General features: G+C 45.5%; 1 protein-coding gene across 2 annotated transcripts; it reads right to left on the bottom strand.

Annotated features, from left to right (window-relative positions):
* Window positions 1-20,613: 20,613 nt before the first annotated feature.
* Window positions 20,614-56,925, bottom strand: LOC142585008 (uncharacterized). Of its 2 annotated transcripts, none has more exons than XM_075695428.1 (3): window positions 56,725-56,925; window positions 36,561-36,932; window positions 20,614-20,953 (listed from the first exon to the last, which is right to left on the bottom strand). In XM_075695428.1, the coding sequence occupies exons 1-3, from the start codon at window positions 56,788-56,790 to the stop codon at window positions 20,852-20,854; spliced, it is 540 nt and encodes a 179-aa protein (XP_075551543.1). In that variant the 5' UTR covers window positions 56,791-56,925; the 3' UTR covers window positions 20,614-20,851. The 2 variants fall into 2 exon arrangements, with proteins under 2 accessions (XP_075551543.1, XP_075551544.1); XM_075695429.1 differs by lacking the exon at window positions 56,725-56,925 and adding an exon at window positions 54,960-55,036 and having other exon boundaries at window positions 36,561-36,909.
* Between the last annotated feature and the right edge of the window lie 1,222 nt (window positions 56,926-58,147).

Consider the following 58,147-nt stretch of genomic DNA (forward strand, 5'->3'; position numbering starts at 1 on the left):
TGTGGAAATATTAATGCTTTCGTCAGGTTCTGTCGCCGACGACCTCCTGCCCTTCGGTTTGTCTTCTCTTCCTCCTTCCTTTTGTGTCAGCTCGGAGAATAAAAGGTGTTACGCTGTTTCGGAGAAGAGGGCAATTATGTCGACATGGGAACGCCCGTTTGAATGCTTCTCACACTTGACAGGTCCATCATACGGGAGCCAAGACGGCCTTTATTAACTCCTTGCGGTCTTGTGATCATCGCTGTTTTCGTGGGGAGCCTGTCGAAGTATTATTGCTTTCGTCAGGTTCTGTCGTCGACGACCTCCTGCCCTTCGGTTTGTCTTCTCTTCGTCCTTCCCTTTGTGTCAGCTCAGGAAATAAAAGGGGCGACACCATTTCGAAGAAGGCAATTATGTCGACATGAGGACGCCCGCTTGACCGCTTGTCACACTTGACAGGTCGATGTCCAGGCATATCGTAACAGCCTTTTCAGGAACGAGGCAAATCATCTTGTCGTGGGAACGTACGTCTCAATGTCTCTCACACTTGACAAGTCGATCGTAACAGCACCCAGTGCACAGTATGCGATATTTTTAGCATCCTGCCTCCGTCGGAATGCGGCCGGTAGGGCTAGGATTGAATCCGCACCCTTGTGCTCAGTATAGTGCGCGAGGTAACGCCACAGCCACTAAACTACAGCGGCATGTAATAGCTGGATGCCAGGCCAAGGCCGCGAGCTTTGAACTCCAGAGTTTTTACGCACTTGATCTGATGGGTGCACAGTATGCACCTCTCGCCTTTGCATGCCCTCTTAGTGTCGAAAAGTATATACCTTGCGGTTGTAACAATTACTAGTGCAGGGTGACTCCTACAGAAATTTACGCATCAGGTCATTGAGCTGCAAACATTCCGTCAAGTGACTGCAATTGTACAGCAATGGTCTCACGATAATTTTTCTGACTTCGTATCATTACAGTTATTCAGTTTCCAGGAAGACCGGGTAAACCATATCATATGGTATCATATAAGGTAGCCTACGGTTCTGCAGTCCACATGAAGAGCGTACCCTGCGGTCGCTCTTAAACAAGCACAATTATTACAATGTCTTTCTCGTTCAAGAAAGCACACTGACACGAAATCATTACGCCCGCTTCCTTACACGGCCCTTCCGACTCTACAAGAGAAGACGAAGTATAACGCAATGTCGCACAAAACAAGCTTCTTATGTTTCCTTATATCTGTGCAAAACAAGCAAGCTCTAGAGATTTTGTACGCGGTCACCACGTCTGCAACTGAAGCTGCTATTGTGATGACGATGCGCTAATAGGAAGACATGCCCTATCGATTTTTTTTTTTTATGGGCCCAACGCCTGAGATGGACTTGTGGCACTACCGGATAGTTAGCACCAGGGGTAAACTTCATATTGAACAGCAGATAAGTCTCACGTTTTTTTTTTCCGGTGCCCAAAGGGACTGACGACTAGGAGAAAACACTTTGGACATCTACGAACCGTGCGGCCGCTTGCACCAACAGCCAGTACCCGCATGCTGCCCCCGATCTGCCGTCCCTCTCGCCGAGACAAACCGTCGTCAGAACAAATAGAAGTCGCGGGAAACGTCACTTCCTGAAGCTTATGCTCAGTGACCGGCGGAGCGGTAGACTTTTGCTTCCTCCTTTTCTTTTTTTTTTTTTTTTTTGTACATATATATACGCGCGTATTTCGTTCCGGGGGCAGCCTCCCTGCACGCGTGACAGAACGACGGGCGATGGAAAGCCGCCATCGCCATCCTCGAAGCGAAAGTTGAACGCCAACTATTCGTGCCGTCCATATAGCGCGCGCGAAAAAGAAGAGCGTGATGGTCGAGACAATGTATGGCCACGGAGGAAGCTCGGCGATTGTACCAGAGTGCGTAAGGGGAACAAGACAACGGAGTGAAAGAAAAGAATTCTCGAACGGGCCGAGAGTTGCACGGGGGCTGGCAGGCAGCAGACAGGGGTCGCCCCGCTGGCCTCCCCGTGCGCCGGCGGCTTCTAAACGATGCGACAGGCTGCAGCTACTCCCGCAGCCCGAGGACGACCCTCCGTGCATCGCCGTCCATTGTCGGAAGCGGCGCGTAGACGCGCGAGTCGTTAGCGGATGCCTGCACTGCTGGCGTCGCTCAAAGGCGCCTATGATGACGCCTAGCTCGACTGTATATACGATGGGGCGAAAAGGCTTGCGCGAGCGAGCAGAGGTGAGCCGCGCGGGTCATGCGGGCTACCTGCCGGCCACGCGAGAGACCCGGCACACATCGGTCGGAAATCGTGGCGCCGAAGACCGAGCGAGTAAACGAATGTATCGCAGGGGGCCACGGGCCTGGCGAAACGCCCGCGACGGCCGCGGGGACTCCAAAAGCAGCTCGGCCACGGGTCGCGTGCCTGCGCAGCAGCGCAGCGATCCGCAGTGAATGGCATCTTTCCGGATCATTTATCTTTCTGAAAGCATGCACCTATACCGGTCGCGTAACATTGTTCGAGTCCAGAAAGAGCCCACGGTAAAGGCGACGCTCGAGCTTTCGGAACAGCTGATGCCTAGAACAACGGAAGCCTTTCGAGTGACGCTTCAAACCTTTGCTAATTTGTGCAGTTGTCCGAGGGCTGACTCATGACCGCTGTGGCGTGCAACGAACTCGATAGGCGCCTACTACACTGTCAATCGTTACGTACACATTTATACGCTAACTCGGCCGGCAATGTATAACATTGCTAAGTTCTCGCGCAGCGAGGCTTGTTATTTCTTCTAACTTTGTTGTGTTGCTTTGAGAACGCCCATCTAGCGACCCTAACTGCATTCAAATCCAACTTTACGAAGTTCCTTTGTTCCAAGAAAAGAGGGAGATGTATCTCGGGGATATAGGCGTACTCATGTTTTCAGCATTTCCACTGCGTCATCGAAATTGTCAAACCAAGGCAAATATCCCGTTTCTGGGACTTGATTGTCGTAGCCTGCTTCATCCTATAAAGCCACTTTGCCTGGCTAAACGAAGCCTACGCGAACGGGACCTTTTCGATGCCCGATAACCCCTATACTGTTGCGATCCCAACTTGTGTTGCGCAACACCTTGTCCATAGGGTGCCAATAATTAACAGTGTGTGTGCGGGCCGCCAAGTCGTGCTTCTCGGAAGTGCTCACTGTCTAGAGATGGTATCACAGAGTACAAATAAAAAATAAAAAGTCCGAATAACAATTTCACGCCGGTGAAGGCTTTCAAAACCAGGACTCCTGGCCGTAAGCCATATGGTGTAGCCCACAAAGCGGGGAACGAAGACCGCAGTCCTCAACTGCTGGAAACAGGCGGATTTCTTGAGGATGCCGCCACCGAAAATAAATATATATATCCCACTCCTTCCGAAATTTCTATTACACACATCGTGGCCTCACTTAACGTCAAGCCTCTGTCTATGAAAGCACGTAAAAAAATGAACTTAGTCCAGGCGCTTACAACTCAGTAAAATGGTAAAAGCAGACACGTTATAAAGGAATCGATTAGTGCAAAGTAAATAGCACACGCAAGTCAGGGGTGGCCGGGCAGCTCCGTAGATAAAAGGAAACCGAGTAGCACACAAGCATTCTACACCGTAGGCTTTTTTTGCTTCTGCAGGGCTAACAGCTGTGTTACTTCTTCCTTTATTTCACTCATTGTCGGCGTATCTTGCTTTTTTTCGTTCATCATTCTGTCTTCCTATACTACCAGCCGATTCTTGACCTACCCTTATACCTGGTGAGTTTACGCCATTTTCGGAGGACATCATTGCCACCACCATAAACATTCGCTGAGACAACTTTGTATTTTCTTCTCATTCCTGTTCCGATAGAAGGCGAGCGATCAGACTTTCAAGTGCAGTGCGACGTCAATTCACATGAGCCGCAAAACTGCAAAAGTGTCTCGAACGGCCAGTCGCGTGGGAATTTTGCGTCAATTCGCGGGATTCTTTTATCTAGCACGATAAAACACTTTTATCTAGCACGCATGGAACAACAGAAAGCTGCATCGGGAGTTTTTCATGTCGCTGTACAATTTTGCTCATTGACGCTTTTCATCAAATTATAATAACTGAAAAGTTGATTAATTAATTAGGACTATTTATCTAATTAGGCGCAATGCAAAAAATATTCTGCGTATCTCCATGCGACGGCAAACAATAATACCTTGGTTAGGTCTAGCTACATGGCATTTGCATTTATTTATTGTTTGGTTTAAGTTACGGGAAACACCCTGTATGTATTTGTTGTGACAGGAGAGCTGAGAGGTTAGCCTGAATCATAATTCTGACCAGCTACTAAGTACCGCGGAATGGGGAATGGATTTAAAGATTGAAACGGAGCAGCTTTGGTGATGAAGTCGAGAGTGGTAGTGAAAGTGATGAAGTGAAAGTGGGAGCATGAACATCAAAGACTATTCAAAGGATCAAATCAAGACTACACTCGTTCAAGAAATTGACGATGTAGCCTTCAAAAGATCACGCCGACGAAGAGGAACCAGCCCAGGTGCCAAGAGAATCTTTCTCTAATATAATAATATTTGGGGTTTAACGTGCCAAAACCACTTTCTGATTATGAGGCAAGCCGGAGTGGAGGACTCCGGAAATTTTGACCACCTGGGGTTCTTTAACGTGCACCTAAATCTAAGCACACGGGTGTTTTCGCATTTCGCCCCCATCGAAATGCGGCCGCCGTGGCCGGGATTCGATCCCGCGACCTCGTGCTCAGCAGCCCAACACCATAGCCACTCAGCAACCACGGCGGGTAGAATCTTTCTCTGACCAAGGTTTATTGATGAACATCGACGAAACCTGTGCCAATTCCTGTCTTTCCACACCGCGGACAGATGCGCAACGTATTATTCTGCTGTCTAATGTATATGGCACTCACTGCTGTTTGGAATGTCAGTACGGCCGATAAGCCGAGGTAGCGCCGAGTGAACGCAACACCTATAGTTGATAACCTGTGTAGCAAGCTTGCATGGCTTCTCTCGGTGGTGGGCGGTAACTTCAGTTGAAGATCTAGGTCGAGTCCATGAAGAACGTGACGCCCAGTATACGTCAGAGTAGTTTCGCGCAATGATGTATATGAACTTGAGAATTGACGTCTCGTGAAAAGAACGGGGTGGACGCTTCCGTGGCATTATAGTGTGGGCCTTGCTTGCCTCCTCGTCGGCGAGCTCATTTCCGTCCAAAGCCGCAGTGCCCTGGAATCCGTTGAACTGTGATGCGATGGCTATTTCTCGCGGCGAAATCGTGTAATAAATGGTTAGAGACGTCGGACATCCTGCGTAAGTGTTTTTGGCATCGATGATGCTGCATATAAGAAAAAGAGGGCAAAATTATGACAGTTCTGCTTCTTGCTATATACCAGGGGCGCTCAATAATGTATGTACCTCCGTAGTAAGGACACAAGCCAGCAAGTTGAAACAAGTATGAGCATTTTACGACGCGTTCAGATGTTACTTATGCAGGCTAGCACCGTAATGTACGTCTGGTGTTAGGAGATGCTGGACGCCTGGGGAACCCTTATGCGCTGCAAGTAATTACATCCTTGGTCTACACCTCCACTCAGTCATAAAATTCCTCGCTGAAGGGAGAAGTACGAAGGAAATCTGTGGGCGCAAGGTTCATGGTGTGTATGCCCCGTCTTCCTTCAAGGTAAACTTATCCAGCATACCATTCAAGTGTGACAGGAACCCCATTGAAGATGACCCTCCCACGAGGCGGCCTATGCAAGCATGCAGCTGCCACACAAATGGCAAGCAAAAAAAGAAAAGTTGCAAGATGGAGGGATTAAGGTCTCCAGAATAATATCTGAGAGGTAGGCATGTCTGGCAGGTTTAGTGTCGACCATTATTGATGAAAATTTTGCATGCCAGGGGTTAATGTTAGGTAGGTTCCAAGTAAAGTGGCAGCACACCAGAAAGCCACGAGGCTATAGTATACAGTGCTGTCAGGAGAGCAAGGAACTGCTACGTGATAACCCAAAATTTACTGAGTGATTTCGTTTGGTTACTGGCGACAAGACATGGGTGGATTACAGAAATCCTGAGTTCATATTAGAGTGAATGCAGTGGAAGCACATGTCAACCACACACAAGAAAAAATCAGGTAAAACAAGATTCCAGGGAAAGACGTGGCAACTGTCCTTTGGGACGCCGAGGAAGTTTCGCTTCTGGATTTCATGCGAACTAGGAGTAATACCTGGGCCAAGCTATGCCAAAGCAATGGCCGAATTGTTAGAGGCAGTCAAAAAAAAAATGCGAGAAAAGCTGACGGGAGGCACGTTGGTGCTTTAAGGCAACGTACCAGTCCATATGTATTAGTAGATGACAAGAAATTCAGCCGATAATGCCAGTCTCCCTTCATTGATTCCTTGTCAGGGTTCTGAAAATACCTCTGCGTGGAGAACGGTTTCAAGTGACAAAGACGCCAAAGGGAAGCGGTGACAGACTGGTTTGATAGCCAGTTATTTTTTGCAAAGCGGCTAATTTCACTGCCGCAAAACTCGATGAAGTGAGTGGAGCTCTCAATACTTTTCCTGAGGTCTGTTTGTTCCTGAGGTAGTTGAATTGCTCAACGGCGTCCCCCCCCCCCCCCTCCCTCGTAAAAGAACCCTGGGTTCCATTCAGCAAGTAATCTTCTCCGCATCTTCACTTCCGCTCGCTATCCTCCGCAACGCCTGCAGCAATGTATCAATAAAATGATGCGCAGAAAGCTGGCAAATTCTACTCGCGTTGACGCGGCAAATTCAGAGGCGATGGCTTGGCGCAGGGTATATGGGTATCTCTCGGACGGCTGGCAAGCAGGCGCCATTAAGAGGCAGCGAGTCGCGGGGGTTAGTGGGCGGAGGAGATGACCATTACCTCTTCTTTTTCCCCTCGACCACGCGCCGCCGAATGGGTTGCGTAATAATCGCAAATAAAACGACTAAGAAGAAAATAAAGGCGCCGCCGCGGCCGCAACAGCTGATGGCAGCACCGGGGAGCGGGCCTTCCGCGCCGCTATGGGCAAAACAATCAGCTCTTTTTTGCAAGCGCCCCTCGGTGATCATTTGGCTCCGGAGCCTGCGGCGCCTTTTTGTGAAGGAAGCTATCCGTGTGTGTTGCTGACAGGCCGCAAGTTAGAACAGAGGAGAGGTGGAGGAGGAGGGAATGGCTTGGAATATATACGCCAGCGTGCGACCTCCGTGGCCCCTGCGAACGACGCCGCCTATGCATTGGCACGAAAGAAATAAAATTGCGTACACACATAAAAAAAAAATTTCCTGCGACGCGTGTTTGTTCCACGCGCTCCAAAAAAAAAAAAAAAGTTATGCGCGCTTTCCCTAGGTTTCCCATTCGCCGTCGGTCAGGTTGCTTTCTGCTCATTTCTTTCTCACCCATAGAGCGCTCTTCCTTTCCGTCTTCGGTGCCTTCTCGCCAGTCCATCCCGACTATTCCACGCGAACGTGCCTTATCCGTGGTGAGTGCGATCGCTCGCGGCAGGACGACGCTTTCAAGGACGTCGAGAGGTTTCGATGATGCATGTGGCGCGCACAAAGTACAATTAGCGCCCATGCATGCAGCATTCGTTCTTTTCTATTTACTTTTTTGCCACATCGTCGTCAGTCTTCCTAACACTGCCTCTACGTCTAGGTGCATGAATCCCGTCTCACGTTCTGACGCCTCGAAGCGCCCAGACGTCCCCTTCCCTCTTTTTCCCTTCTCCTCCACACCAGGTCACGTGGCGCGCGACCTGCACCGCACCGCGCGGAAGCCGCGCAGTGTAAACATTCGCTCGAAGCCTGCGCTTGCATCGCTTTACGTGACTACATGTCTGGCACAAATCTGTCGGTCACTGGTCATCAGCAGGCACTGCCGCAACATAACGCGTGCATACATCTTTTGTTGGCGCAGCAGGCTTTCACAACTGCCAGGAACCCGCGCTTCCCGTCCTCGCCCGCACGACGAACGCAGCTCTCACAGCCTTCTGTTTCGCTGGTCTGTTTCCTTTCTCTTCTTACTGCCGTGGCATAACGGCACGCATAGGCCTAATGAACGACGCTTATGTAATGCCGGCGCGTATATGCACGTCCAGCAGGAGAGATTAAGGCCGCGGTGAGTGATGATTACGAGAACACCTGAGACACACGGCGGTGCTGACGGGTGCGTATGCTGCCTCGAGCGATTCTATAATGCGAAGGGCCCCTGGGGTGCGGATTACCCATTCCTGGGTAGCTGCGCGTTTGTTACGTCGTATGTGGCCCAGCGCGGCTGACGTAACCGCCAATACGTCATGCAACTTAGACGGAGTCAACCTCTACCCCACTGTACAGTGCTTTCGGCACTCGGGTGAAGTTCATATATGGTTTGTTGCCTAACATACGTGCAATGCACCTCGCTTATTATATCCACCAAGGCAATAATTAATCGCACTCGCGCGCTTAATTGGTCAGGGTTGTCTCAAGCACGTACGTCGCGCACAGAAACCGTCCGTTGGGAAAGACTCCGTCTTATGCAGGACAAAACATGGTGCAATGCTTGAATCGTCCGCAATATTAGGGATAACCGTACATCGGCGCGCCACCTTTTCTTTAGTTTACGTCGGTGATTGATTTACGGACTCATCACTGATTATAGAGGAGTCAATGTAGCAAGAAATTATTAACCTCGTAACATGATTATGAACAACGTTAACGTCATATATATATATATATATATATATATATATATATATATATATATATATATATATATATATATATTGCAACTAAATGCTCTTTCAGGTACGATGGGTCACAGCGCGAGTGCTGGAACAATTATGCAGCTGCAATCAGAGAACAGTGCCACCAAGTGTAATTAGCAAGCAACTAATATGAAATTACAAGTACTATGTCAAATACAACATCGCTAACCGAAATAGCACTCTATCATACAACTCAACTTTCTATACACTCAGTATTCACACTACGAAAGCGTCCATGTCTTCACATATGCATGAAAAAAAAGAAGCAGAACTTAAACGGGCTCCAACTCGAGATCGAGAAACTTAAGAGTTGCACTAAATTCAAAAATTATTTTAAAGTTCTAGTTGCCTTTATTCATCAGCAAAAGAAGTCTGCATTAGCATTTGATGATTAATGCCATAGTAAGCTAATAGCCGAACACTTCTAAAAACTGTTCGCTTTCTTAAAGGAATGACACACATTAAGGCGTACATTTGTTGCAGCGAGCACACATTAGTAGCATTTGTTGTTTCATTACGTAATTCCGTATACAACAGATTCCCTAACCAGAATATCTGCAGCAATAGTATAGGTGGCTATGCATATAAGTTTATATATACATAACGGAAATTGACAGGTCGTGCATTGTATAGGGCAGGTCACTGGTGTTCTAATGATTGTTAATGGAAGGGCATGGGGGCCAAGGAAAGTGGTGACGAAGGTCAAAGTTTCCCTTTTTGAGCTCAAATCACCGCGCCGGCATTATTATAATAGATTTTAATGAGTGCTTTCGCAAGTCTGGCCCATTGTATTATCTTAGAGAAGCCAGAATTTCCTAGATTGTTTTTCGATTATTTGGAATCCAATGTTTGGAATCCAAGGTTCTCTAGCCGAGTGCCATCCGTGCGGTATAACCGAGCTCAGATTGGTCCACCTTGACTGATCAAATAAGACACCACTGTAGGTTAAATGAGGCGTACAACTCCTGCGGGACCCGCCGTGGTTGCTCAGTGGCTATGGTGTTAGACTGCTGAGCACGAGGTCGCGGGATCGGATCCCGGCCACGGCGGCCGCATTTCGATGGGGGCGAAATGCGAAAACACTCGTGTACTTAGATTCAGGTGCACGTTAAAGAACCCCAAGTGGTCGAAATTTCCGGAGTCCTCCACTACGGCGTGCCTCATAATCAGAAAGTGGTTTTGTCACGTAAAACCCCATAATTTAATTTTTTTATTTAACTCCTGCGGGGACGGTAGAGTATCCACCTCCCGTGCAAGAGGACCGTGCTTCAAATCCCGGTGCCGCGCAATTCTCCACCGGAAGATACCAAAAAAAAAAAAAACGTGTGTTGAGAAAATTGCACAAACAGGCCTGCAGTGCGGCCTGATCCCGGTGACCAGAACCGGTAACGCACTCTCTCACCAGAGCAGGATTGGCCACCCTGGTGCAGTACTTGGCTACAACCTCCTATATGACTACAACAATCAAACCCCGGCCCTCAGTCTCCAGCAGCCGCGAAGCAACTGACCACGGCGGCGGTCAGATCTGTGACGCAGCAGAAGGTGCTAAGAATACCTGGCTCCGGACAGGCCGCCATTGGAATCTGAACCTGGCAACGTTTAACGTTAGAACGTTATCTAGTGAGGCGAGTCTAGCAGTGTTATTGGAGGAATTAGAAGTTAGTAAATGGGATATAATAGGGCTCAGTGAGTTTAGGAGGACAAAAGAAGCATATACAGTGCTAAAAAGCGGGCACGTACTGTGCTACCGGGGCTTAGCGGAAAGACGAGAACTAGGAGTCAGATTCCTGATTAATAAGTAAATAGCTGGTAACATACAGGAATTCTGTAGCATTAACGAGAGGGTGGCAGGTCTTTTTGTGAAACTTAATAAGAGGTCCAAATTGAAGGTAGTACAAGTCTACGCCCCTACATGCAGTCATGATGACCAGGAAGTCGAAAGCTTTTATGAAGACGTGGAATCGGTGATGGGTAAAGTCAAAACAAAATACACTATACAGATGAGCGACTTCAATGCCAGGGTAGGCAAGAAGCAGGCTGGAGACAAGTCAGTGGGGGAATATGGCAAAGGCTCTAGGAATAGCAGAGGAGAGTTATTAGTAGAGTTTGCAGAACAGAATAATATGCGGATAATGAATACCGTTTTCCGAAAGCGGGTTAGCCGAAAGTGGACGTGGAGGAGCCCGAATGGTGAGACTAGAAATGAAATCGACTTCATACTCTGCGCGAACCCTGGCATCATACAAGATGTAGACGTGCTCGGCAAGGTGCGCTGCAGTGACCATAGGATGGTATGAACTCGAATTAGCCTTGACTTGAGGAGGGAACGGAAGAAACTGGTACATAAGAATCCAATCAATGAGTTAGCGGTAAGAGGGAAACTAGAGGAATTCCGGATCAAGCTACAGCACAGATATTCGGCTTTAACTCAGGAAGAAGACCTTAGTGTTGAAGAAATGAACGACAATCTTATGGGCATCATTAAGGAGAGCGCAATAGAAGTCGGTGGTAACGCCGTTAGACAGGAAACCAGTAAGCTATCGCAGGAGACGAAAGATCTGATCAAGAAACGCCAATGTATGAAAGCCTCTAACCCTACAGCTAGAATAGAACTGGCAGAACTTTAAGTTAATCAACAAGCGTAAGACAGCGGACATAAGGAACTATAATATGGATAGAATTGAACAGGCTCTCAGGAACGGAGGAAGCCTAAAAGCAGTGAAGAAGAAACTAGGAATAGGCAAGAATCAGATGTGTGCGTTAAGAGACAAAGCCGGCAATATCATTACTAATATGGATGAGATAGTTCAAGTGGCTGAGGAGTTCTATAGAGATTTATACAGTACCAGTGGCACCCACGACGATAGTGGAAGAGAGAATAGCCTAGAGGAATTCGAAATCCCACAGGTAACGCCAGAAGAAGTAAAGAAAGCCTTAGGAGCTATCAGGGTGTGCACCAAGTTGACATTTCCAAATTCCCTGAGTTTTCCAGGTTTTCCCTGAGTGCCTTTGCCTATTTCCCTGAGTGATGCAGAACTATGTTTTATGTCAAGACGGGCTGAAACCATATCGCCTGATGCTGTCACTCTCTAGTAAGCACATCAAAAAAATTAAAAAGCGACTTAATCCAATTTGAATACTAAGGAGTAGTGTTTATGTTATTCAAGAAGAGAATAGAAGGCAGGGGTTAGTAAAATGCACAGCTAATAAAGTGTCTTCGAAAAAAATTGCAAATAAGTCGGACACTCACAAATACGAATAAAAGGAGATGCACATAGAAGCAAATATATTCGAAATTGAGCTATTTCTATCAACTGATAGCAAGCTCAGTGGTATGAGGCCCGAACTCTGTCACAATTGAGATTCTCTCTCAACCGCTCGTAAGTCAACCTCAACTGTCCTGACATACTCTCAGCCCGCGCACGACGCCTGAGTGTTGTGTTTCACTGCTTTAAAGAGTTTATTTTGGTTTGGATGCGGAACACCTGCATCTCGGCATCAGCCAAAACTTTGTTTTTTGAGCTCAAGCTCCTTCAAAACGGCGGCAGCAAGCTTCCTTTCCCATTTATTCCTCAATGCGTACATCATTTCTGTTCTTGTCCTCCTTCTGCCACTCGTTCGCCCCAAGGACCATTTGAAGCATCTTGGTCAGTTGCACAGTCCACGGCCGATTTTTAGAAATCCCTAGGGGTCGCGAAAACGTTCGAAAACTCGGCCAGTTGGAAAAAAATAAATGCGTGTCATTTACTGCCCTTAGGGGCTCAAACCGCCACAGGAACGTTCGAAAACGCTCTGAAGGGCTCTGAAGGCCTGTCGGTACACATATTAGGCATATCGGCGCTCGTACTGTGACAGGAAACATCGGGTGCACGTGTGTATAATTAAGGAATACATGCTGTTTTCCATGGCAATACCCCTACGCACGCATGTTATGCTTCACTGCAATACATTTGCGTATGCTTCACCATGTAACATTTCTGTACAGAGGCGAAGCTGACATTCGGGAACCGGCATTATGCAACGCACCGTGCTTTCTAAGTTTCTAAGCCAATCGCGAGGACCACAAAAGCGGAGTCCGTGCCATTGCTGACAGCAGCTAATTCTTTCAATAAAAAATTCGGCACCCAACGGCAACAAGCTTCATAGCGAACGTCGAAGCAGCTAGGCCTAGCGTTGCCGCAGTGGTGGCAACGACTGCCAGCGGATCTGCGTGCGAGAGTGCCGGTTCGAGGTGGCGAAGTAATCGAAACGGCAGCGGTGGTGCCTTTGATTATTGCCGTTTCGGACCTGCGGTCACGGCAAAACGTCAGGAAAATCGGACGGCGAAGGGTTCTTGCGTCCGAAATTTCACACGTTCTGATACGTTGACTCAATGGGGTGCGTGGCGGTGCCGCAAAGCCGTCCAACTTTTCGGGAATCCGTAAAGTCGGTCGTTGACTGCACACTGGCAACTCATCCAGCCGACGACAGGGCGTCAAAGACGATTCATTGCGATTCCTGTCTGTTGCTCGAGCCAGCATTACCGCGACTTTCGACCCTTCCAATAAAATTGCCGCTAATTTTCCCTGATAGAGGCCCAAATTCCCTGAGTTTTCCCTGACTTTTTCCAGACTACTCGAAATCCCTGAGAATTCCCGGTTTTCCCGGTTGGTAGACACCCTGGCTATGCAAAGGGGGAAGGCAGCTGGGGAGGATCAGGTAACAGCAGACTTGTTGAAGGATGGTGGGAACACTGTCCTAGAAAGATTGGCCGCCCTATATACACAATGCCTCATGACCTCGAACGTACCGGAATCTTGGAAGAACGCTAACTTAATCCTAATCCATAAGAAAGGCGACGCCGGACTTGAAAAATTATAGACCGATCAGCTTACTGTCCGTTGCCTACAAAGTATTTACTAAGGTAATCGCAAATAGAATCAGGAACACCTTAGACTTCTGTCAACCAAAGGACCAGGCAGGATTCCGTAAAGGCTACTCAAAAATAGACCATATTCACACTATCAATCAAGTGATAGAGAAATGTGCAGAATATAACCAACCCTTATATATAGCTTTCATTGATTACGAGAAAGCGTTTGATTCAGTCGAAACCTCAGCAGTCATGGAGGCATTACGGAATCAGGGTGTAGATAAGCCAGATGTAAAAATACTGGAAGATATCTATAGCGGCTCCACAGCCACCGTGGTCCTCCATAAAGAGAGCAACAAAATCCCAATAAAGAAAGGCGTCAGGCAGGGAGATACGATCTCTCCAATGCTATTCACTGCGTGTTTACAGGAGGTATTCAGAGACCTGGATTGGGAAGAATTGGGGATAAATGTTAATGGAGAATACCTCAGTAACTTGCGATTCGCTGATGATATTGCCTTGCTTAGTAACTCAGGGGACCAACTGCAATGCATGCTCAGTGACCTGGAGAGGCAAAGCCGAAGGGTGGGTCTAAAAATTAATCTACAGAAAACTAAAGTAATGTTTAACAGTCTCGGAAGAGAACAGCAGTTTACGATAGGTAGTGAGGCATTGGAAGTGGTAAGGGAATACATCTACTTAGGGCAGGTAGTGACCACGGATCCGGATCATGAGACTGAAATAACCAGAAGAATAAGAATGGGCTGGGGTGCGTTTGGCAGGCATTCTCAAATCATGAACAGCAGGTTGCCACCATCCCTCAAGAGGAAAGTGTATAACAGCTGTGTGTTACCAGTACTCACATATGGGGCAGAAACCTGGAGGCTTACGAAAAGGGCTCTGCTGAAATTGAGGACGACGCAACGAGCTATGGAAAGAAGAATGATGGGTGTAACGTTAAGGGATAAGAAAAGAGCAGATTGGGTGAGGGAACAAACGCGAGAGAATGGCATCTTAGTTGAAATCAAGAAAAAGAAATGGGCATGAGCCTGACATGTAATGAGGAGGGAAGATAACCGATGGTCATTAAAGGTTACGGACTGGATTCCAAGGGAAGGGAAGCGTAGCAGGGGGCGGCAGAAAGTTAGGTGGGCGGATGACATTAAGACGTTTGCGGGAACAACATGGCCACAATTAGTACATGACCGGCGTAGTTGGAGAAGTATGGCAGAGGCCTTTGCCCTGCAGTGGGCCTAACTAGGCTGCTGCTGCTGCTGATGATGATGATGATGTAATCTTTGTTCATCGTTAAATAGTTAACTATAATACTGAGCATACGCTGACCAAATCATTGACGTCACAGGAGGCCTGTATAGGCACATGAAGGGGCGTTGGCGCAATTCTTTTATTTTCGATACCTTCCCGTGGGGACCAGACGTATCGCAAGTAAAAAGAAATTTGCGCTTTCTTGACCTTTCTGAACGACGACGCCTATTCCGCCTTTTCATAAAATTTATTACTCTAATGAAAACATAAAACAGCCTCTTTGATCTGGCCCTCATTATATATGAGTGGGCGTGGATCATCATTCGAGAGTCAGTGTGCCGTGCTCTAAAAGTTACCACGAATCTTTTGACCCAAAAGCCAACGTACTAGAATCACCTGCCTACTTCCGTCGTCTGACTCGTCTCCCTCGCGGTGTCTGCATCCTTCAAGTACGCGGCTGAAGAACTCTTGTAAAGAAGTGCACCTCCTCATGGTCTTTTCTAAAGTGTCTATTGCGTTAGCATCTTCAGGGTACTTTACGCGCTTTTCTGGGGTTATGTCTCTGTGTTTTTATCTATGTACTATGTTTGCATATTACTCTTTTGCCGTTTACCTGGCTCACTGAGCAGTTCGCAGTCAAATGGGCAGCGCATCTGGCTGCTGTGCAGATGGAAAAAAGTTCGTGCCGCTCAACATCGAACCTCTTTCACGCAGACATGGGTCCCTGTAGATTCGGGACTGGGTAGGTGCCACTGTTCGAAGAAACTCCTTAACGCCGACTTGGAGCACCGCGTATGTGCCACTCGGGCTCTGCTGGTCTTCAATGAGCCGCCAACTTAGGTCACTGGGTATGCGCCAGCAGGTGTGTTCCGCCCTTCTACGAACGTATTTGACGCCAACTTGTTTAACTATAGGTATGCGTCACTGCGAATGTGCCTTAAACTTCGCCGACACTGAACGGAATCGAACCCACGTGACAAGCGTCCTCAAAGACAGCATCCCGACGCTTTAGCAGGCTGCGCCACAAATGCACTGGATATGTGCCGCTTTTCAATGAACGCCTTTCCCGCCAACGCTTTAGACTTTAAACGTCCTTAGTGAGCTGCGCCATGAATGCACTCAGTATGTGCCATTCTTCAATGAAAATCGCGTCATCTAGGGTCCCTGGGCGTGTGCCAAAGGAAGGCGCAATTCTGAACGTTCTCAGACACCGGCGCGCCGCGCTTCTCGTCTCGGAGGCCACGCGCAGACTTCTCGGCAGCGTCACTAGATGGCGCAGTGCGTCCAGAAAGTAGCGCAAAGGAGGAGCCCGGCTGCCGCATGATGCGTTTGTGAGCGTTCGAACACACCGGCGCGACATGCGTTTCGGGGGCCGCGTGCAGGCTTCGTGGTGGTGGCGCTAGGTGGCGCCGAGTGTTCTTATGCAACCACGAAAGAGGAGTACCGCTGCAGCACAAGCCTCGTGCATACCTCCTCTCGACGGCGGAAATACGTTGTGTCACTATATTGATTCAATGCTAAACGCACAACCGTCGACAGTCGTCGTGAGATGTGTTGTGCCGTATTTTTTTACACAGGGAATGAAACGTTGCATGGGCCGATTCCCTAGGCAGTACAATGTCGCGTGGTGCCTTCATATAGTTATCTGCTACAGTGAAATAGCCGAGGAATGTCGGCCGGTCCCGAAGGCGAGTGCAGTGTAACACAGCGCTTCAAAGCGTTAGCTGCCACGAGACAAGAATCGGAGAAATTGACACGCTTCCGCTCGTTGCGCAAAAGAGGCAGCGACAAATAAGACCATGACCGAATGGAAACTATCACGCGCATACGTGCTCAAGCTCGTGCTACGTGAAGTGATGCATGTTTCAGTAGTCCTAAAGAGAAAGTTGGGATAAACACTACAAAAACGTGCATGTTATCGTGGCCTAACCAATATAGTAAAAAAGCGACCGTGGCCTAGCAGCTCCAACGTAAGGCTGCTGTGCCCAAAGTCAGAGATTCGATCCCTCTTTCGGACACCTGAATTTCCTTTTGTTGAAGAAGCTCCAAACGAGGTGAGACAGGAATTTCCCTACCTACCTGCCTGCCCAAAAGTGCCTGGGATGAGCAAAATAATGGTTGGAATTCAAATTGGAGTCAAGGCTCATGACCTGAACTTCATGTGGGGCTTCGACTTACAATTGGGGAGAAGGCAGCGGGAAAATCTCACTTGCGGCCACTGGTTGAGGCAATGGGAGAGAACCTCTATTAAGGGGACGGAAGTTCACATTATCACACCATCGCCTCCTAGCATTTCATTTGCTGCTATCTCCGCTGTGGTTTTTGGATGGTACTGTACAGCGTCTAGCGACTTCACTTTCTGATAAGGAATTGCCCACCGCTCAAAACGATGTCTTTGGATTGCGGTGGTAATGAGAAGATCGTGAGTCCCATCGACGTAAATAAGCATACACTTATTCCATAAAACAGGGCTTTGTACTCTTGTCGGATGATCGCGCCAATGCATGCTGCTGGCCGAGAGCTGCCGAGAAGATAAAGAACGCCCTGCCGCTTCCCTGTCGCCAGTCACAATGCAGCCAACCTTGTTCCCCGAACGCACACTTGAGAGCAGCACGATACCACTGCGCAACCGCTCCGTCACGTGTGTTGTTTTTTTTTTTTCATATTTCGCGGGCTTTCTTTGCAACCCGGAAAAAAGGACTACGTGAGACGTATCGTACAGGAAATAAGTCGATCGGTGGGTTTCTGAAGGTGCTCTACAAACCTGTGCATCATACTTGGGGTCATCGGCCAATAATTAAAAAGTTGGGTAAGTAAACTTAATTAATTAGTGAATTACAGGGAAAACAAAAATTGCCTGAGTTACTATAGCCCAGTGCGAATAGTATGCGTTCGGTCCAATTCGCTTCCAACGCGCCTTTCATATTTAAAATCTTGGCTCAAGTTACGTGGAACACCATATATATATATATATATATATATATATATATATATATATATATATATATATATATATATATATATATATATATTTCACTGACGCGACGACCTTATTTGCGTATACAAGACCACCATAGTACGAAACTGTTCAATTTCACAGCCTGAGTCCTCTCGCACCACCAAGACTCTGACGTCTCTCGGTGGTGTAATCTTCCTTCCTGAAATTGTTTTATACTTCGCTATCACTAATACTGCTTCCCTTTTCAGGAGAAACTGCAGCATCTCTCTCTCTTTTGTTTCAGCGAGTCTGAGTATAAGAGCTCCTGCGCATGACTGCTGTTGATTTCGATTTCGAGTGAATCCGGGTTGGCCTCGTTTGAGTTACTGAGTGGATTATACAGGGTGCCCCAACTATCACGCACCAAGACTTAAAAAAGAACAGCTGCGTTACTCAAAGAAAACCTAGTGTATATTGTTTCCAGTACAGTGGGGTAGCCGCCAGTAATTATTGCGTTTCTGAAATTTAATTCCACAATTGCAATTAATTATCTCATTCGAAAAATACTGTGATAATTATCAAAGGGTCAATGAGCTATCTCTAAGCACCCCCAGGCGCGCCCAAATGACATCTAACTGCTGTATTTTCAGCGACGTACTAATTGCATGCAATTTTTTCCGACTGGCAAACAAACCTCACGAAATATAAAAAACACCCCGTGACTGCGCTTCTACTCGCATCACAAAGCAGCTCCCTCAAATAAGCTGATTGAAAGCAACTGCATTGCCTGTCGCAAACCAGAAGAGACAACATTGAGTGTGCGCGGTCATCTCATTCGATGTGTTCATGTTTGCTTGTGCGCGCGTGTCACGCGTGCTTTAGTTAGCAAGCAAATGTTTATACGAGTTTATACGGCTGATAAATCTACTATCCTTAATTTGTATAGCTGTCTACTAATTTGCTGTCGCAATCAATACTTCGCATTTCCGGCGAAACTGCGACCTTCTTTTTTTTTTTTCCAGCACGCTGCAGGCAGCCGCGGATAGCGCCTTATCCCGAAGATGACGCCAAGGAGCCGCGCGCTCTTGGTATTGCGTCCCTTCTAGCGAGCGGAAATGGCAGCGTTTTTCTTTCAGTTTCAAAAAAAAAAAATTTTTCAATTTCAATATTAACCGCCGTGGTCGCCGGGGCTACCCGCCATGGTGTTGGGCTGCTAAGCACGAGGTCGCGGAATCGAATCCCGGCCACGGCGGCCGCAGTTCGGTGAGGGCGAAATGCGAAAACACCCGTGTGCTTAGATTTAGGTGCACGTTGAAGAACCCCAGGCGCGTCTAAATTTCCGGAGTCCCCCACTACGGCGTGTCTCATAATCAGAAAGTGGTTTTGGCACGTAAAACCCCATAATTTCCAGTTTCAATATCAAATAAGTCTATTTTTGAGAGCTTTTCGTGACGCTTCCGCTCGTATTACAAACGGCAAACTTCGCACGGAGTCTTTCCTATATCTACATTATCTTAAACTGAGCTTTTTACGAGTTTCCAAATTTCGTTGCAGTTGGCCGTTAAGACAAAGCTTTAGCTCGGCACCTCCTATTTGAATACCTATGAAAACGGTGAAATTGCTTTTCTCGGCAACCACTGCTCCGAGTTTATGTTTGTTGCGTTTATTTAAAATCCAGTGATTTCATGAAATTAATTTTTTATTTACGCTTTCAATACCTTCAGAAAAGAATTCATATTTGCAATATTTCAATGAACTCAAGTACCAAGTATTTACTACTCTAACTCAACAATAAGAAACGATATCGCAATTCTGTAAGCTGCGCCTAATCATACGTCTAAATAAAAAAAGAAAGGAGAAAGATGAACTATACTCCGTTCTGAAGTTTACCACTAAACTGTCAGTAGAACTTATGCAGGACCCTCTTAAGTATTGTAACACATTCCGGTAAGGCTTGAGCTCGCATAAAAAGTCCACCTATTTTAGATTCTTTAACAGATGCAGTTTCATGACTGCGATATTTGTTTTGGGTACAGCATTAGGGACTTTATACTTGATGCTTAACTTTATTTTTTAAACTTCCCATTCTTGGAAATTTTTGTAAAAGGTTCCGAACCCCCAAATAAGAATCTGGTTTCTGGAGTCACTAGAATTTAACTTTCCCTCTCAAATTCAACTAATTTCATACTGAAAAAATTTGCGCCAAGGCACAAAGACAAGCCGAGAAATAACAAGGACGATAGGGAGTTTCGGTTATTGGCCAACTCGGGTGCACAGCGTAACACGTGATGTTCAAGATGATAGCCTTGTTTTATTCTCTTGCGGTTTCCCTATTTATATGTGCCTTTGTTTAGTGCTCGTCCTTGTGTCTCCACGCGAACTTTGCAGTATGCATTTCAACCAACTAGCCCTAACCAATTTCATTAATATGACTTCAGTGGTTCCCTTATAGAAGCACTTCGGCATTTTACATTATTTAAATATGGAAATTGCAGTTGGCCCTGAGCTAGAAAGCTTCTTAATGCTTAGCAAGAAGTTTTTTACAAGGTAATATACAGTGACATGGACATGAGGAAGGAAGTGATGAAAATTTTTGAATATTGAACCTCACGGTTGCAGCAGATAAGTAATAGGCGTTAAGCTTTGAAACAAATTGGGTTGCATTTCAATTAATGTCCTTAACACATACTCTACTAGACGCTTCGTTCACGAGAAGTGAGAAAATGGCTTGCAACAAAATGCAAGAGCTTGCAAACCTAACTGGTCCTGAATGTGGCATGTCATATGTGTAGCTTGTGAAGCATAGTTTAGACAGAACTGGCAAAGAAAATGTGAACACATTTTATTGTTATAAAGATCTGTAACAATGAAAGATCCTGAGTATGTGCTTCATCTGTGCAATCACTCAAGGGTACTGTATGCAGCAAAAGTAAGTCCTGCGCTGACAGAGGTAGCGATGAAGGCACTGAACTTTGCACCACGTTTGTACAGTCTTATCACACTCACACATCACGTAACTGTAAAGTTTTTGGAACAATAAAAGAGCGGCACAGTAGTCAGTGACTAGACAAGCTCACACCACTTCTCCAGTGTCTTGAGCGTCTCGAGGCAGAACTTCTTGGATGTCACCTCGAGTTCAAAACACTTGCGCTCTAGTCGGCAGATCTGAAACAGATAAAAAGAAACTAGAGGATTGCTGAATTGATAAATTACGAGAGATGCTAACTGAAGCCAAAAAGGCATGCATGAGGTGAAGGGACCCAAAATTCATTTTTAAAGGCCTAGTTATTTACTTGTGCAACTGGAAGACTACAACTGCAGTGCCTACTCCTGCAGGAACACTGTCAAAAACAGCAGAAAATATTTTTTGTAGAACTTTTCCAACCTGTGGACATACTTGGGTCACAGTAGTGACACCTAGCCTGCATAAGTGAGAACAGGAAAAAAGTTCCAGTTTCATCAGGAAGAAGTCACTTATTTGGTTTATTAAGGCGACTGTAATTGTGGCTTACACCTTCTGAACTATTTTTTTTTATTAAACTATTTTAAGCTAACATACACATGTATTTACTGGACATACAGAGCCAGAAGCATAAGTCATATAGATAGCTCAGCAAAAAGACAAGAACCTTGCTGATCATCTTCTTTATTGTCCAGCTGGGTGCTTTCATCAGCCATGTGAGAATGGCCCAAAATATAGTATGTATAACCCCTAGCAATTGGAGCATCGTACTAGCAGTTAGAGAGAGGTAGGGTTGTTGTAGGAGAAGTAGGATTTCGGACAAGCGAGATGCATAGATCTTAGAAGAGGGCATGGCAGATAAGCTATAATCTTACAGGTGACCTTGGTGAATTGGCATAGGGACTTGGAAGGCCAGGTGTACGGGGACGGAAGCTTCCAAGGCAGGCAAACATAATAGCAAAGCATCTAAAGGACTATAGAGCAGGAGGTGAATGAACAGATATGTGGTTGCTATCATGGCACGCCCTCTGAGCCCCAGCAGTGGTGTCACAGGCATACTTTGTAGCAGCATAGGTAGCCAAATTAGGTAGGGCCTCAATGGGCAAAGCAGGGGTGGAAGCCAAACGCTCTCAGTCCTGGATGCATTTCACCATCATTGGAAGCATGTTAGTGGCCGAGTGCTCACAACAGTGTTTTCAGGTTTGCTGTTATCTGCCTGTGTACCACTCCATTTGATGTATAATTTCTGTAATCTTTTGCTCTTGGTTACTTTGTGTTATCCGAGGTTAAAAATGTGTGCTTTGTATATTATTTCTATTATAAGTGTGTATACATTATGAACATTACAAGTGTGTTGTTCACAGAATTTCAACTCAGCATTCATCCCTAATTATTATTGAGAAAACTTATTGCGTATACCTTTACTTCTTATACCTTTGTGATGACAGTAACTGCATTGGATTCTTGTTTCTGTTTAGCCATGTGGTGCTGATGTATTATTATACCTGCGTGTACAATCTGTACGCCCACCTGCTATGGTCTCGTAAAGAGAATGACAGTATCGAAAAAACGTAAATAAATAAAAAATCCTATTATGGCAAAAAAACTGGGATAGTTGGAGTTCTGATAACTGATGCATTTCCAGCACTTCACAAAAAACAGAAAAATCCAAAGTAGAAGAGAACAGGAAAGGGAGAACAATGGTTCAACTTGATTTACTTTCAGAAAATACACCTGCATGTCACATGGCAGCAGACAAAGGACCTACTATCATGGCACGCGTGTCAAACCACTCATCACAGATGTGTAGCATCACACTAATTTCAAAGCAGATGGTTGCACTCTTTATGGTCTATGAGATTGACGCAGTGCTAACACTTTTATCTGACTGTTTTTTGATACTCAGGCCCCCCAAAAGAAGGGAAATGCCAGCAGTGCCAGGACGAGTCAAGTTGTAGGTGAATGTCTCATAAAGCAAAGTGCTTTCCCAATCATGGTGACTTGTGGAGACACAGATGGTGTAAAAACTCACCGCATAGGTGCCAATAAGCAGACCACTATGCCTACATAAACTCACATATATTTCGCGAAACAAAAGTTGTTTTACAAATGCAGTTGCAGTGGTCATATCGGTTATTACAGTAGTGACGAGGCACGGTTGAGGCCGTACAGGCCCGACATTAATGGCAAGATGGTGTTCGATGTTTGTATCGGCAAGTTTTACCTAAAGGGCAATTTTTCAAGGGAAGATTACATCAAGCATAGAGTTTCTAAATAAGTACCCTAGAGGGAAATGTGGTGCTAGTGTCTACGGGGGCTTACCTGAGCGTTGCCTCAATCTACACGGGAATTATGGGAAGTACAGGCTTCGGATTAACTTCGATCTTTAGACTAGCGGCGTTTGCTTGTGGTGCAGTAAACGAAGCTATACTCAAATATTATCGCGTAAAATCTAATTTTACTTCTGCAGTATCTTATATTATGTATAACACGTTACATAAACTTTGTATGACTTTGACATTCAAGAGCGGTTTACTATGGTTTATCATCAGGGCACACCAGGGCATGCATTCTTGTGTGATTTTGTTCCCGATTTAATGCCAGAGAATAATTATTTATAAATTTTTACAACAGCAATAACAACCATGCATGTACTTATATAAAGATACTCATCATGTATTTATGGAAATAAAAATTTTTTATTGTAAGAAAGTGTTGCGTCCTTGAGAGGAATGCTACAAGTGTCGTCTGCTACGACGCCTGCTTGCTGCAAACGCGATACTTTTCTCGCAGATGACAGGCACTTGCGAACTCTCTCCCTCTTTCAAAAGGCTGCGTCGGCTGTCACGATTGCTCAACGTCTTCACATACTTTTAAGCACATCTGCTGCAGTGATAGCTAGGACGCTTGTGGCCTCCTAACAGTATGCTTCATTATATTTTATATTGATGTACTGCTTCTGAAGCATTATGGCATAGCTTTTCACTTACCCATTTTGCGACACTAGACTACAGCCAGGAAGCAGCAACCTTTCCGACCACAAGAAAGTTTGTGCTTTCAAAGTCCTAAAACATGCATTTCAATGAGAACATAAAGGAGCAATGCATAATGATACCCTCAATAAAATGTGATTGTCAAGCCACTAGAAGTACAACTGTCTAGGTATTGTATCAGCAGTGCCTTCTTTTTAATATTCTGAAATTTCATAAAGCACGTAACGCTACAGCGCCAACCTAACAGACTTAACAAACTAAGGTCCAAACGGTCAGAACATGTTCTTTCAACGTTTACGATGCCGTCGCTTTCTCATCAGGGCTTCGACACCGCAACACAAACATCGTCCCAGTTGCTGGCCCAGCATGCTACCGCCACTTTGAGCAACAGAACAAAGGCAGAGAGCTTTGTGTTACACTGTCCCACAGCAGGTTATAGCAACTGCACTTAAAGTGAAACCAAAGCTGCCAAAAAATACTTGTTGACTAGTTTGCCAGTCAACAGAATGCCAATTTGTAGACTGTACTTCCCATCATTCCCATGATGGTTGAACGATCGCAGCGCCAGATTTCCCTCTAGTTATACTGATATGAAACTCTATGACATCAAGCAAATACAGCTATGCTATGCACCTGACAACCTCAAGAAAGATGCTGACAAGAGGACAGAGCTGCTCTGGGGAGAACTACCCTCTGATAGCTACCCTCACCGAGCTTCTCTTCGACCATTAAACGCTCACTACCAATTCACTGTCGAAGAAGTGAAGAACTACATCAATCCGAAGCCATCCAAGCTGTATTCGAGGTGCGTCTTCTTGAAATGAGATCAGCACGACAGTGAATCTGCGGCAGACTAAGTTACAGACTGATGTAATCTACCCTTGAACTGCGGATTCAGCAACAAGCAGCTTCCACTGAACAAAATGCTGATGAATGGGTTGGTTTTTGGTATCTACGACAGCATAATACAGCAATGCTTCTTGGGAGAGAAGAACCTGACTTTTAAACAGCTTCAGATGCAGCAGTCACAGCTGAATCTGCTGCAAAGCATCAAAAAGTTATGCGCAGTCAGCATCAAGAAGGCCCAGAGATAACAGCCAAAGTGGAAATGCAATGTATCAAGTCGCATGAAGAAAGGCAAGATGAAAAGGCGTCAGGTGAGTGTTCGGAACGCCATTGTTTTTGGTGCCTGGCCAAGAGCGTTGTGTAATGATGAAAGTTTAAAAGCATAGTATGCTTCAACTGTACCAGGAAAGGACATTTAGCCAAAGCATGATGGAAAAAAAACAGAGGGCAAGTGAACCATCAGTTGGAAAATGCCTCAAGTTCATGCCAATCAAGTATGATGATTTGCTAAGTGATAGCCCAGTGACCAGTGGTTGTCGCAGGTGTATCATTACCATAAGCATTGGCAGCGAAATAGTGCCCATGGAAGTGGATTCAGGAGCAGGTAGATTGATTAGTATCAGCAAAAATGTGTCCAGGAATGTGAAGGTGGTTAAGGGCATTACTCCTCAAAGGATGAGCCATATAAATAATGGAAAAAAATTCCCTTTCTGGATTAGATAAGCCAATCTAGTTGAGGATAAGCATAATCTACGAAAAAAAATATTCACCAAAAGTTTTTCAGCAATGGGGGGTGGAGAGGGGCAACACGAGGCAGAAAACTGGAAGCAGGCTTCAGTCCAAGCTATCTATGGCTTCATTTGGAATTTAAACAGCTCTCGTCAAACCTGAACCATAGGTGTTCATTGCATTTGATTTACATTACATGTCCGATACCACTGCAGCCAGATATCTTGCAGTGGTATTCTTGCCTATGTTATCTTGTTACAAGTGGTACCTTGTCTATCAGGAAATCTTGTCTCCTCTGAACATGCTTTCAAAAGAAAGCAAGTCACGTGCTGAACTTCTGCTCATATTCTTGCCCAATACTTTCAGCTGCCGCTACTCGTAAGAACCAACAGCAGCATACTATTGAACCATGACTGGTTCGGGCCCTAGAACATCAATTTAAATTAAGAATTTTTAAAACAACTAAACTTTTCTGGACGTTTATGGCATTTCATTTTCATGTGCCACTCTACCACCAGTGCACATCAAACTGAAGCAGGATTCACAGGCAAAGTTTCTGAAACGCCACGGTATTCTTTTCAACCTCAAGGATGACTTCACCACTGAGCTGGACAAACTGGAACATCAAGGTGTTCTGCAACCGATGCAGTACACAAAATGGGCCACTTTTGTGGTCATTGTGCGGAAGAAGAATGGTTAGTTGACAACATGTGGAGGCTATCACAGTATATTCAAACAGGCAGTAAGGAGCAACCTTTACCGCTTACCTACTAGCAAGGGAATATTCACAAAGTTGTGAAACGACGAATAAAATTTAACACAAGCGTACCAGCACCTTGTGGTTCATGATGCTTTGGCCATATTTGCTCACAATAAATATAGTAAAGGACCTGTACAAAACGCTATGTTTACCATTCTATATTCTGGTGGCACCCTGACTCTTTCAAAAAGAAATAGATACGGACGTGCTAGCCGGTTTACCCCCGGTAGCTGCATACCCCCACAACATTCTGGTCACCAGCGAAAAGGCCAAGGAGCACCTAGGCATCCTCAATGAAGTTCTCAACCAACGGTCAAAAGCAGGACTGCATGCTCAAGGCACTAAGTGCTAGTTTTTTAAAGACAGCCTGGAATATTTGGGCCACTGGATAGATGCATAGGGAAACTACCTGTTAAAAGCTTAGGTCAAGGCTATTCCTGAAGCCCCTGCACTAAAGAACAAGGAACGACAAGCCTGTCTATGTGAGCTGAATTCCTACAGTTACTACCTAAGGAGTCGTTCTGAAGTCACTGAAGTGTTGTACTACCTACTGGACTGTGACCCTATGTGGATGCGGGGCGAAAAGCAGCAGCGAGCCTTCAAAAGGCTAAAGATGGTGCTGACATCAGAGTCGCATATAGCGCACTCAATCATGATGTATTGTTAGTTCCGCATTGCGACACATCAAACATGGGTGTGGGAGCCATATGAGCTCAGTAGAATGCAGAAGCATGTAGGATACCTGTAGCTTATGCATCAAGAGCACTAACAAAGGCAAAGTGCAATTATGCCCAGACTGACCATGAGGCTCTAGCTATTGTCTATGACAATCATCAATTTCACTAGTACCTTAGTGGGCGAAAATTCTGCATCGTTACTGATAATAAGCCACTCGTATGCCTGTTTCACTGAGGAAAGCTGATGCCAGTTGTACTGACACCGGGCATGTTGCTCTGGTCTTTGATGTTAATGGCTCATGACTACAAACTGGATTATAGAAAAGCACTATATTATGGTAATGCTGATTGTCTAAGCCAGCTACTAATACTCGGAGACCAGTAGGACACTGAGCCTCCAGGCAACATCATTCTGCTAGAAGCAGTGGAGTACTCTCCTGTGAGCGCAGAAGATGCCGCATCAGCCACTGTCCAAAGTCAAAAATGGGTCATAGCCAGCTGGCCAGAAGAAGGTGTGCATCTAGAATATTCCTCCAAGTGAGGTGTGAAAAGTTGTCTCTTCACTGTCACAGCCTCTTGTGGGTAACTGAGTAATATTACAAGAACTACAAAAAAGAGTTCTTGTCATTCTGCATGCAAATCACCCTAGCTTAATGGGCATGAAAGCTCTCCAAGGTCACATGTGTGGTGGCCAAATATTGATGCCTAGATCAAAGAACTTGTGCGTCCTTACAGGCCCTGCCAGAGAATAGGCAGAGTGAACCCAAGGTGTCTACATTTTTCTGGATTCCAAATGTCTATGAAGCAGAACTCATACAAATTTAGCAGGACCTGTTAAGGGCCTTTGCTTTTGTGTTGTGGATACAGTATCGAACTGTGCTGACTGAAATAATGTCATTGCTTGAGTTGTCAGCAATGACTGAAAAACATTGCAGAATGTTTGGCTCATAAAAATTGCAGGAGTTGGTTGTTTCTGATAACAGCACCGCATTTTCAAGGAAAGAAATGCCATCCTTCTCGAAAGTAAACAGCTTCGTGCACATATCCACAGCGCCATACCATCCTGCAAGCAATGGAAGGCATGAACGCATGGTTTGCGAGCTAAAGTGTGTGCCCAGTAAGCAAGCAGAGCCAGGGTACAGTGGCGTGTAAAGCCTGTCGTTTTTTTTTATTACAGCGGCGTGTAAAGCCTGTCATTTTTTTTTATTAAAGCAGCACTCCATGCCACATTTGGAGACCAGGAGAGTGCCAGTAGAATTCATGCTGGGCAGGAGTCTCTTGTTGTTTCGCCTTGTGAAGACTGCGGTCCGACGTTGATGACCCCAGGTGTACCAAACTGCCACCCTCAAAGGAATTCCAACACAGTCATTCTGTGTACCTGCGGGACTTCTCTAATGCTTTGAAGTGGCTAGCCGCGCAGGAGCTATGGTGTGTAGGCCACGTTATGCAGGAAATGGAGACTTTGGATGGGTGTGTACATTGACGTCATCGCAACAGATGCAGAGAGCATGGGAAACTACCTCCAGCCAAACACACCAGCCTCTACTTCAAGCTTGCAGCGACACAAACTACATTGTATCGGCTGGGCCAGAAGCTCTACAAGCATGCTGCAGGTCTACCCGTGAACGTCGACCTGTGCTTCATTATGGCATTGACTACTAGAGGGCAAGGGATGTGGTAACTACCTGAATTGGCTGGATAACCTGTGCACTGCTCCTCCTCTTTTTTTAAACTCATCGCCCGTGTGCAGATAAGCAAGCCACTGTACCTACATAAACCCAAGTATTTAATAGAATCAAAGTTGTCTTACAAGAGATGCTGCAGCGTTAACGTTGGTGATTACACATATATATAGCAGCCTGAGGTGAGTCAAGTGTAATGGAAAGCACATGCAATTGAAGCACAACAAGAATGCAAGGGAGACAGGACAGGTCAAGCTGAAGCATATCACTAAATGTGGAACGGAGAGAGAAAAATCCCAGGTCAAGAATGATTTCGTGGGAGCACTGATCAAGAACAACAAGTGCCATATAAGCTGGAATATAAGCCAAGATATTTTTTTCATAAAAGCATGTTGACACTGCTCGGTCTTTAGCAGAATGTGTATACTCGTCTGACAAACCATGGCATGCACATTGGTAAATGCATAGGTAAAGCTGCATTCATAATCAAATACTATTGCTGGCATTTTTCTTTTTTCTGTTGCTGTGTCTTCTTGTGCCCGCTCTTCCAACTGACCTCATTTGTGATTTGTTTTTTGTTTCCTGTCTGGTGGGCAATGAGTTGTGGCATGAGAAAGTAAACACGTTTTGAATATTTGTTTTCCTTTTTTTTTCTTTCTTTCTTTCTTTTAAATTACACATAAGGGGTTGACCTATATTTCAGCTTATATGGTCCAGTTTATATGGCAATAGAGTTGTCGAGTGGCCAGCAGTATGCCCAAGGGCAAGTGCTTCAACATTGGCGACCTATATGACTGGCAATGTTAGTCATATCATAAGAAGCCAACAAACACTGACACCGAGGACAACATTGGGGAAAGTACTTGTGCTTAACAAATGAAATAAAGAAACAATAAATTAATGGAAATGAAAGTGGATGAAAGAACAACTTGCCGCAAGTAGGGACCGATCCCAAAACCTTCGCATCTCGCGTGTGATGCTCTACCAATTGAGCTACCGCGGCGCCGTTTCCCATCCATTTTCTTGGGTATTTATGTTTCCCAGTAGAACCCTGGGAGTGTTCACCAGCACCACCAGACCTTGTCGGCCGACATGAAACATGCTTTCTGCTGCAGGCATCACGAGAACGTGATCTTTTTGGGTCAAGGCAACTGGTCAATAAACCCACACGTGCTACCTGAAGGCATCAATGCAGTCGGATTCGAGACCCTCATTATGTAATAAACGAGAAGAAAGGAGATTAACCGACAGGCCCGACTTTTATTAGTCATATGTTAGGGGGATGTTGGGAGTATAGAAAATTGTATTTACATTACATATATATACAAAATGAGTCAGAGTAGTTAAGATGGCTGACCACGAACAACATGCTAGCATCCCGTGATTTTCTTCTTCCTCTCTTTCATCCTTCCATAACAGGACCCCCCAGGTGGTGAAGCCCTGTCTCAGTGCATGGTAGGCGAAGAATTGTGAGCGAAGTATGGCTTCAGCTGCGAAACGTGTACGACGTCAACAGGCATCGGACTTGAGGATGCATCAAACTGTAGCGGCCCAATCTCGTAATTTGCGTCGTTAACTTGACGTAGGACTTCATAAGGCCCTGTGTAGCGAGACAGAAGCTTCTGGGAGAGGCCAACCTGACGACATTGTGACCAAAGGAGCACCCAAGCACCTGGCGCGAACTTAACATCACGATGGGACCAGTCATAATGCTCTTTTTGTATATGCTGCGAGGCTAATAAACGAGATCGGGCAACTTGACGTGCCATGTGAGTGCAATCGCTGACTTCACGAGCGTACTCAGTTGCAACACGCTGCACAGAAGGGAGGATGGTGTCAAACACACAAAAGAGATAAGGGTGAATATCCTGTGGTGTCATGTCAGGTTGAGTTATACGTGAACGTCATGTAGGCCAGCATGGCATCCCAGCCTCAGTGATCGTTCCGTAAGACCATTTATTCGTGGATTGTAGGCAGTGGACAGCTTGTGCTCAGTGGCACAAGAGCAGAGGAGGTCTTCGACAACTCGAGACAAGAACGAATGACCACGGTGTGTAAGTAACTGTCGAGGTGTACCGTGGTGGAGAATGATGCCGTGGAAAAGAAAATCGGCGACGCCTGTTGCGCAACTAGTCGGCAACGCCTTTGTTATCACATAGCGTGTCGCATAATCAGTAGTAGTGATGGCAATCCACTTATTCCCTAAAGTCGTCGTTGGAAAAGGGCCAAGCAGGTCAAGGCCCATGCGAAAGAACGGTTCAGAGGGAACTTCAATTGGATGGAGTCGTCCAACAGGTAGCAGGGGAGGTTTCTTCCGGTGCTGACACAATTCGCAAGTTGTGACAAAACGATGCACGAAGTGGTAGAGACCCGGCCAGAAGGACCGACGTCGTATGCGGTCATATGTACGCAAAATGCCAAGGTGTCCTGCCATCAGTGCATCGTAAAGTTGTTCGAGAGCAACAGATCTCAGATGACTAGGAAAGACAAGGAGCAACTCAGGGCCATCAGGATTGATATTGCAACGAACATGCGGCATGTGGTGTCAGTGTTGCCAGATTGCACTCCTGCGATGATGGACTGTAAGGATTCGTCGCATTGTTGTTCAGCGCGCATGTCGGTCATGTCAGTAAAAGCCAACACACAGGTCACTAGATCAGGCGCAGCAAGCTCAGGGGGATCCAGGGGGTGACGAGAGAGGCAGTCAGCGTCCTTGTGTAGACAGCCAGACTTATAGTTCACAACAAACGAAAATTCCTGGAGCCGCAAAGCCCAGCGACCAAGCGGTTCTGTCAGGTCCCGGAGGGAAAACAGCCAGCAACGGTCATGCAAATATGGCCGGAACTTGGCGACAGCCCAAACTAAAGCCAAGCACTCCCGCTCGGTGATGGAGTAATTTCTCTTGGCAGGTGACAGCAGGCGGCTGGCGTAAGCTATCACACACTCGGTACCATTCTGTTATTGGACGAGAACAACGCTGATACCGTGACCGCTTGCGTCAGTGTGGACTTCGGTCGGTGCAGAGTGGGCAAGTATTGGAGGAGTGGTCAGAAATCCGATGAGAGCAGCGAATGTGTGAGCCTGCTCAGGGCCCTATGAGAATGGCGTGTTCTTCTTTATAAGATCTGTCAAGAGCCGAGCAACGTCGGCGACGTTTAAACGGCGAAAGTAAGAACACAGGCCGACGAAGCAGCGCACGTCAGAAGCATAACGTGGCACAGGGAAACTGCGTATAGTGCGAACCATTCCCGGATCTTGTTGGACACACCAGATGCACCAACGAAGTGTCCCAACACAGTAATCCAATGGCACCCGAATCGACACTTCCGAGTTCAGTTGGAGGCCGGCTTTTCGGAAGACCACAAGAATGACAGCAGTTGGTTAAGGTGGCTGCCGAATGTGGGAGAGAAAACAACAAAGTCGTCAAGGTAACAGAGCCAGGTGATACATTTGTACCCTCGCAGAAGAGAGTCCGTCATATGTTCAAATGTCGCAGGAGCATTGCACAGGCCAAAGGGCATGACTATGAACTGATATAAGCTATCCGGCGTGATGAAGGCTGTCTTCTCGCGGTCCATTTCATCAACTGAAATCTGCCAGTAGCCGGATCAAAGATCGATGGACGAGAAGTATTTAGCTCCGTGTAAGCAGTCCAAGGTGTCATCGATGCGTTCTAGTGGGTAGACATCTTATCGTGTGATCTTGTTTAAGCGGCGATAATCGACGCAAGGCCAGGTACCATCTTTCTTTTTCACAAGGACTACAGGCGAAGCCCAAGGACTGGCTGATGGCTCGATGACCACTTTGCGGAGCATTTTGTCCACTTCTGATTGGATGACTCGACGTTCAGCATGCAATACACTACAGGGACGCCGACGAATAGGATTCGTGTCTCCAGTGTTCATACGGTGCTGAACAACAGATGTTTAGCCTAAAGGCCTGTCACCGAAATCAAAGATGTCACTGTACGATTCAAGCAGGTGACGTATGTCTGTGGCCTGTGCAGAGGTGAGGTCAGGTGCAATCAATTTTGCAAAGTCATCCGTTAAGGAACCAGAGCTGTGAGCTGCAATTGGCGCTAAGAATCCACTCTCAGCATTCAGACTTTCAATGCCAAATTCGGAAGTATTAGAAACCCTGGCCATGAACATGCCGGCCTGAAGCACTTGAGGGCACAGGGTGGAATCCAGAAGAGGAAGAACGACGCTGCTATTAGTAATCGTCACCAGCGTATGCAGAAGAGCAACGTTCTGGCTTAAAAGCATGTTAATGATTGGGCGATGGATATATTTACCGTCAGGAATCTGTGGCTGTGTGGTCAAAGCGACGTAAGTGACCGCCTCAGGTGACAGACGCACATCTTGAAGTGAGCACAAGTGCGGTGGTGCGGCGCTAGGAGCATCAGCGACTTCAGGCAGTTCCGACTGAAAAACGCCGGTTGGGCAGTTGATGAGAGCGGAATTATGGGATAAAAAGTCCACTCCAAAGATAACGTCATGAGTGCAGTTGTCGATCACAGCAAAGAGAACAGAAGTAGGGCATACGGCTATACTTAAACGCAGAGTACCCATTCCAAGAACAACCAGCACGCCGCCGTCAGCCATACGAAGCAGTCGGGCAGGTGCCGCAGTGAGGACCTTTTTTAAACGTCTATGTAGGCTAGCACTCATCACAGATACGTGGGCTCCAGTGTCGACGAGTGCTTGCACAGGTACGCCGTCTATTTTAACGTCAATTACACTTCTCCTTGTGGGCACCAACAGAGGATTTGCTGGAGTAGTCTGCAATGCAGCACCACCTCCGAGGGCTGCATTTTCTAGTTTTCTGAAAGGCTGCGACCAAAAGCCACAGGGGTCGAAAGGCGAAGTGGCAGCGGCGAACGGGAAGATGGGCGACGTGTTTGCGGTGAACGAGACTGGTGTCCACACGGCAATGGTGAGCGGCTGTACTACGTGTTCCGAGCAGAGTTGTTGGCGCTGTTAGAATTGGCAGTAGGCAAAACATTGTGGGCATTTCCATGAAAACGGCTCAGGTTGGTCGGCGTGCGAGGCGTTGAGGGCCATGAGTTGTGACAGTATCGGGCGACATGACCAATGCGGCAACAGGTGAAACATATCGGCTCGTCGTCCGCAGTTCTCCACTCAGTCGGGTTGCGATAACGCAGAGAGAAGCGTTCGGATGAAGCGAAAATAGTAGAAGGGCATTCGTTAGCTCTGGGATTGGCAACAGCACACACAGACTGTAAACCAATGTTTTCAAGTTCCTGGCGAATGATGGCTCGTACGAGGGGAAGTGAAAATGTGGTAGGATCAGGGCTACGCAAACAGAAAGCTGCGGGTGCCCATCGCATCCAGTTCACATCTAACAATTCGCGCCACATCCTCTGATGGCGAAGCATGCTGCTGTGCGGGTTGATCTTCACGAGCATGGGGAAGTCTGGTGTATGGTTGCAAGACGCGTCGGCTTTTGGCCTGCTCGAATTGTCAGCACTCTTTAATGTCTGCATCAACGGTAGTGCAGCTCTTGCACAAGCAGATTAAATGCAACGTCAGCAATGCCCTTAAGTACGTGCCCGACCTTTTCAGCTTCTGTCATGTCGTGATCGGCTTAACGACAAAGTGCCAGCGCGTCCTGGATGTATGAGACATAGGACTCCGTGAGGGATTGGGCACGGGAGGACAATTCCTGCTTTGCGGCAATTTTACGGCCGGCTGGTTTGCCAAACAACTCTGGCAATCTCTCTTTTCATTTGGTTTTTTGTACCACACCTTTGCAGTGAATCTTAGGTATAACAACATGTTAGCTAGCATAAGCATAGGGTCGCATCTGTTGATTCCACTCACGTGTTCGTACATGGCCACCCAATCCTCTACGTTGGTGTCATCGTTCCCGCAGAAAGTTCCAAGATCCTTGGGTTGCACAACGACAACCGAAGGTGACAGCGATGCAGCATACGACGGCGACGTACGAGGTGGCAACGATGTTGATCCAGAGTGCTCACCGTCATTCATGGTGCGGACAGTGATGCGACGTCCACTGCGGAGCTCCGTTTCCAGCCGTGGTACTCCGCACCTCCCACCAATATGTTACGGAGATGTTGGGAGTATAGAAAATTGCATTTACAATATATATATACAAAATGAGTCAGAGTAGTTAAGATGGCTGACCAACAACAACATGCAGCAGCCAGTCGCTGGCTGCTGCGTGATGATGTATGTTGATGCGTGGTGATGCGTGTTGCTGCGTGCTGCTGCATGTTGATGTTACTGCGTGGTGATATGCACTGGGTATCAAACTCCCGTTCATCACTACATTCAATATACTGAACGCTGTGCTGCGTTGTGCCCCTGCAAGTGCACTTCTCCCAACAAGATTGCTATCCTTTCTTGCTTCATCATAAATATTAACGTTAACAAAACGGCACTGTTTTGACATGCAGATACTGTCAAAGCAATGAAAATGAAAGGCGGTACATGCCATGGAGGAAAAATGAGCAATGTGCATGTCTCAAAGTAGGGAGGGCTTGAGCAGCATGGGTCTTATTTACGCGCCATAAAGCCGGAGTTGCTTCAGTAAGCTTACCCACATCACAGCCGTGTATTGCGGCGAAGCATACTACCTGCAGATGTTCATTATTGAAAAGAGGACTGCCACACTGCTTCAAGAACGCAAAAGGCATGCTGGCCCGATACATGCGCACCACAAGAAATGGATGGCACTTGATCTTTTTGCTGATTGGCTCCAGTCATGAGATCAGTAAATTGCCGGTTTTCACATTCTCTGGGGGCGCCCAGGACGTGTGGGGTTTTCAGATAAGCTTCAGATAAGTATATTTCATATTTTTGAATTATCAATATATAACACTATTTCACTATCCACTTTGAGGTCAATGTATTTTGGTCCGACTGTAGCACAAATGCATTCTTCGTGCCACTGTTTAATCATGCCAGCTGTGCTTGCGTGCCTCTACTTGAAATGTGCAACAGATATGTATTGGGCCAATTTCCCTGTTATAGTTTTTAATGCTGTATTTAGCAAGAGCATTACATAGTAAAGTATTCTGAAAAAAGTGGCTGTACTAAGCTCTACAATTGGTTAGCTGATGGACGATGTGCACAATGAATGTCAAAGAAACTGAATGATTAGTGTACTAATGGTCCATTCGCAGAACAAACCAGTAGTGATGGGAGTGAAAACACCTTGGGCAGAATTTTGAGGGCTAAGGCTGTGGAGAAATATGACTGAGTAATGGTGAAAAAGTTAGTGGAATGTGTGCAAACACTGCATAAGTTACAAGGAACTCTATTGAAACCTCAGTTTCACCAAAACAAGCAGTGAATCTGACTGTACAGTACACATACCAAAGCATGGTATATCATGTCTTGCATGCAGCACCTAAATAATCCACAGGGAGATAAATATGTTGCTTCGAATCAAATTATTACTGTAGGCAAAACATGTCATTCAAAACAACAACCGTGAAACAAAAGTTGTGCTGCAGCCAGTATAGGATGTGTGACTATGTTAATTTTCTCCTACAGGTCTGCACACATAATGAAGTTTGCCATCCACATTTAACAGCAGTGTTGCTACCTAAGTAAGCTTACCACTAAAATGAGCAGAGTTCTAGCTTGGTTTACAGCAAATGTGCTTCTAGCAGATCTCACCAACACCTCTTAGAGGGTTTCAAATTTGCAAGAAATTTTACTAAAGCCTAGAGGATGTAAAAAGCCAGCAATTAATCTCAACGTCTGTTTTGCTCAAATGCACTTGCATAATGCTACAGACAAAGGCCTAGTTTACACACATTAGAAGTGGCCACCATGTCTAAAAGTGAAGCCAGGGTTTTCCTTGCAACTGCCATAGATCGTAACTCGTGTTGAGCTTATTATTATTTTTTTTTTGCATGTATATGAAGCACAAACATTTAATGAAGACACAGAAACAAGAAGACATGAGAACAATGCTTGTCCAACTGCCTTCTCGTTTCTGTGTCTCCATCAAACATTCACACTTTGCACAAAAAATGATGCAACACTAACTAGCCCTCAGTCACTATCAAATTAACTGTCACCACCATGCCCACACGACTGGCATATTAAGTCTTCTGGTAACCAACCAACCTGCTGCTGTAGGTTCTCAATGATCATGTCCGACACCTGCAGCTGGTCTTTCAGACGTGCAATCTCCTCGTCCTTGCAGCAAAGCGCCTCGACTTCATCTTTCGGCTCGGCCACCTCCCGACTAGAGCTGGGTGATGCCGTCTCACCAGTGTACCACTTAACGGTACCATCATGCTCGTTGTGAAGGCACACCTGGGGCACTGCTGTTGGGAGGAGCCTGCGGCCATGCTGTACAGTCGGCACAAAGTCCTGGTCCCTGAAATGCCTCGAGCAGATTCGTGCTTTGGTCCAGTTTGAAGGCTGCTTCTTCCCCAGCGCAGCCAGCCACAACTTGCGACGGCAGGAGTTCCTGGGCAGTGCATGATAAGACACCTGCGAGATGATTAATTGAGAAGCAATTATTAACTCATCACAGTGAAGCCTGTTTACAGCAAACTCCATTCTACCCTAACAAGCAATAAGAGGAACCAAGGGGCAAAATTCTTTATCTCTAGTTTCAATAACATGAAGAAAGCATACAGGAAACTTACTGTTCTTTAAATTAAATGTCGAAATAATAAGAAAATGGAATTTAAAACTGGAAAAGAAAAAGACAAGCTGCCACAAGAGGGAGACGAATCCACATATTCTGCATTGTGCATACAATGCTCTGCCTTTAAGCTCGTGGAGAAATCCGGGTTGTGAATTCTGGCTAGCTGGTGCACAGCCAATTTTTGTCTTGCGCTTCCAATTCTGCCTCTTTCTTGGTTGTGATGTCACTACTACTGTTCAGTACAGAGGCTTAATAGGCACAAGTACAGACAAGCTATCATGCCCGTTTCCCAAGCCACTATTTTGGGTATTTGTAAGCTTATTTAAATAGCAAGATTTAAAAACGGCACAGCGGGTTATGAGGGATGCCATAGTAGAGTGACTCCAGCTGAATTACGACCACTTAGTGTTCATTAGAATGTACCCAAAGCACAGTAAACGAGCATTTTTGTAAGTATTGGTGTAGAACTTACTCAAGCACAGCTTTCTTTCCCTGGCCACCTATTTTTATTGCCACATTGTATTGTTTACGGCAAAAATAAATTCCGCAGTTGATTCATTGTTAAAAATGACTGTCACTGTGTTACATATAAATTTAGACTTGGGAGTGTTAACATAATGAGTGTCCACTACAAGAGAAGTTCGTCATAATTACGCCCGTTGTATGAAAGCTACTGAAAGATTTTTTGGTTATGTTTCCACATGACTACATTAGTGAAATATTGCTTATTCATTTTCCTTGCACTGTATGTACGTTTAGTTTCTTGTTTCACTTCCTTGGCTTTCCACATGCTCCTCTAATCATTGTTAGTATATATATATATACATGTGCTGTGATTTGAGAGAGCGATACAAACTTTAATGATAAGCTGGAGATGTTAGCCTGGCTGATCGCCTGGAATTCTACTCCAGGTGCTGGATGATACTTATGGTATACACAGTGATCACGTAAACACATAAACAGCACATACAGTCACAAATGGACACTAAAGATGTCCACAAAGCTTTGCTAAGGCCTGTGGCTCTCAGAAGCACCAGCAGCACTTTCATGGCAAGCAATGCGCAGGAGGTGCTCTTCCACGAGCTGAGAATGTACTGCAGCTCTAAGCTCAAATAGCACTGCAAGTGAAGAACGGCCTTCAAAAATTGCTTCTTTGAAAAGTAGAAGCAGCAGCCACATGGAACATGTTGCATGTCCTCAGGAAGGTTACATGCAGAGCCCATTGGTGAGTCTGTTGTATTTTGCACTTGAGCTAATTTATGTTGGCCACATTGGGTTTGACGCAGCGAAGGCATGCTTTATCTGGCCTAGTGAGGCCTTGCAGCACAAAATCGCAAGATGGGTTTTGAGGAGTCTTATTCCCAATAAACCATAGGGATTGCTGCAAATGCTTACTGCATATACTAGAGTCACCATGTCTTTTCTCCAGAGCAGCATCCGGATCAATCCTGTCAAAGTGTAGCATGCATCTCTGGCAACACAGTCACCCTAGACATTGCCTTGTAGTATACAACAGTGGGCTGGTAGGCACTGCAATGTATTGTGATGCAGACATAGTTGACAAACATCACTTTCTTGTGTGTCACTTAGCTGTGTAATGTCTCGTTTGCGTTGAAAACATTCTCGAAACTTTTCAAGCTGCATGTACTGCTGAAGTTGGTCTTTCCTGCCATCATCATCCTTTGATCAGTTAGGAGCCGCCACAAACATTTCTGCAAGCTATCACCATCGCAGTGCAAGTGTTTCCTGCAAATGATAAATTGTTGAGCTTAACAACATGCAACCATGCTGTGGAAGGTTATACCCTAGTTGGGAAATGAAAGTGCATCAAGAGATAGCCTGCACATATTACATGGTGCCTAAATTTGCACATGCCCTACATAGATGTTCTATAGCAACACAGCTCTATGTGTATGCAATCAAGATGAGAAATAGGATAAGATGGCTAGTTATGAAGTCTAAAAAAGAAAGGTTAATGAAAGTAGGATTAATGGAGAACACAGGAGAATAAAAAGGGGTTAACTATCTGGAGTAGTAGGTATCTCAGAGAAACCTTAGAAGGCAGTACAAGAAAAGAATATGGGATAATGATACTGTAGGACCTAATGCCCATGACATTTATCTGGGAAGAGTAATGCTGTGAGTTAATGGAATTACAGCACATTCATTCCACCCTAAAGTAAGACGTCAGTGGCTACGTTCTGTGCTTCAACATCTACCTTGGCGTGAAGCTTATGTCACCATATAATCTTCAAAAGGCCACTGGACAGACATCTTCAGAGCAAGGCAAGTGGTGCACCTCAGCTGCTGCCATATCGAAGAAATTATGCATGGGCGGTGCACACATTGATTGCGGTGGGTGCTGATAAGTCATGATGCATGCAGCCAAGCCAAAATGGGGACCTTGAAAGCTCGTGCAGTAAGTGAATCTTTGTCTCAAAAGGGCTAACTCCAGCGTGGATCCATCAGGACATTGGGAGATGTCACAAACTCCCCCCTACAAAACAGTAAAGTCGACTGCCTCATTTAGGCGAGGGCGGAGGAGCATCAAAGGAGACATGCATTGTGGTAGGCAACGCAAATTAAGCAAGAAAACATGATGCACGTGAAAGATCATGTGAGGGCAGACTGCCGGCTCTGCATTTAGACAATTGCAAAGCTGGCAAGAATATTGTCACGTGGTAGTGACGGTGAAGAAAGCAAAATGGTGAATGGCGAAACCAGCATTTTATTGGGGAACTTGTGCCCGCAAAAGTAAGTTACACAAAAGCAAGGAGAGCAATAGCGGCGAACACGATCGGCGGTCATCGAAATCTGATCAGCGGGTCAGGTGCGTCGCCTTTTAAACATCAGTCATCGAATGTTCCAGAGCAATCGCTGGGACCTGCGTGTCTTCCACCAAGTTCTACATTATTCGCGTCCTGCATACATGCAATCAGATTACACAAGACTCGGTCACAGAAAGCACATGGAACCATTGATAACGTTCCAGAAACTTCGCATACATGCAGGCGCATCCTGTGCTGTGCGATAGCATTTGTTAGGCGGTGAAATGCGGTCGCCCGATAAAGATAAACAAGTACACGTGTCAATACCCCCCTCTTAAAAAGCACCGACCAGATGCTGCAAAATAAGGAAAGTAATAAACAAAAACACCCGTAGCAAAGAAACAACAAAATAAGGAAGTTCGTCAGCACGCGTAAAAGGGTTTAAGACACACCACATGGACCACTTCAGATCGTGCGCGGCGCCACTGTGAATGCAAAATGCCATCTGGCACAACCTCATAGTCCAGTGCGTCAATACGTCGGATGACCAGATAGCATCGCAATAGTTTCTCACTGAGCTCTCGTCGACGTATCGCGGTCCAAACCCAAACACGGTCACTGGGCTGCCACTCGATGTAGCGTCGTCAAAGGTTGTAGTGTCAGCTGTCAGTACGCTGCTGTTTCTTGATGCGTAGGTGGGCGAGCTGTCAGGCTTCTTCGGCGCGCTGGAGATAGGTAGCAGCGACGTCAAGATTCTCTTCATCAGTGACGTGAGGCAGCATGGCGTCGAGCATCGTCGTCGGGTTCCTGCTGTAAACCAGCTTGAACGGCGTGATCTGTGTTGTTTCTTGGACCGCAGTGTTGTAAGCAAAGGTTACGTATGGCAGGACCGCATCCCACGTCTTGTGCTCGACGTCGACGTACACTACTAGCATGTCGGCAAGGGTCTTGTTCAGGCACTCCACGAGACCATTCTTCTGCGGGTGGCAGGCAGTTGTCCTCCTGTGGCTTGTCTGGCTGTATTGCAGAATGGCTTGGTTGAGCTCTGCTGTAAAGGCCGTTCCTCTGTCGGTGATGAGGACTTCTGGAGCACCATGTTGCAGCTGGATGTTCTCGACAAAAAATTTCGCCACTTCGGCTGCACTGCCTTTTGGTAGAGTTTAGTTTCAGCGAAGCGGTTGAGATAGTCCATCGCCACGACGATCCACTTATTTCCGAATGTTGACATTGGAAACGGTCCCAATAAATCCATCCCGATCTGCTGAAATGGTCGGCAAGGAGGCTCGATTGGCTGTAGTAATCCTGCTGGCTTTGTCGGTAGTGCCTTGCATCGCTGACAGTCTCGGCATGTTTTGACGTAATGGCCGATGTCGGCGGTCAGACATGGCCAGTAATACCTTTCTTGTATCCTCGACAGCATCCAGGAGAATTCGAGGAGCCCAGCGGTTGGATCATCATGCAGAGGGTGCAGTATTTCTGGACGCAGCACTGACGGAACAACAAGAAGGTAGTTGGCGCGCAATGGTGAGAAGTTCTTCGCGAGCAGGTTGTTTTGTAGCATGTACGAAGGCAATCCGCGCTTAAATGCCGTAAGGACAACGTTGGTGTGCCCTACCAAATACTCGACGAAGCCTTTTAGCTCCGGGTCTGCTCGTTGCTGTTCAGCAAAGTCTTCCACGCTTATTATTCCAAGGAAGGCATCATCATACTCGTCATCTTGCAGCAGCTGGTCAATGGGGGTGCGTGATAGGCAATCAGCATCAGAGTGGTCGCTGATGACATTGAATGGCTTGCCATTTACGTAAGGGCAAAATTTTGCTGTAGCCCAAACGATTGCGAGGCATTCCTTTTCAGCTGCAGAATAACTGCCTTCCGCTTTTGACAACGACCGGCTAGTGTAAGCTATCACACGTTCAAGTCCGTATTTTTCTGACTAGGATGACACCGAGGTCTAGCCTACTGGTGTCAGTGTGGATTTCGGTGTCGGCATCCTCGTCGAAGTGCACAAGTACTGGGGGCGACTGACTGCACGCGTCGTTTGAGTTCTTGAAATGCATCGGCCTGTGGTGTTTCCCACTTGAACTCAACATCACATTTAGTTAGATTTGTCAACGGCTCAGCGATGTGTGAAAAGTCCTTGACAAAGCGCGCCTGTAGTAGGCACACATGCCAAGGAATCGACGCACTGCCTTCTTGTCGATGGGCTGTGGGAACTTTGCGATGGCAGCAGTCTTCTGCGGGTTGGGGCGGACTCCAGTCTTGCTGATGACGTGGCCTAGGAACAAAAGCTCATCGTAAGCAAAGCGACACTTTTCTGGCTTAAGAGTGAGCCCTGATGACTTGATGGCCTCTAGTACTGTCGCAAGCCGCCTAAGGTGATCGTCGCAATTTCCGGCGAAGACGACGACGTGATCCAAGTAAACAAGACAAGTCTGCCATTTCAGCCCTGCTAACACCATGTCCATGACGCGCTGGAACGTTGAAGGCACCGAGCACAGTCCGAATGGTATGACCTTGAACTCGAGAGGCCATCTGGCGTGATGAAGGCATTTTTTTCCCGATCTCTCTCTTCAACTTCTATTTGCCAGCAGCCAGACTTCAGATGCATCGACGAGAAGTATTCAGCGTTGCAGAGCCGATCCAATGCGGTGTCTATCCGTGGGAAAGCGTATACATCCTTAGTGATCTTGTTCAGTAGATGATAATCGAAGCAAAAACGTAGGCTTCAGTTCTTTTTATTTAACAAGACAGCAGGTGATGCCCACGGGCTTTTAGACGGCTGGATGATGTCCCGCAGCATATTGTAGACTTGTCTTATAGCTTCACGTTCTCACGTCGCAAGTCGGTAAGGGCTCTGGCAGAGTGGTCGAGTGCACTCTTTGGTTATTATGTGATGCTTTGTGACTGGTGTTTGCCGAATCCTCGGTGACGTCAAAAAGCAGTCGTTGTATCGTCGGAGAAGACTTCTGAGCTGTTGGTGCTTGCTCATGGGGAGACTTGGATTTATGTCGAAGTCTGGTTCGGGAACTACGGTCATCGGGGTAGATGCGGCAGAGTCCAAGAACACAAGACGCATTGCTGGTTTCCAGAATTTCATCTATGTATGCGATCGTCGTGCTCTTGTTGATGTGCTTGAACTCCTGGCCGAAGTTTGTCAGCAACACTTTCATTGTTCCTCTGTGCAGTCGAGCGATCCCTCTTGCGACACAAATTTCACAATCGAGTAGTAGATGTTGGTCACCCTCGATGACGCCTTCTATGTCTGCAGGTGTTTTTGTGCCAATGGAAATCACAATGCTGGAGCGGGGCGGGATGCTGACTTGATCTTCGAGCACACTCAACGCGTGGCGACTACGACAGCTCTCCAGCGGTATCGCTTGATCTTCCAACAGCGTTATCGACTTCGACTTCAGGTCAATGTTTGCACCGTGTTGGTTCAGGAAGTCCATGCCGAGAATGACGTCTCGTGAACACTGTTGGAGGATAACAATGGTGGCAGGGTAGGTCTGGTCTTGAACTGTAATTCTTGCGGTGCAGATTCCAGTCGGCGTTATTAGGTATCCTCCAGCCGTGCGAACTTGAGGGCCTTCCCATGCAGTCGTAACCTTCTTCAAGTGGATGACAAAGGGTCCACTTATGACAGAGTAGTCAGCTCCTGTATCCACTAAGGTGGTGACTGCGTGGCCGTCGAGAAGCATGTCGAGGTCAGTGGTTCTTTGTCTGGCATTGCAGTTAGGTCTTGGCATCAGATCACAGCTGCATCATGTTGAACTGAAGCTGGAAGGTCACGTCGTCAAGTCGTCTTTCATCGGTGTATTCTTGACTTTATGGCTTCGTCGGGATGGCGGCGTCTCGTTGATATATCGTCGAGATCGTCTTTTTGGCGTCTTCGTCAGCAGCGGAGGAGGATCTTCGTCAGTTTGACGAACAGCAATGTATGTATTCTCACAATGTATTGTATGTATTCTCGCAAAATGTATGTATTCTTGCAAAGAAACTCATCAACGGTCGTCGGTGGGCTTCATACCATTCTGGCGAAAAGTTCCTCCTTTACACCACGCATCAGCAGGCGCACTTTTTTCTCCTCGGACATTTCCGGGTCGGCGTGTCAGAATAGGCGGCTCATTTCTTCTGTAAAGATGGCAACATTCTCGTTTGGTAGCTGCACTCGGGCTTCCAATAGAACCTCAGCCCTTTCTTTCTGGACGATGCTCGTGAAGGTCCGTAAGAAGTTACTTCAGAACAGCTCCACATTGTAAGGGTCAACTCCCGGTTCTCGAATCAGGTCCTTGCGGCATCTTCCAAGGAGAAGTACACATGGCGCAGCTTGTCCTCAGCGATCCAGTTGTTGAAGACTGAGATCCTTTCGAAAGTCTTCAGCCAGGTTTCTGGATCCTCCGATGAAGCTCCATGGAAGGTAGGTGGCTCCCTAGGTTGTTGAAGCACGATGGGGGACGCTGGTGCTGCCATTGTGGTTGTTGACTTGGTAAAGATCTTCCTGGTCATCTCAGACAAACGTCTGTGCTCCAGGGGCAGTCCTTGCAGCCTGCGGCTAGCTCGCTGGTCCTTGGCGATGGTGGTGTTGTCCTCAGGCTTCAGGCTTAGATCGTGGCTTTGTGGGGGCGTCCGGTACATGAACACCCAAGCACCTCCATCAGATGGCACATGGTAGTGACGGTGAAAAAAAGCAAAACAGTGAATGGCGAAACAAGCATTTTATTGGGCGAACTTGTGCCCACAAAAGCAAGTTACACTCAAAGGAGAGCAATAGCGGTGAACACGATCGGCGGTCGTTGAAATCTGATCAGCGGGTCAAGTGTGTCAGCTTTTATACATCAGTCGTCGAATGTTCCAGAGTAATCGCTGGGACTCGCGTGTCTTCCACCAAGTTCGACATTATTCGCGTCGCGCATACATGCAATCAGATTACACAAGGTTCGGTCACAGACAGCGGAAGGAACCATCGATAAGATTCCAGAAACTTCCGATACTTGCAGGCGCGTGCTGCGCTGTGCGATAACATTTGTTAGGCGGTGAAAGGTGGTCGCCCGATAAAGATAAACAAGTACACGTGTCAAAATCAAAAATCACAATACAGAGTATCCCTACAAATGAACTTGGTTTCCACAAGGTAGGTGCCAAATTGCTGACCCATGAACAAAAGCGCACGCATCAACAAAAGTGCATGACCAAACAGAAGCGCAAGTATGCATGTCTAGAAATAACCTGGAGCTGTTCAGAGTAGATTCTGTGAACTTCACTGTATGGTATGACTGCTGACGAAATGTGGGAACACCGCTCCCGTTCGGAAAGTAAACTGCTGTTAAAGCAATTTAAACATGTGCCTCCTCAGCACCAAAGAATTGTCAGTCTGTTCTGTCCACAGGCAAAGTGATGGCTACCATCTTCTGGGAATTGAAGGGCTTATTGCTTGTGAATTTTCTTCAAAAAGGGGCAGACGATCACTATACAATACTATGCGACCCTGATTAATTGCCTGCAGAGCACCACTGCGGCTAAACAATGAAATATTCTTTGAAAAGGAGTCAGTTTTCACCAAGTCAACGCACCTTCACACCATGAAGCTGTGGCGACAGCGAATACCCATTCCTGTGACTTCTCCGTGCCTCAACGCCCATTGTACTCATCAGATCATGCCCCTTCAGAATTTCATCTTAAATGAAGAAGGAACTCTCAGGATCCACTTTTCTAGTGATGTCATTCAAGCCACAATGCTATTTCTGGAGCACAATGATATCAATTTCTTCATCCTGTGTTCCAAGATCTGGAAACACACTAACCCAAATCTGTGGACCATGTAGGGGACTACACTGAAAAGCAAGATGTGGTTAGTCAGGTAAGCCACTTTCTTCTGGTTAAAACTGATAACTTTTTTGACAACCCTTATAAATCTGGACATCTGGCTTTAATTCAGCACAAACCAACGAGCTGATGGCCCAGGGTTAGATTCCTCACAGAAGAAATAAGTTGAAAGTTGAACCTCGCTTTAACGTACACCAGGAATTTAACAATCTAGACAAAATTTGGTATACAAGATTACATTATAAAGAAGTCTAAAACAAGCACAACTCAATGAACTGTCAGAACTGCCAGACACTTACCTGAACAAAGCCAACTATTGAGGTGGAAAAAACAACTGCTTCTTCACTTCTTTGTTGAAAATCATTAGCAAGTCTTATTAAACTGAGGTTAGGGCAATCCGTGACATTAACGGAACACTAAAGAGAAAAATGATTTATAACTGTGTTAGTAAATTACCCTTTCACAAGTCCAAAAAAGCACTCATACTGCAAGAAGACACTTGGCAAGCCAGAAAAGACAAAAGAACGAAAGACTGCTGGTGATGCCGCCTTATAATTCCCACACCAGACTGTCATAACACCACAGATTTTTACGCCATCTGCACAAGCCTAGTTAAATGTTTGTCGTTAAAAATGGACTACATTGCATTCTAAAACAACCAAAGATTGAACATTGGAAGTTCCAAGAACTTTTGCTGAACCACAACAGCCTAAATGGGGAAAAATACTTTGCAATCTGTGACATCACCTTGACGTACCAGCCACAGAGTTCTGGCACTAAATTCAAAAATGAGACTTTGACAGCCAGTTTCTCTCCTAATAGTCAACCTATTACTGCAATATCAAAGAAAGTAGAGTTTTTCAAGAATACTGCATCAATCTAGACCAATAGTTTTTCTCTCAGGTGTCCCTTCAAGTCTAGAATAGCATCACATCCTGGTTTCCGCCCCCCCCCCCCCAAGGCAAGTTGAATAAAATCTAGGGTTTTACAAAAACTGATTCGGTCAGAAATTATCATGGTGCAGGTAACGGGCACCGACCAGAGAAACAGAAGTTTAAGGACATAAACAAAAGAAACATTGTTCCTTTTAAACCTTTATTTCATTGGTTGGTGCTTATTTTTCCGTGCCAAGGCAACCACAGTATTGCAAGAAGTTGGAATATCAGCATCCACAGGTTGTTCATGCACTACTTCCTCAACAATTGACGCATCACTTGGCACGACCACCGTAGTTTCTGTCATGCTGTCATAACCGAAGAAGTTGATTCTTATGGCTTCAACCAATCACCCAGAATACATCATAATCAACACTGTCCTTGAGCTCGTGCAGCTCAATCACCTCGATATTCAGAACCAGTGGAAATGGCACAACACAAAAGCACACTAACAACAGTTTGAACCACCTGGCTTGAAGCAGCATCTTGTGTGTACTAGACGTGAAAATTGCATTTATGTTACAGAGCAAGTCAGAAGCTAGCTCCTGTTCCATGATCGCTGATTATCAGTGTGCTGTAGAGAAGCCTGCCATATGCGTCCTGAAGAGTGCATGCTCTCGCAATGAAGAATTCAATATGTCGATTGCCAGCTCAAGAAGCATGTTCCGGAGACAATGCTTAAAATGCAAGTAATCCTTATAAAATTTTCGCTATCAATATAACCAATACAGAAGTGGGACAGATAGCACTGCTTTTCGAGCAGTTCTTAGAGCAGAAATATCTTCATTTTGGAGAAGAATATTTAGAATTTCGAGCAGGTTGTGAGGAAACAATGGACATTTTTGTAGCTACAAATTTCCAATTTGGAGCAGCTTACTTGTTGAGGAACAATATAAATCTCGAGTAAATCACTAAATAAGAAATTGCAATTTTTACATCACTATCAGTCCATCCTCTTTCGACTAAAAGTTCTGCAGTGTTTTTGTAAATTACGTTACATTTGTCACAGCCCTTTCAAAAGACAGAAACAACACTGCTGTGTTTCACTGGTTAGTTTTCACCAAATACATTGAAGTCCCAATAATTCAGAAGAGTGGAATTTTGGACCAGCAGGTGATGCATATTTGTGTACGGTGTGGTGCAAAAGATGGGAAAATGTGAGGTGAGAGACAGGACACGTGCTTGACCTGTCTGTCTCACCTCACATTGTCCCATCTTTCACACTTCATCGTATTAAAATATCCTGATAATTCCAACTCCCACAAATGAAACCAACCGATAACTAAAACTGTATTTTCTGCCCTGTCACGACGTTTAAATAGAGGAAAACAATCAGTATTCAAACAAATAAAGGTGCATGACGGTTACTTCAAGCAACATTCCCATTTCCGTTTACTGCTTATTATGCAAGTGTGATGCCCAAACACAAAATTAATTTCTGGTTGAACGCTGGCGTGTGTGGTATTCTTTTGTTTTGTTTTTCTGTGCTATTATCAGGATTCTTCAGCAAAGGTCTGGTGTATTTCTGCATACAGGTGAGGACTGCATGATGCCCGTACAGCAGCGAAATTGCAGCACCATACGTGTTTCACTAGATGGTTACTTTGCACACTGCAGACATTCTTTCAATGATTCAAAACATGATTTGTTTAAAACAAATCTATGACTAAATAGAGCCGAAATAGTCATATACGTTACAACCTAGTAAGGCTTCGAGTGCAAGTTCTATTGCATGTATAAGACTATATCAGCACAAACATGTCTATACTCTTTCGTTGGATTTCTATGTTAAACATTTTATTTGTAATGGCTTACTGAAATAGATGTCATGGCCATTGCGTGGTCAATAATTTTGCAGGGAGGCATCTACTAGCCTGCTTCAAATGCACTTAAACTTGCAATCCAGAAATTTGCAGATTTCAGTACAGCGCTGCATGAAATGTATTCTCGTTGGATAAAACCATATATGCTTTATTTCTACTACTCTATACTGCACCCACTGGGCGGGACAAAAAGAAATGTTTGACATGTGGTAGCAAAGGTACCTCAAATGAATGAATGTCCTTAGACTGAAATACGTACTCAGTGCTGCTGCAATGTTCCTCGCAAGTGATTTGTTCATTCAAAGCTTTTGCATGTACAGTATTTGCACGATTCTAGCGCGCCCCTTATTCTAACATGCAGCACTGCCCAAATATTTTTTTAAAAATAACTTGGTGCCGATTCTACCGCGCACATCAAATAATGAAACCTGAGTTGATGCGTACCGAGTTGAAATGATTTTATAGAACACACAAAGGCACAAAAACACACATACAGCTTAATCATAGCGGCCAGTGGTGGTCGCACTCAGTGTTATGAAGCAGCTCGGGCATAATGGGACGCATTTTTACAGTTTTGGTGCCCCTTCGCACAGCAAGTTGCAAATGCAGCAGGTTGGCACAACCTGTACAGCTGTGCCACCTGTGTAATTATCTCTTTGCCATAATGACGTTCAACTGCACTGCTTAAGTTACCTGGTGTCATTACACAAACCTTGAATGCCACACGTTGCCAGGAGCTGTGCAGAACTTAATGGTGCAACATTTATCTCATTTCAACCTAAAATATGAGCCACCTTGCCAAGCTTTCCAATAAGGTTTTCCTCTATGTTAATGATTTCGTTATATTTCTTAATAGTGACATTCACCCAGGGGGTGCTGATAAAATTTTGACGGTACTCAGGCAGCATGGCATAGGCCTTGATTTTACTTTCGAAGTCCCTAAAGATCATCAACTGCAGTTTATAGACCTGAGGTTAACCTTTGGTAAAAGTCATGCTGCTGGAAATATGATCCCAGGGCGGTTAAGACCATTTTGAACTATAAATCCGGTGCTTCTAAGGTAGTGAAGCGGGCTATTGCAAAGACTATCCTAAATGTTGCATTAAACAAGTCGTGTTTTCATATGTCGAAGGCTACTTTTTCTGATCAGGTAAATCGTTTACTGGACGCTGGTCACCCAGTATGGTTCGTGGCATCAAGAGTATAAATGACCAAGGTGGCAAAACTAAATTAGAAGAAACAAAGGAAAAACGCAGTAGTACCGTATCTACACAAGTTGGCGCATAGGCTTAAGAATGTTCGTTCAACGTACAGCATTGATGTTCATTTTTCTGCAAAACATAAGATAGGTCACAAATGCCCATTAGTTGATAATATGCTGAAGGATAAGCAAGTAAAGGAAAAGTGCACTGCCAACCATGTGATTGGGTACATCACTTGTGGTAGGCAAGTTGTATATGCCATTCCATTACCTTGTGGTAGAGAGTATGTGGGACAAACGAAGCGCTGTGTGAATGTTCGACTTAGGGAGCATGAGCTATCTCTTCAAGGGGTTGGGCCACTTCATCTTCTGGAGCATTGCAAGTCGGGCAGTTGTCACCCCTATTTTAAAGAGAACTATTATCATTTATACACATGCAAGCCAATTGACAAAAGAAATTGCTGAGGCTTACAATATAAAGATTAGGGACAGGGCATGTATCAGCAAACAGTCTATCACTCTTCATAACAAGGAACTGCGTTACCTTTGTCAATTTTGATTATGTGTCAGTTGGTCACAGTTGCGTTGATGTATCTCTATGCCTTGTGCATGTAATCGTTTATTAACTGGCACCTATATATATGTTAGACATATCTCCAATAAAATATCAGTTGAGAGCCAGTGCAGTGTCATCGTTTTTACCTTCCTTTTGTCCGTGTCCTGTGTTGCGCTGTTGCAAACCTTACAATAAATCCTAACCAACTGGCCCTACTTGCAGTCTTTATGCATAGGCAAGATGTCTATAGCAAGCAACAGTAAGCATACAAGTGACACTTGCCTGAAACAGTTGTATAAATTGAAACAAAATGCTCTGCAGCATAATGTCACTTGCATAACATTCCTTCCTCACAGGAATTTATCTGCCCACTTCATTTCATAATTTGTGCAAGCAGCTAAAGTGCCAGCTACCCACCATAGAAGGTGTTTAGTATCTTCTTTCATGGCAAAAGCAGTGCAGCAGCAATCAGAAAGCAGGCTTGCTGTTTTAAAAAGCCATTAAAGCTATCCAACCTGACTGTCGCTTTCCCCACATTATGAGAGTCCATGCACTCCTTAAAGGCTAATAAATCTTACAATTGGTGCCGAAACCCCAGATACAACGATAGCCAGGACCACTACAACTATTCGGACAGCTCCTGCTGACAGAAACCTTTCTTCGAGAATATGACCGCCTTGGAAAGGAAATCGCAACACAGGACCGCACATTAAACAAACTGCACCGTATCCTTGGAGAGAAACAAGTGCATTTTCGAGCCCATCCAGAAACTTGACGAGGAAATCTATGTGTACACATCTGACAACATCGTGGAACAAGAGACTTCTGACTCGATGACATTCAGTGACAAGGTCATACAGGTCATGGCACAGCTTTGCGAAAGATTTGGCGACACGTCAACCTTTGTGCAAGATCGTTTAAGAGCACTCACTGACCTACAACCTGACTTGTCATCATCCAACACTCTGCAGTTTCGAATGTTATATGATGATGTCCAGATTCATTGCAGGACCCCCAAGGCTCTTAGAACCAGTCCTTTGACTTACTGCTCAATGCCAAGCGAAATTTTTCTTCAGATGCCCCCTTGTGTCATGTTTCTCCATTACCATCGGCAGTCAAAGACTAACAGCTAACTCAACAGAATTGTCTATTGTTGAACAGCATGATCAAAAAAAAATTAAATTATGGAGTTTTACGCACTAAAACCACTTTCTGATAATGAGGCATGCCATAGTACGGGACTCCAGAAATTTGGACCACCTGGGGTTCTCTAACATGCACCTAAATCTATGTACACGGGTGTTTTTGCGTTTTGCCCCCATCGAAATGCAGCCGCCATGATTGGGATTCAATCCCGCGACTTCGTGCTCTGCAGCCTGACACCATAGGAACAATATGAATACAACCTTCCCAAGCTGATAAGCTTTTTCCAGACAGGACCTTGAGTGTCTGGGCTCAAGAACGAGGTTCAAACACCAGAACACCCAAGTGACCAACAAAAATTGTCATACACTAGCTGAAATCCTTCTGCAGTTCTTCATGGAAAAGTGACAGACCTGTCTATTTTGTTCAGCATAGCATGACACAGCTGAGTGCATGGCACAGGAGATCTGTCTAGATTAAAAGAAAGTGAAGCTATAAACACAGGAATGTTGTTTTAGATGTTTGAGGCCAGGATGTCTTGAAAAGCAGTGTTAAAGGCGTAGTTTATGGGCATCACATGCATCGTCATGTGTCCTCCATGTGCATCCTAACGTAATTACTCCGCCTGACAAACACATAACTATGGCAATAGGCCTTCTCTTGAGATAGTCTTACTAGTGGTTATACTTCAGACCCGCACGACAAAAGTATCCGAATGAAGAAGCTCTGCTACCGTAAGAGTTCCTGTGGACAGAAGTAGCCAGTGAAGCTTCATCCTGACCGACTTATGCAGAAGACTTGACTGTGAAGTAATCAAGAAAGAAACGCTGACAGTGGGAGTTTTTTGGAGGCAATAGAGACCCACAAGGCTATGAACAGAGTTGGTTTTATCCTCCATAATTGAAATGGCAAGACCACTGTTCTAATCAAAGCTTTGGAAATTAAATCAATATTCAGTCAACTCATTCCTTTTCCAGACAAGGCGATCAACACCAAGCGAAGCAGTTCAAATGACATCAACTCCATTTTATGCGACCAGCGAGGCAGTATGTAGTTCCACTGCAATTTGGATAGGGTAAGACTTCTTCTGGGACACTGTAACCGCTAGAGTGAAGACGATTTAACGCAATATCAAAGCCATCAAGACAAGGCTCAGCTGGACAGTTCACGGTCCAGGAAGAAAATTTGCTCGTACCACTGCAGCTGAGAAAGAAAATATATTACGTTTTTACTCATGCTTGTCATATAGCCTGCTCATATGGGGCACAAGTGAAAACTTAAGAAGTTATTCAGAAAGAAGTACTCAGTTTATTTGAAAACCATTAAAATGATCCGGGGAGGTATCAGGGCTCACTCGTTCTTCAATAAGAGCATCTCAAAAGACTGCCGAAAGCAAGAGGGTGGTTGCGACTCTTGCAAGGAAGGGTGTGAGGTATCTGGCAATCCATTTTTCATGAAACACCACAGTTCAAAGCGAAACAAGTTTATGGCTACAAACTATTACATTACTTTCATAAATACAGCTCCAGTATTCTCCAGTAGATGAACCTACCCACAATTACCCACTGCATAGAAAAGGAATTCAGGTACCTGCTACAAGGTCAGGATAAAGTAGAGCACTAACCACATATTGTGTGCCTGCGCTTCTAAATGATGCTGACAAAAATATGAACTTCTACTCCTCCTTACCGAAACTTGAACCCCACATCAACATCTTTTAAATGTGTAAGCATTTCTATGCTTACCCAACGAGGGAACCTGTCCATCTATCACCTAAGACGCTCGCCTTAAAGGTAGGGCCCGCAGCAGCAAGTGAATTGACTTTCGCGCTGCCTCTAACTTCAACATGAACTAAGTGGTGAGAACAGAGCACACAAAGCTAGTGTGAGCACTCAGTGCACTCTGTCCCTATCACAGATCCCTTGCAAGATAGGGCCCGTGCGGCCGCACCATATGCCACCACCGGAGTACAGTTGATAATGGTTCGAAGTGGATGGATAAGGCACTAAATAGCGATAATGGCTTATAATGATCGGAACATAACCAGCGCGCCTGGTGCAGCCACCTACAGTAGTTTTCTTGTGTCTTCAATTCATTTCACCTTGTGCCAATGTCTGCAGCAGTTCATGTCACTGCAGCACTGTTTATACTGGTCGGATCAAGTTTCGCAACAATGTTAATGACAGCAGGCTCCATGCAGACGGGCAAGTGGCACAATGCTTACACATACTTGGACAACTCCCAGAGGAGTTTCTGCACAAATTTTTTTTGAGAATGGATTAAAATAATATAGTAGATTATAGCTTGTATGTGTCATTACCAACATTTATTGCCTTATGTGTGATGTTTTGGTCCACGAAAAATAATTTGTACAAAGCATGCAAAATACTAGATCTTCCTGGTTATAAACCTGCTTTTATGTATGTCTATGTTGCATAAACATTTGTGAGAAATGTTCTGTGCATCTCATGTAGATGTTGTCAATGAGTTTTCTTATGTATCTGAATATATCTCTTTGCTGCCCTTTTCATTTGTATGTTGTACAATACTTCTTGCTGAATTTATTTTAGTATTTTTCTGTTGTTCAAATTTTTTTTTACCTCGTGGTGAAGCCCTGTTAGGCCAAATGGGCCTTAGCTTCACTTCAATTTTCTGTGTATAGATATGTGCAGAAATAAAGAATCATCATCGTCAAAAAATAATAGTGATAATAATACAGGAATTGTTAATTACTCAAGTGTCATCATGGCCCACAGGTGTACTAGAAGTGAACAAAGCTCTCACAAAGTTTTGGAAATCTGAAAGCATCGTAATTAAAAACCAAACCAGGTTTCAGAGGTAGATGCCATTCTTAGAGAGTTGGAATCAAGCTTTGCATCAGTGATGGAAGATATCAAATCACTCTTCCCTAGAAGCAGGAAGTCGACCTCTTGAACAACCTAGATGTTGCTGAGCAATGGTTAAAACAACTGCTCCACAAACTTTTCCCAAGTGATTCTGCCATGCAAACAAACGACAATGCTACTTGCCAGTATGCTGAAGAGGGCCCAACGGAGACAGTTCCTTTGACGCAACTAACAAATGGGGGATATATTGTGCAGGATATATACTGTGCATTGTGCACCATCAGAGTGAACCTACAGTTGTGCAGCTGTGCAGCAATGATGTGACATAATGGGCAAGGTACAGAAAGCGCAGTTGTCAAAGTTGGCAGATGCCCATGCTGCACAGCTTATAGCGCATGTAACTTTGCATTTGCCCAAAGTTGTCAATTGTTCCTGGCGCTCGCTTAGTCAAGTTCTCAACAGAACAGACTTGAAGGGCATGACATTCCGTGCAAGACTGATTGAAAGTGTACAAACAAGGTTAAAACACCTACGGAAATTTTTTGAGGGCAAGGAAGGGGTGGACTATCAGTAGACACACAATAGAGCATATTGCCTGCAATGCAGTAAGCGACATCAGTAACCACTTAGACAAGAATCGAGTTGTCACATCAGTCTCTTGAATTGAGTTATCACATCATCTTGAGGCAGATATTTTGCCGCTTCCCTATGGCAAAAAGATGCCAGTCAAGCGGAAAGGCGAGCACGCTAGACAACAGATCGGATGACTCACAGGAACGGTTTGCTGGAACTCTGACATCTCCTAATCAGTGGCTGCAGGTTGCAGCAAAGCAGACACATCCATCTGGCAGCATGGACAGCTTTTGAACAGCTACACTAAGAACCATTGCATAAAACATTACAACCAAGTTTCGAAACATAAATCATAGATGCTCTGGCCATGTAATGAGAGGCGATGATGACTTAAGCAAGGTAAAGTCGCACATTCTAGAACAATACCTAAGCCAGAAACACTTGACAGACTGGTGAATGGAAGCTGGAGAGCTGAACAAGAAATGCAAGAACGATGCTCGTAGAGCAAAGCAGGGCAATGCCCTTCATGCAACGTTAACAATATAAACTATACGAAATGAAGTCAAAAAGGTACAATTATTTACACACCTGCGTTGTTTTGTTTATTCTGCGACACATTCTTGTCCTTTTTTGCGACACAATAGGCTGCTGTAGTTGTCGAGTGAACTGAACGGTTCCTATGAAACATTTTCGCTGAACGCCAGACAAGATTTTAACATGCGATCAGTACTGCTTTAAGTTCGAGTGTTCGTGACACACACTGCACACTTGCCAAACACGTCACTAAATAATACTTCCTTAAACGTCGCCGCTTGCATCATGTACACTCTTAAAACAAATGTACACCCTTTGGGTCGTATCTTGCCACACAACAATGATCACCTGTCTTGCTTGCGTTTCCTTTCTTGAAAACGCTGGTCTCTTACTTTCTTGTCGAGAATGCTCTGTCGTGCTGATAACGCGCATGCCGTTCGTGACTTGGAAGTACCGGGCTCATAGCGTTAAAGAAAGGAAATGCAGACAAGAAAGATGACGATTATTGTTGTGTGGCAAATTAAGATACGACCCAAAGGGTGCAATTTTGTTTAAGAGTGTAGGTGACACGCACCTTACCCTGGATCATACCTCTAGCTACACTCTTAAAACGGTTGCACCCTTTGGGGTGTATATTTGTCCCACAACAATAATCGTCATCTGCCTTGCTTGCGTTTCCTTTCCTGAAAACTCGGCGCTCGCTACTTTCCTGTCGAGAATGCTTCGTCACACTGATAACGCGCATCTACTCGTGACTGGAAAGTGCCGGGCTCGCAGCGTTAAAGAAAGGAAACGCGGGCAACACGGATGACGATTATTGTTGTGGGACAAGATACGCCCCAAAGGGTGTACATTTTTCTAAGAGTGTACACTTTTAAGCTAAACTACACCCTTTGGGTCGTATCTTGCCCCACAAAAATAATCATCATCTGTCTTGTCCGCATTTCCTTTCTTTAACGCTGCGAGCCCGGTAGTTCCAAGTCACGAACGGCATGCGCGTTATCAGCATCACAGAGCGTTCTCGACAGGAAAGTAGAGCGCGCAGCGTTTTCAAGAAAGGAAACGCAAGCAAGACAGATGACGATTATCGTTGTGTGGCAAATATACACCTCAAAGGGTGTACATTTGTTTAAGAGTGTATCAAAACATCGGCAACATAGGAAGCCAAATGACTCCATGGCACAAAACAAAACAAAGCAAGCTAAATTATAAGCACACAATGATACCAATAAGCATCACGGCACAACTGTCTTGCATTGCAGGACAGCCGGACAACGGAAACTATAAAGCAAAGAAAACTAATAGCGAAGCACCCAGGGATAGCAATCAAGGTTTCACGTAGCGTCCCAGCGTCCACGCGAAACGATGATCACTGCCACCTCGTACGATCTTTCGATACAGCGCAGCTAGCTGAGGGAGCAAGCAATTACCTTGTTCCCGTAGCCGTCCACAGGCCCCCGCTGCTCACACGAAGTCAAACAGCACTCCAGCATCATTAAAACATTAAAAAGGCAGTGCTGCTTTAAAAATCTGCGTTGGCAGCGTCGCGAAAGCACATGCGTACGGACAAACGCGGCGCGGCTGTCGCAAAACAAAAATTACATGCAGACAGCTGGACAAATACAACGAGCAGCTGATGAAGCAGTGATTCAGTACGGCTAGTATAGTACGGCCAGAGGCACTCGTACCAGACTGGTATAACCATAGAGTTACTATACTGACTCTAGAGGACAAGCTACCCATAGGGCCCATGACGACTTTTAGATGAGAAAGCATAAGGTGACCTGTACTTGCTTTCAGCTCTTTCAATAGTAATTGCGCTGGCCACATTGACCAGTAGCAACAGGGCGGCGCCCTAGAGGTTCCCACTTTTCCGGCTCAGCTTTTCCTCTAGAGTTGTTCTACTAACTCTATGGGTATAACGGCATACCACGTCCTAGCGGATTTGGTTGTTGAAAGACGTAAATATATAAATTGTTTACAAAAAATTAAAGCGTACTTATTTGTTTATATTAAGTGAGCGTTCGTACAGTACAAAGAATGTTGTATCAAACTTGTGGAGGGAGTCCTGCAGCCACCTATGGGAGCAAGGGAAGCCGCAGCGGCCATCTTGTTAAAGACAAAAGAGGGCGTGTCCACTATATACGCGGCCCTGGAATAGGCGCCGGATTTGGTTGAATTTGTAATTCCGCAATAAAAAACTGAGAATAAACAACTTCATTACATATATATATATATATATATATATATATATATATATATATATATATATATATATATATCAGTTCAGAAATTTGTGTTGTGGAAAAACAAAATTCTGCACCCAACTCTTGCCGCAGGCTTCGAGAAAAGCGACCGGCGGAACGCTTCGTCAATCACATTTCGTTGTGTTATACGGGTGTGGGCACACTTATGATCGCAATCGAACCCGATCCGGATTGAGTTTCTCTGTCGCGATTGGTTCCTTTGCGCAAGCTGCACGATCGGGCTCGATCGCGATCGAAAATGGCCATGTGACACCGGTATTAAATTACGAGCGGTCTCTCGTGTGCGGCGACTGCGTAATATTCACCACTGATTGCCCCCTGGCTGGGAAAAAAAGATTTTTCATCCACCTCTCTAAAGACCCAATACACTTTCCACCAGCGACTTCTGACTGTACGGCGTGGCAACGGTCTTATTTATTGCTTTGTTGCATCTCTCGTGAGTTCTATCACATGGCGGTGGACATGTGGGTAAAGTAAACTTCGTATCCTTTTATCAGCTCCCGGTTGTTCCAAAAGGGCCCTACGTTTGAATGTAGCACATATTTTTCTTAACTAAGACGACAACATATAAATGTGCATACTTACA

Source organism: Dermacentor variabilis, chromosome 6 (assembly GCF_050947875.1).
Source record: "Dermacentor variabilis isolate Ectoservices chromosome 6, ASM5094787v1, whole genome shotgun sequence".
NCBI lineage: Eukaryota > Metazoa > Arthropoda > Arachnida > Ixodida > Ixodidae > Dermacentor > Dermacentor variabilis.

Bases quoted from the DNA above. Each gene is read 5' to 3' on its own strand.
- LOC142585008 (XM_075695428.1), bottom strand. From the start codon at position 56,790: ATGATGCTGGAGTGCTGTTTGACTTCGTGTGAGCAGCGGGGGCCTGTG. The intron at 36,933-56,724 runs GTAATTGCTTGC...ATCATCTCGCAG, and splicing joins TGGACGGCTACGGGAACAAG to GTGTCTTATCATGCACTGCC. The intron at 20,954-36,560 runs GTTGGTTGGTTA...TATCTGTTTCAG, and splicing joins TTGAGAACCTACAGCAGCAG to ATCTGCCGACTAGAGCGCAA.